Source organism: Prinia subflava, assembly GCF_021018805.1.
Source record: "Prinia subflava isolate CZ2003 ecotype Zambia chromosome W unlocalized genomic scaffold, Cam_Psub_1.2 scaffold_31_NEW, whole genome shotgun sequence".
In the NCBI taxonomy this organism is placed as follows: Eukaryota; Metazoa; Chordata; class Aves; order Passeriformes; family Cisticolidae; genus Prinia; species Prinia subflava.
In genome coordinates, this window is record NW_026960608.1 from 1997629 (window position 1) to 2069717 (window position 72089).

Sequence of the window (72089 nt, forward strand, 5' to 3'; positions counted from 1 at the left end):
CAAGATGCCTTTTTCTGTATCTCTTTCTTCAGGATTCTGTAAACTAACCAAATTATTAAAAATATAATCAGTAAAATTATCAGATTTTCAAGGATAGACTTTATCTATGAACTCACATTCTATCTTAATCTTTCAACGATTTTACCCAACCAGCTAGTAGCTAAATCCTTTTGTTCCTTTTGTGCCTCATGCTCTATTTGTTTTAACTGACTGATGTCATGTTCTACATCTGCAGTTACATTTGGGATGTGGATGCAGCAATGGTCGATTTGTCCCTTTAAATATCTACACACTCCGTGTTCTTTCAAAAGTAACATATCTAAAGCCAAACGATTTTGCAGGGTCATTTTGGTGGTGGCCTGTAATTGCACATTGAGTTCCCTAAATCCTTCTCGTGTGATTCTTGCTAATCTGTCTACTTGACCTGTGAGTCTATATAGCATTTCTCTATTTCGATAATTTGCAATGGGACTAAACAAGGATTTTAGGGCCCACCCAATCTTTACTCCACTAGAGGGTTCTTTCTAAGTGTCATCTGGGTTCTTGTCTTCTGAGACGTCTCGCTTTGCTTTTATTTGTAAGGTTTCACTGCTCTTGTTAAATGGGGATTTCTTCCAAATTGGACATAAAGTGGGAAGGCCCAGGGTGATTTCTCTTACCTCTCCGTCTATAGGCAAGTGTGTTGTCCATGTGCCATCACTCATTGCCCATACAAATGGTCCTGGACTTCGAATTGTACTCCTGCTACATCTTACTATAATCTTAGAATCTATTTTGCCTTGTTTGTGTTTAATTTTCCTGCAGGCACAACTAATTCGTAAGGCTATTGCCAATGGTGACCACTGTTTCATTTCTAGATTGTCAGAGGTGCAATCATAAATTTTCTTACATACCTACTAACTTACCTTATTTGCCTCTTTCTGACTGCTAGTATCAGTATTCGTCACTGTGGGATCTGTCTCATTTTCAGAGCCTTTCCATTTAATGCACCAGGGTGTGCTTTCTATATATTGGAATTTCTGGAGGATGCTCACAGACCATGCACTGTCCCAAGGTTCTAGTCTTTTCTAATCCTTCTCTTCACATTTCTACACCACAACACTTTCTGTAGCGTTGTCCCTGATCTTTTGATAGCGTAGAAACTAACATTGCTATTTTGCAAGGTCTTGGTCTTTAACTCACTACTCTATGATTTGTCCTAATTTGCCATTACTAAGAATGCACTCTGACTTTCTCATGGGTTGCATATAGGAATCCTCTGTTATCTTCTAGTATTCTCTGACCACCACCCTTGACTCTGGTACTTGTTTACAGTTAATTGTTTTGTTCCCTCCTATTTCAGGTAATTTTGATGTTATTATTCCCCAGCTTACTGGGTCCCCTGCTGCCTTTGGTATTGGCAGGCAGGCCGTTATTCTGCTGGTATTATGCATTTTGGCAAAGTCTCTGACCAATCCAATCATTACATTCTCAGCCCGAATTTCATTAGAAATTTCTATTACTTGTGTTTTTGCCTGTATCTCTCTCTTCATTCTAGAATGAAGAGTTGTTAGTTGACCCTTCTGTATCCCATATCCCAAAGTAACAGCAATCCCTACTGGTGACATTAGTATCCATGAAATTAATATTACCCACAGGAAGAGCATGAGCACAGTTACCAATACCATTTGAACAGTTACAGACGTTTCAGCCTCAGCTTTGTTGGTCCAAAAGTTTCTACAGCCCACGACTGGACTCCACGAGGGACCTTCTTCACACGCGTGTAGTGTATCCAGGGTTCCACTCCAGCCACTTTGACTGCTGTAAAGGTGGTTAGCAGTACCTGATGGGGACCAGTCCACTCCTCTTTTAGTGGTTCTTCGTTCCAGGTTTTGATGTATACCTCATCTCCTGGTTCGATATTGTGGACTGGATTCTCCAGGGCCAGTGGTCTGTTCCACACGAGAACACTTCGGAGCCGAGCTAGAGTTTTCCCGAGGGACAGAACATAATTATACACATCTTGTTTCCCTGTGACATGAACATTTGGATTGGGGTTAGGAGATTCATATGGTTTCCCATACAATATTTCATAAGGACTAACTGACATCTCACTCCTAGGCTTTATCCGAACCCTCAGCAATGCTATCGGCAAAGCCTGTGGCCACTGCAGTTTGGCTTCCTGGCATATTTTACTGATTTGCCTCTTCAGTGTCTGGTTCATTCTTTTTACTTGCCCACTTGACTGGGGTCTCCATGGTGTGTGGAGGTCCCAAGATAATCCCAATAACTTGCTTACCTCTTGTACCACCGTGGCTATGAAGTGTGGGCCTCTGATGATATCCCTAGGGGCACCCCAAACCTGGGAATGATCTCCTGTAATAACTACTTAACTGTTTCTTTTGCTTGGTTTGTGCGACAGGGAAGGGCTTCTGGCCATCCAGAAAACGTGTCAACCCCTACTAACAGGTATTTGTATCCCCGAGTTTTTGGCAGTTCTGCAAAATCTACTTGCCAATAGTCTCCTGGTTCTATTCTTATCCGAATTCTGCCTAACTGTGCCTGTCGTCTAGCTACGGGATTGTTTTTCAGACAGATTTCACATTTAGACATTACTGACTTGGCCATTGTTTGCATCCGTACTGAGATTAGGTATTGTCTTAACTACTTTACCAACGCCTCTGCACCCCAGTGACACTCATGTTTTACCTGTAAAATTTCTCTCATTACTAAAGGAGGTACTACTATTTGCCCTTGTGCGGTTACATACCACCCTTCTGCGTTCTTCTGTGCCTTCAGCAGTTGTGCTAGTCTGTCATCTTCGATTGTATAGTTTGGCTTCAGAGGCAAATTAAATTGAGAGATATTAAATCTTGATGGTATCAACGCCATTGTTTTCTGCACCTCTCGCGCTACCTGACGGGCTGCCTAATCTGCTTTTCGATTTCCTTCAAAAAATTTGGAGTTGCCTGATTGATGTGCCTTGCAGTGCATGATTGCTACTTGTTTAGGTTTTTGCACTGCATCTATCAATTGTAGGACTGCATCTTGATGTTTAATATTTGTCCCTTGGGAGGACAGCAGTCCTCTTTCTTTCTATAAAGCTCCGTGTACATGCACTACTCCAAAGGCATATTTGGAGTCAGTTCAAATATTTACTGTCTTCCCTTCACTCAGCTCGAGTGCTCTGGTTAATGCGATTAGTTCTGCCCTTTGTGCAGACGTGTTAGGTGGTAGTGATTTTGCCTCTATTACTACATCAATTGTAGTTACCGCATATCCCGCGTATCTGGCTCCGTTCTCCATGAAGCTGCTTCCATCCGTAAAGAGTTCCCACTCTGGTTGCTCTAGGGGGACATCCTTCAGATCTGTTCTTGCTGAATAAGTGTGCTCGATGACTTCTAGACAGTCATGCTCTAATGGACCTTCCTCAGCTGTGGCACTTAGAAATAGAGCTGGATTCAAGAGGTTAGTTGTTTTTAGTGCAACATCATCCTGCTCAGTCAGGGTTACTTGAAACTTCATCATCCGGCTTGGAGAGAGCCAATGGCCCCCCTTTTGTTCTAGGACTGTAGTTACCATGTGCGGCACATAGACATCTATGTGTCTTCCCATTGTGAGCTTCCTGGCTTCCTGTATCAGCAGCACGGTAGCTGCCACTGCCCGCAGACATGAAGGCCATCCGGCACTTACGTTGTCGAGTTGTTTGGAAAAGTAACCCACTGGCCTTTTCCAGCTTCCCAGTCGTTGGGTCAGGACTCCCAGTGCTAGTCGCTGCCTTTCATGCACGTACAGCTGAAAGTCTTTAGACAGATCAGGTAACCCCAAAGCGGGAGCAGTTGTCAGTGCTTCCTTTAATTTCTGGAAGGCCTCTTTCTGTGGTTTGCCCCAGGTGAATGGCTGCGTCTTCTGAGCCTCGTACAAGGGTTTTGCAATCAGTCCATAGTCCATGATCTACAGGCGACACCACCCTGTCATTCCGAGGAAGATCCGCAGCTCGTGTAGATTCTGGGGCTCTGGAATAGCACAGATAGCTTGAATACGATTAGTACCCATTTTTCTCTGCCCTTGTGAGATTTAACATCCCAGGTAAATCACAGTCTGTTGGGCAATTTGTGCTTTTTCTCTGGATACCTTATACCCTCCCATTCCTAGTGAATTTAAGATCTCAATGGTTACCTTTATGCAGGTCATTTCTTCCTCTGTTGCAATCAAAATGTCATCTACATACTGGAGTAATAAATATTGGTCTCTTGGTACTTGCCCTTCTCTGGTCCAGATTTCCAGTTCTTTTGCCAGTTGACTTCTAAAGAGAGTGGGGGACCCCTTGTACCCCATCGGTAATCGAGTCCAGGTGAGCTGAGTTTTTCTTCCACTTTCTGGATGTTCCCACTCACAGGCAAATAGTTTCCTAATTTCTTGGTCAAGGGGTATACAGAAGAAAGCATCTTTTAAGTCAATTACAGTAAACCATTTATATATCTCTTTTACGGATGCTAACAATGTATAGGGATTGGCAACCATTGGATGAATGTCTTTTGTTATTTCATTTATACTTCTTAAATCCTGTACAAGTCTATACTCACCATTGGGTTTCTTCACTGGGAAAATTGGGGTGTTGTATTCCGATTTACATTCCTCTAGAATTCGATATTTTAAAAATTTATCAATGGTCTTTGCTATTCCCTGTCGTGCTTCTGGTTTTATAGGGTATTGTTTGATTCGTACAGCCTTTGCTCCTTCTTTTAACTCTACATGTACCGGTTGTGCTAATTTAGATTTTCTAGGTACATCTGTTTCCCAGACAGAGGGAATTACTGCATCTTCTACTTCTTTAGGAATATTAGAAATTGGTTTTTCTTTTATCATCAAAATCTTTCCTGTCTTAGACTCCGGAATTTTCATTACGAGTTCACCATTCTCAAAAGTAATTACTGCCTCCAGTGCTGCCAGTAGATCGCGCCCTAAGAGCGGAGTTGGGCAGTCTGGCATGTATAAGAATTCATGGGTCAAGATCTTATCTTCAAAGCTCAATTCTAGGGGTTGCAAGAATGGCCGTACCTCCTCCTTCTCTGTGGCTCCAATGACTGCTGCTGACTTGTTCCCGATTTGCCTCTCAAGATAATTTAGTACAGAATGTGTGGTCCCCGTGTCAATGAGAAAATCTACGTCTTTTCCTTCTAAATGCAAAGTCACCATGGGCTCTCTTGATCCTGGCTCCCTCTCATGTAAAACCATGACCCTGGCTACACCATCCAGCTGATGCTCACTACTTTGATTAAACATACTGTCTAACTGAGGCTGACCATTCTGGCTAAACCGGTTTGGACACTCCCTTTTCCAGTGTCCCTCCATCTGACAATATGCACACTGATTCAGACCTAATCTACCATGACCAGAACCTCTGCCAAAGCCACCTCTATTAACGCCATGACTACCTCTACCACGTCTCCGCCCCTGTCTCTGTAAGACTGCCAAAAGGCTTTGCCCCTGTTTCTTGATAATTTCTCTGTCCCTGTTATTATAAACTTTCCAGGCAACTTCTAGGAGTTTATCCAAGTTTCTTAACTCTTCACTTTCCAGTTTCTGTAGCTTTTTCCTAATATCTTCCTGTGCCTGACCCAGAAAAATAAAGGCAAGCTGAGTCCTTCCTTGCTCACTGTCTACTTGAAGATCAGTATATCTTCTAGCTGCTTCCTTAAGTCTTTCTAGAAAGGCAGTGGGAGATTCTTTCTTTTCCTGTCGAATTTCATACAGCTTAGACCAGTTCATACTCTTAGGTATTGCCTGTTGAACACCAACTGAAATCTACTCCTGATATCTCTTTAGCCTTAACATATCTACTCTAGGGGGGTCATTAGCATCCCACTCTGGGTCTGCAGTGGGAAAATTATAATCCAGTGTCCCTGTCACTAAACCATTTCATATGTCTTCTCTAGCTCTTTCTCTTGCTGCTCGAAGAACCATATCTCTCTCTGTCTCATCCATCAGAGTGTCTAATATGACATGAATATCTTCCCAATCAGGGTTCTGAGTTTTCATTATCATCTTAACTACACGAGCTACCTTATCTGGGTTTTCTCTATACGTTCCGGCTGATTGTTTCCATATAACTAAATCAGCAGGTGAAAAGGGTACCTTTACAAAGACGGGTCCATTAGTTCTTACCCCTTGCCTTAGTGGTGCAATAATCGTTCTCTTTTGTTTGCCTGATTTTAATATACCCTTCCCTGTCTGAGGCCACTCCAGGGCCAGTTTTCCTCGTGTTCGGTGAGCTACTGGGGCGTCTAGTTCATTTGCTTCACTGTCACTACTTTCTATTCTATCTGTCTTCTTCACATTCTCCCTTTGCTTCCGCCTCACAATCACATCCTGGACAGGTGAATCGGGGAGGGGGGGATACAGGGGGGCAGACGGGACAGGAGCTGGTGAAGGAGGTGTAGGTGGGAGCGGAGGGTACCATTGAGCCGGTGTTGGAGGGGGGATAAATCTTTCAGCGGGTGTGGGCGGGGGAGCAGGATAGCTTTGAGCAGGTGTATGTGGAGAAGGGGGGGTTCTCTGAGCAGGCGGAGGAGGGACAGGCACCTGGGCAGGCGGAGGAGGGGCAAGCGGAGGAGCGGCTGGCACAGGCAGAGGAGGATAATTACCTTCAGCAGACAAAGGTGGGGGTGAAACATATTGTGCTGGCGTGAGCGGGGGGGGTGTAAGAGAATCAGGTGGGGTCAGGGTGAGCGGGGTAGAACTTGGTGTTTAGGGGGCCGTGGTGGTTCCGAGAGCCATGGGAGATACCAATAATTCCGATTCCAGTTCATCTCTTTTTTCCTCTAAAATTTCACTTAAAACTGCATGTTCCATACAATGCTTATTTTGGACGCAAGCCAGACACTTATTATTCTCAAGCTTCATTGCTTTAATTTTGTCAAGCCACAAAACCGGTTTCTCAAGCAAGCACAGAAATAAGTCAATATATGGTAATTGTTCTACCCTTCCATCTTGTGTACAAAGCGATCTAAGTTGCATAATAACCTTCACATCAAAAGACCCGTTTTTCGGCCACTTCTGATTTTCAGGCAAAGCGTATTTTGGCCAGTGAACATTACAATATTCAATCAACTTATCTTTTCGTAATTCCTGACCGAAGTTCCCCTCTTTCCAATGTGCCAACAAACAACTCAACGGAGAAGAACTTGGTATAGAGGCATTATTGCTGCCCAAAACCTCTTTTAACCCTTTTAGTTTCTCCATATTACAGATACATAAAAACCACAGATGCCGAACCTGCAACGCTTTCGCGATGTCTGACGGACGGCTGCCTAGGCAATACCACCAGGAATTCCTTTTGCCCAACCAAGCGTAGCTTTCGCTGCGTCTTAATGGCAGGCCCCCAGACCAGAGAATAAAGAACCTTACCTCTCACCAGGGGTCGTTGTGAGCGGAGAGGGTCGCGGCTCCGATGGGCTCCCCGAGAAATCACCCGGTGCCGGCTGGAGCGTGATCGGGTCGCGGGGTCCTGGCTGCACCCACAAGGTCCCATCTGGGTCGCCAAAAATGTTAGCGTAGGAAAACATATAACCACACAGAGGCGATCATATGCGGTTCTTTATTCCAGCGCGCGGGACACCGGGGTGATAATACACCCAAATCTGATGTCCAAAGGATACAGAGTCGATTCGTGATTTTTATAGTTTAAATTATACACATGTTAACTAACCCCTACCCCTAGATACTGATTATCCTATTCCTTAGTTACTATCTTAAATCATACCTACGCTTCTACCCTGATCCACACTTGATTTGGTTAAAACAATAGCATGGAGCTGTTTACAGAAGCTGACGCTTGTTCCCAGCTAGCTGCGTCAAGTTCCAGTTGTACGTTCTCTACTTTCCTCCCCCTACACATTACTCAATCCAGAAATTACATTTTTTAACCCTCCACCAACACTAGCAACAATATAATTAAAAATGCTACTTTTTGCGGAAAATCATCCGCGTGGGAGAGACTAACTGTGTCCCCCATTGCACAGGGACTTTCTTGACCTGAGTGTAATGGATCCATGAGTCGATTCCTTCGACCTTTACTGCCGTGTAAGTTGTCAGGATCACTTGATGTGGGCCGTCCCATGCTTCCTTCAAGGGGTGGGTGGACCAATTTTTCACGTACACTTGGTCTCCTGGTTGAATGTCATGCACCGGATTTTCCAGTGGCATGGGTCGGTTCCATTGCAAGGTTCCCCTTAGTTGGTATCAGGGCCATCTGAGTCCATACTTGTCTAGCTACATCTCGGGCTGTCCAGTCTGCCATCCGGTTCCCTTCGTAAATTTTTCCTTCTTCCTTCTGATGTCCTCTAACATGCATCACCGCCACCTTCACAGGTTGGTGGACCGCATCCAGTAGAGCAAGAATTTCGGTTTTATATTTGATAGTAACTCCCTGAGAGTTCAACAACCCTCGTTCTTTCCACAAAGCTCCGTGAAGGTGGACAACTCCGAAGGCATATTTGGAGTCAGTCCATATGTTCACTTTTCTCTCCTTGCTTAATTCTAAAGCTCTTGTTAATGCAATAATTTCTGCTCGTTGGGCTGAGGTTTCGGGAGTCAAGGCTTTTGCCTCTACCACGGTTTTTACTGTTGTTACAGCATACCCTGCATACCTGGTTCCGTTCTCCACAAAACTGGATCCATCAGTAAACAATTCCCAGTCCGGGTCCTCCATTGGGGTGTCCTTTAAATCGATTCTGCTAGCATGCACCTGTTCAATCACTTCCATGCAATCATGTGCCAGTTCTCCTTCTTCCTGCTCACTGCGGAGAAATTCTGCTGGGTTAACATGATTAGTCATTTTCAGCTCCACATCGTCCTGTTCTCTTAGGATGGCTTGGTATTGCAGCATCCTGCTGGACGAAAGCCAGTGACCCCCCTTTTGTTCCAAAACTGCCAGTACCATGTGAGGCACAAATACCTCTATTTTCCTCCCCAAAGTCAATTTTCTGGCCTCCTGGATGAGGATCACTGTGGCCGTAACTGCCCGCAAGCATGACGGCCATCCAGCACTAACTGGGTCCAGTTGCTTCGAGAAATACCCCACCGGGCGTTTCCAAGATCCGAGTCTCTGAGCCAGCACCCCAAGTGCTAGTTTTTGCCTTTCATTCACATATAACTGAAAATCTTTGTTCAGATCTGGGAGGCCTAACGCGGGGGCCTCCTTCAAGGCCTGTTTTAAGTCCTCGAAAGCCTTTTTCCTTTGTCGGTCCCAGTGTAGCTGCGGTTCTTTCAGGGCCTCATATAAGGGCTTAGCTAAGAGGCCAAAATTTAAAATCCACAGCCTGCACCATCCTACCATTCCTAAAAAGGATCTCAGTTCGTGGTGGTTCCTCGGCTGTGGTATAGCACAGATAGCTTCTACTCGATTGATTCCCAATTTTCTCTGACCCTGCGTAATTTCGCATCCCAGGTAAATAACACTTTGTTTCACCAACTGGGCCTTCTCCTTTGATACCCGGTAGCCAGCTTGGCCTAGCATGTTCAGCAGTGCAATTGTCAACTTGAGGCAAATTTCTTGTTCTTCTGTTGCTAGAAAGATATCATCTACATACTGCAATACCACATAAGAGAAAGGAGATTCTCTTACCTCCGTTGTCTTCCATACTTCCAATTCCTTTGCCAGCTGATTTCCAAATATCGTAGGACTGTTTTTGAAACCTTGAGGTAGCCGAGACCAGGTGAGTTGTCTCTTTCTTCCAGTGTCGGGACTCTCCCATTCAAATGCAAAATATTTTCTGCTTTCCAATGCCAGAGGGATGCAGAAGAATGCATCTTTGAGATCAATCACAGAAAACCATTTAAATCTTTCTGACACAGATGTTAACAATGTGTACGGGTTAGCCACCACTGGGTGAATGTCCTTTACTATTTCATTAATAGCTCTCAAATCTTGTACTAACCTGTACTTACCATTTGGTTTTTGTACGGGAAAAATTGGAGTGTTGTATTCTGACTCACTTTCTTGTAAAATTCCTTGGGCTAGGAACTGAGTGATCAAAGGTGCTACCCCTTTTCTTGCTTCCAATTTAATTGGATATTGTTTTACCCTGACTGGTTTTGCCCCTTCTTTCAGTTTTACCACCACCGGCTCCGCTGCTTTGGACCGTCCTGGATTTCCTGTTTCCCATACCCAGGGAACTACTGCATCTTCAATTTCTTTAGGTATTGGAGAGGGGTCTACTTCTCTAATCACAAAAAGCTTAGCAATCTCCTTTTCTGGGAACTCTAATTTCACCCTACCTTGTTCAAAAGATATTTTGACATTCAAGAACAACAGTAAATCTCTTCCGAAAAGATGTTTAGGGGAGTTGGGCATATATAAAAATTGGTGATCCCATTCTTTTCCTCCAAATCTTAAATGTGAAGGCTGCAAAAAGGGTCTTTCTTCTACTTGTCCTGTTGCCCCCACTACTTGTATGGTAGTGTCACTCAAAGGTCCTAACCATTTATTCAGAACAGAATGGGTAGCACCTGTATCTACTATAAATGCCTGCTTTTTCCCATCAACTTCCAGCACTACTGTCAGACCTTTCTCTAGTCAGCTTTGATTCTGATAGTTGCTCAACACCAATGCCTCGGCGACCCCTTCTGGATTCATCGGGTAACCCCCTGAATTACCAGATGCCCCTCCCAGCCCAGCTTTCACAGGGCACTCATTTTTCCAATGTCCTATTTGTCGGCAGAAAGCACATTGATTAGAGGCAAGCCCCCCTTGTTGGAGTCCTGGGGAAACCATCCCTCTTCCACTTGTTCCCATATTTTGAAATCCTGCCCTTCCTTGCCCTCGACCCCGTCCGAAATTACCTCTACCCCTCCCTCTACCAGCATTCGTTTGCTGCAGCACAGCTAACAGACTCGCTTGTTGCTTTTTGTTAGCTTCTTTTTCTCTGTTATTGTAAACCTTCCAGGCTATTTCCAGCATTTTATCCAAATCCCGAGTATCCTGTCCCTCTAATTTCTGCAGTTTCTTACGAATATCTTCCTGGGTCTGACCTAAAAAGATTAAGGCAAGCTGCAATTTTCCTGCTTCACTGTCAATTTCCAAATCTGTGAATCGCCTGGCTGTTTCTTTAAGTCGTTCTAAAAACGCCGAGGGTGATTCATTCTTATCTTGTCTCACTGAATACAATTTTGACCAGTTTAGTGTTTTGGGCATTCCAGTCCTAATTCCCTCTACTAACAACTCCTGATATTCTCTGATAGATTCCTTTCCCGCAGTCTCATTCGGATCCCACCCTGGATCATCACTGGGCACCAAGTCTCCCAAAGTCCTTCTGCCTGGATACAGCCTGATCATTTCCCGAGCACGTTCTTTCATTGCCCGCAGCACCATCTCCCTCTCGGTGGAGTCCATTAGGGTGTCTAACAAAACTTGCATATCGTTCCAATCTGGATTCTGTGTTTTAATAATCATTTTAACCACCCGTGCTACTCTCTCAGGATTCTCACGGTAACTCCCTGCTGACTGTTTCCAAATCACCAGATCTCCTGGGGAGAAAGGTACTTTCACAAGCACCTTCTCTCCTTGGGGTCCCATAGCTTCCCTTAAGGGAGCAATAAGCTGGGGTTCCCCATGATTCTTTCGTCCCTGCCTAGTTCGTGCTGCAAGCGGGGTGTTTCGCCGATTTTGGGGAGAAACAGGGGAAGGGGTTGGGGGGCGCACAACAACCCTCTTAGCATTCCCTGGCATTACTGTTATATTTGCCACCTCCTCCTCCTCCTCTTCCTCTTCTTCCTCATCTACACTGCTCTCCGGTAACGCTGGATACAGGGAGGAATAGGGTGAAACAGAAGGGAGAGGGGAGACAGCAGAAGGAGGTGAGACAGCAGAGGACGTTGAGGCAGCAGGGGATGCCGAGGCAGCAGGGGAGGGTGGGGCGGAAGGTGCTCCGGGTGACACCATTAAAGACAAATCCTCCTCTGGTCGAGAGGTTAAAGCTAAGCACTGGACACATTTAGGTTTCCCTTTACAGCCCCCACACCCAGATTCTTTCACCTCCAATACCATTATTCCACATTCAGTCTGCCACTCCTTCTTACTGCGCAGTAAGTAAAACAAGTCCAAATACTGTACTTCATCCCATTTTTCGTTTTCCTTTAAATACTGCATTAGTGAATTCAGGGTATCATAATCCACAGTACCATTCTCTGGCCATACCGGCCCCTCTCGCTCATATTCCGGCCACCAATGATTACAATATTCAATCATCTTGTCTTTATTCATCTCTTGGAAAAACCTTTCACTTTTCCACCTCTTCAATAAACATCCTAACGGAGTATTTTTGGGTATACCCTTAGAGAACTGAACCATAGACTTAAGAGCTCCGAATGGCATTTTGAACCGATTTCACCTACAGCCGTACAACAACTCAACAACAACTAGTGTGCAGCAGCGTACAAAACAATAATAACCCAAGTCAGTATTGACAATTCAACAAATCAATCACACCATATACTCACACTCACACAGCAAAATGAATACCAGACCAATACCAAACCAATACCAACTTGCCGCTTCTCGACGCCGCGAGGGGCAAGTGCCGGACCTGCGCAGCTTTCGCCGCGTCTGACAGCCGGCGCCTAGGCTTCCCAGACCAACCAGACGTCTTAGCCCAACCCTGCGAGGATTGCCACCTCGTCTTATGGGCAGGCACCCAAACCAGAAAAATAAAGCACCTTCGGGCTTACCTTTCGCAGTCGTCCGCCAGGCGCAGGGGTCGGGCACGAACCGATGACTCCCCGAGAATCACTCGGTGCCGGCGTGGAGTGGATCGAAACGCGAACCGCCCCTAGCCACCTCTGGAGTCCTGCCGCGGTCGCCAGAAAACTGTTGCCCGATCCGAAGAAAACACAAACAACCAAAGTCGTTTATGCGGTGCTTTATTGAGGGCCCTGGGAGCCGTGGACTAGCGTCCAAAATCAGAGCCCCCTCTTACAGAAATTTTACAGGTTTTTTATATGTTTCTTTACATGATTTCTTCATCGTTACAAAATCTTACTTAATTCTATCGCCTGGTACTATTATCTTCTTGACATTTAGGTTCCTGCCAAAAGGTACATTCCTTAGATAAGTGATTATTTCTTAGCTACACTGCTTACATTACAAATTTCACTATGATAGTTCATCTACAGGTTATATGCGGCCTACCAAGCCTTAGCATGACTACGACTAATGTTAACTATAAGGTTCTCTACTAGCTAAATACGGGTTATTTTAAATCAAATGGCAACACTGGCACAGAGAAGGTGTCCACGGAGGGAGGACAAAGGGAACTTCTAAGCCAACTTTGCAGCCTCACAGAGCCCCTCTCCAGAACAAACAGCAGGGGGATGGTGAAGGTGGACTTTTATTTCCACAGGAACTCTTAAATACAACTCCTGAACATTGGAACTCCCTGGCTGACACCACCAGCCCTTCAAAGCCACCTCATCCTTAAAAAAACGTGGTTTTAATCAGACTTAAAGGGTGATTCCCACATGATTTCCCCTCTTACTCCCTAATTTTTATTTCATTGGCTGAACCTGTTTGGGTTTGCACTCCAGCTCTCACAACAGCAGAGTTCTTTCTGCTAATAGAGGACCCTGCTCTTGGGAAAGAAATCAAAAATACTGCTAAAAACATCCTTTAGTTATTAGGAGCCAGCAGCTGAGGAGGGACAGTTATCTCTGGATTCCTGTTAGACGAAGCAGGGCAGATTGTGGGAATCAGTCACAAGGTAAAGAGGGGAAAAATAATCAGGATAACCCCTGTCCAGCAGTGAGAATAAGTGCCTGAATTCCTGATAAGTCCTTGACTTGACACAGCCTTCAGCCAGACTGGGACTGATGTTGCTATAAATGAGTAGCCAAATAAATTAATAAATAATTTTTATTAATTGAAAAGAACAGGGCATATGCCTTTATTAATATTCAGCTCTTTATTAAAGTGATCAGCTCATTATTAAAGTCATCAGCAGGATTGCAGAGTCCAATCGGAGTTTTCCACGCTGCTGCAGCCATCCGAAGGAGCAGGTGCTGTCCCAGTGGATACTGAGTCCTTGTTCCCATAGAAACAGCTGGCAGTTCTCTCTGGTCCGAATCAGAAGGCAGAGCAGTGGCATTCAGCTCTTTGCCCTCAGGGAAAAGTTTCAAGAGTTTCCCATTCTCTCCTAAGTCACTTCAGCTGGCTGGTTCCCATTCCATCTAAACTCCTCATAGGTCATGGTGAATCTTCAAACCAGGTCAGGGGGTGCATCCACTTCGTGCTCATCCAGGGCACTATCTAATTCTCCTCTGATGCCTCTAGCTTCTTGTTTTGGGGTCAGTTTCCCTAAAAAACCCTCCCAGGATCCACCGGGGTGGTTTTATTTGCATATACACATGCATATGCATTTGTCCTGGTCGTAGCTGAGGTTACTCCTGCTGAATGAGGTAGTTACAAAGGACAATAGGGCTATCTAGGCGTGGGCAGCTTCTTTACACATTTCAATTAGGTAGGGAAAAGTTGCCAGGCAACTTTTCTTCAGGGCAGCCCCTCCTTACTCAGACTGGCTGGGGTGTGGGGGGGTTAAACAGGAAAAACCCCCTAGAACAGGGACAGCCCAGCCTTTTTTTCTTTTTTCTTTTTTTTTTTTTTTTTACCGGGAAACTTGTTCATAACATTAATAATTTACAATATAGAATTTAGGAAAAGCCACAAGCAAAAATCAGTGTCGAGCCCAGGATTGGCACTGGGTGAACTTAGCTTTGGCCTCTATCACACCGGAGCTCCCCTCTTCACAAATTCAGTCTCTGCAGAGCCAGTTTATATACAGATTTCCAGCTGGACAGGGTATTGCCTCATACTTCTTTTGTCCCTCCAGTTTCTTTTTCATATTCATGTAGTCTTTTTCCTCTCAGCCGGTCAGTTGAATAGGTTTCCTTGATTCGATTTCTGGGAACTGTGTATTGGGATGCACACTTCGGATGATGGAGGCTAGATCCATATCGAGTGTTAATCGCTGGGTCGTTGTCAGATCCATCTCTAGAGAGGGCCCATCTCTTCTTGGAGCCACACATCTTTCTATTGCAAATTTTAGTCCTTGCCTGAGTTCCTGGCAAGGGCATTTACAATTCCTGGACACTTTTTTATTTCCAAGCCTGAGTGCCTTTTTACCGTATATTTTATAAAACGTAAATTGTTTTATACTACAGATTGCAAACACAAATTATTTCACATCATATATCACAGATGTTAAAACTGCAGAGCATTTTGGGTATTTAGGGATTTTAAATCACACATGCATTTTTCTGTTACCAAAACTTCACCAGAAATGCCGTATAGCTTTCCCATCCCTATGGATGATGGCCTGGAAGCACATGCTTGCTGTATCCCAGCCTGTCTCTGCACACAGTGCTGGAAGAGCCAAAAGGGCAGAAAGGGAATCAGGAAGGTGTCCAAGATAACTCCATGTGCATCTCCAGGACCTAATTCATGGAATTCTAGAAGGAATAGCTTGTCTTATAAAGGAGGGTGAGGATTTGGGGCCATGGTTTATAGTCGTTCTCTTGGCAATGCTGGGTTAATGGCTGGACTCGATCTCAGATGTCTTTTCCAACCTAGACATTTCCATGATTTGGAAGGAGGAAAGCTGAGGGAGAGAAGGGAGGCTGTGTGTCAGAATTAGATCATAAATTTCCCCAAATAACTCATGGACCTGAATCTTGCACAGGGGTCACCTCCCCTTGCCCAGCTGGCCAGGTGCCTGGCAGCTCACACCTGAACGTGATCCTGCCACAGCACAGCTCCAGGTTTAATAAATCCAGGAATTTCTGGCCAGGGAACAGGGCTGAGCTCACAGAGCTCTGTTGTTTCCCTTCGGGGCTTGGCTCACACCTGGCCAGCCTCAAGCATAGCATCCCCAGCATCTGCAGGAGCACCCAGCCCACAAACCTCAGGTGCTTTTCAAACACTGCAACAGGGTTTTGATTAAAACCAGGACTTTTTTAATCAGAAAAAGCTGTGAACTTGTTCTGCAAACAAGTTTTATTGTCTTAAATTGGAGGTTTTATCGTCAACATCTGAGACTGAAGGAGGAAAAAAAATCCCAGCCCGTTGTCAAAGCCATTTCCCCTCTCCTGTGAGTCACAGGTTTGACCCAGCCTGGTGGGACAGGAGCCATCTGACAACAATGGGAGTCTGGCACTTTGCATCCAAGAGTTCAACGAGCCCACGGGCCCTAAAAATAAACCCTGCTAAGCTGCTGAAGTTGTATTTTCCTACTGTTATAAATGCCAACACAATATTCCAAGTAAAATTATAATTTTGGTTTATTAACAAAAAGATTGAATTACAGAATTTCGGCAAAACCACCCACAGCGGAGATACTTGACTATTTTTACCCGGGAAAATGTCAAGGGTGAACCAGGACGCAGTACCTGGCCGACTGCCGTCCCCCCTAGGTTCACAAATTGGCCTTGTTCAGGGCTTAGTTTTTATACACTTTATTCCGCCCCTGGCAAAAATTTCCTCATAGTCTCTTTGTGTCCAAGCTAGTTATTCAAATTCATAGTTGTCGGCTTAGCTGAAAAGAGTTCCTGTCTCCTGTGAGGTGTCAATTTCTGGTTTCTTGTGAGTGTATTGACGGCCAGGTTGATGAATGGTAAAAGTTCATCTCCGGAGAGTGGGTGATGATGGTCCTCTAATGGTGGTGTTCCATGTTCGGATGAGGGTGTTGGCTGATGATGATGATCTGACGACTCTGCCATCCAGGGAGGAGAAGACTGATAGCTTATCTTAATGTGTCTTCTCCTGGTGCTGGGGAGACTGCCGGTTTTCCTGTAAGTCCTTTGTCTCCTTTCTGAATGTTAAATTCCAGGGTGGTGCCTGCTTTTTGTCTTAGCAAATTTTCAAGGCAGACTGAAACTTATATTCTCATAACATATATACAGTAATTTTCATAGTTTTAATATGTCATAACCCATAAGAACATTAATTAGTATCCCATATTTTTCACACTACCAAATTTCCTGCTGAGCCGATCCAACCATCATTTGACCACATGGACAGACCTCCTTGGTTATAGGCAGGGAGATTTAATTAGGAAGGAAGGAAGCAGGGAATTCGTGTTTGAGGTTTTTTTTGGAGGGGGAAGTAGGACGGAAAAACAAATGAGACATAAATAATTATAAGCAATGAACTTGTTTTCCTGGCAGTGGAGTTGCTGCAGAGTAAAGGATGCTGTGAAACATCTCCTTCCTCCTCAGGGGTCTCTCTCTCCTTCCTTCCCTTCATCCAGCATGGTTTAAATAAAGAAACATCTGCAGAAACTCTCTAACAGATGAGCCCTAATTGGGGAAAGATAAACATGAGTATCTGGGATGTGTATGGAGGTGTAGGATGCCAAGGGGCTTTGTGGGAATTGGGTGCCAACTCACTTGAGCTGTAGATAAGAATTGGCAGGGATTCCATGGAGCCTGGCCCCTGAAAAATGAGCTGTAGGAAAGATGGCTATGGGAATTCTCAAAGGAAAGGACACACTGAAATACCACAGCTCAAAAAGGACATCTTGGTACAAGGGGAATGCTACGAGTGGATCTAAATTGCAGAGATGGAAAAAATCCGCATTAGGCAGAGAAACCTGTGGTATGTGGAGTAGACTGATTTATTAAAATATGAATATCGATCTAATATCAATATTCAACTGTGACGGACAAAAGACCCTCTAACAGTTAAAGTTAGAAAGTGTATGTTTATTGCGATGCCGGGCAGTGCGTGGGATAGCTCCCTAATGCGCACTGAAAAGATCACAGGTAATTACAAAGCCTTTTATTTACAAAAATGTTGAATACACAAAATACAAATGCATATTCATACCCCTCTCACTTCCTCTTCTCCGCTTCGTATGCTAATTGACAAAAAAGGCTATTAAGCATGCGTAGTTTGTTCCCTGAAATGGGTCGGTGGTCCTTTTGTGAGGAGTGATCACCAAAAGGAGGAAGTAAAATGAGTCTTCCTCCTTCTAAACTTTCAACCTTTTCAATGCAGATGTGATTAATGGATCGTAGAACTCCCTGTTTCCTGTTTTCCAGGACTATTTCAGTGGGTTTCTGGAAACAGGAGGTCTGGTGTTGTATTGATTAGTTTCTCTGTTTGACAAGCAATGAGTTATTAAATCCGGGGTAGTTTATCTTAAATCCGGTTTCTTCTAACCATCCTCTAACTTTTAACTGATTTCAGCAAAGCTTATCTATTCATTTCAACTAAATCAGCAACATCTATTGTTAACTGTAACCTTAGCTTTTCTCAGCGCTTCAAAATAAGTGTCTCAGGACCAGAGCTGGAACTACCCTTGAGTTCAGGATCTCATCTCACATGTGGGAGCTCTCAGAAGCAGTTCTGTGCAATCTTTACACCTCTGTCTGTATTAGGAGAGAATCCAAGAGTTTCCACTCTGACAGGAGTTGTTTGGAAAATAAGAACTGTTAACACCCCAATCCCAGCCAAAGGTGCTCCCTGGATGCTTTACAGGAGTCAGGTTGAACAGGCCTTGGAGCAGCCTGGGCTGTGGAAGGTGTCCCTGCCCATGGAACGGGAGGGGCTTTAAGGCCCCCTTAATCCCCAGCCATCCTGGGATGTAACCGAATTTCTTAGAGATTGTGGGCATGATGTACTGTGGAATGAAATTTGAGCTGTCCCAAACTGGGCCTCAGATTTGGGCCTGCTAGGCCTCAGATTTTGGCCCGTGTAGAAGTACATACGTTTTGTGGCGCAGTTAGAAATTAGGTTAAGGTGTGTGCATAGACTGTATAGGACAATTAGAGTGAAGATACGGTAGCTGCCTTAAACTGAGATAGTTTACAAACTTGTTCACGCTGAATGCCAATAAGAATGCACCTGCAACTGTAAATTATTCTGCACTGTATAAAACCAGCCATTTCGGGAATAAAGGGGAGAACGTATGTTGTAACCATATTGGTCGTATCGTACGTTGCTCTGTTCCAGCTTCCATATAGGGACCCTGGCTTCATTCTGGCGCCTGGACCAGGGACCAATTTTCATTTATTTTTGCTTCAATGCAGGTTTCATTTGATTTTATTATACTTTAATGCGGATTTTATTTTTAATTTTTAATTTTTTGTTTAAATATGAATCTCGCTTGAATGCGGTGAAAGACTCTGCCGCTTGGGTTTGCTCAGTGTGCAAAATTCGGACCAAATATCCGAACCGACTACGAGCAGTGCTGAGCTCACAGAGCTGGGGCTGGAAGCGTTGCCCGTCTGCTTCACCTGGAGGGAAACAGCAGCACGCAGTGGAAGGAAGAGGTAAGCGGCTGTGCGTGAAAGAAAAGAATCAAAAGTACGTAATGGAGAAGGAACTTCATGCAGCTGTGCAGCTCCTCGCTATAATTGCCTCTAAAAGGTGTGAAAAAATAAAAGAAACTGATATAGAGCAATTAACCCTATGGACCCAGAAAAAAAGGAAAGCTAAACCAGCCATCGCTTCTTTTTAGGGAAGCAGAATGGAAGGAAATAGGTGAATTATTATGGGATTGTGCTATTTTGCAAGGAAAAGAAAGTAAGTTAGCTACAGAGTTAGGCGTGATTTGGAAAAAAGTGATAAATACCTCACAAATGTTCGCTGCTGAACGGCGAGCATCCCAAGACGCCATCCAGGCTCTGGAGGGGGCAGTTCCTCCTCCCTCCGAGCAGGGGGTGCCTCTTTCTGAGCCAAAAGAGTTGAAAAAACCATTTAGATTTGCGAGGTTTTTTGGTATTAATTCTTCACATCCTGTGAAAGGGAACGCAGCTCCGGTGTGCTCCTCTTTGCTCAAGGTAATGGATACAGCAACGAGCCATGTGAGCCGATCACCGGAAGTGCTCTCATCGGCTCCCGGAGAGAATGAAAGCAAACAGGAAACGCCCCAGTCGCCAAGCTCAGGGGGTGTGGTGAAAGAGGAGGAGGCAGGCAGGGCCGAAGGCGGAGCGGGGCGGGCACAAGTGATGCAGCAGAGAGGCAGAGTTCGGGGCGGTGCTGAGAGCAGGGCAGTGCCGATTCTCCCTTCACCGGAAGGGGAGCCGATGACGCAGGCACATGTGACCAAAGCAAACATGGCGGGCCCCATTGCTACTTCCAGAAACTCAGACCCGGTCTGATCCGACATTCCCACACCCCCGCAGCCAGCACCAGCCTAGCCCGCCATCCACCCACAGGCAACCCATTGCCCCCTGCCAGAATCTGACTCAGAAGGAGAGTTTTCTGAGCCCGACGTTCGTTGCATGCCCCAGCTGCCAGAAAATGTACGGCGTTTGGATGAATTACAACAAATAATAACTAAACTCGCCGAGCTTTCTAATCGCCAGAGCCAACTTGAGCAGCAAGCAATTGCAGCATCCAGAATTTCTCCACAAAAAATGCACAATTTACCAGCTTTCCCTTTTCTCCAATTCAAGCAGGCATTGCTGCCTGCTGCCCAGCAGATGGCACTGCCTGCCACCCAAACAGACCCAATTCAAAAACACTGGGCTGGTGTTTTAAAGGACGCTATTTTAGATGGTGATTTTAAAGCGGCGAATTCCATTGTCTGCTCAGTCATAATAGAGCAAAACAACGCTAAATGGAAACCACATGTGTGGAAAGTCTTACAATTGGCCAAACAAACTGCCGTAAATCATGGTATTAGGTCCAAGGCAGCCAAAAATACTATACAATATATTTTTATGGCTGATCTCCTTTGTCCGGCAGATTGTTCCAGCATCGCACCTCTGCTATTGACGCCTTCGCAATTTCTTATTTTTGAAAGGGAATGGAGACGCTTAGCCACCAAAGAGGCAAATAAGCACCAAACAGTAGGGGACCCATTTTATGGAATCCAGCCAGATATGTTAACAGGACAGGGTCCTTACGCAACAACTAATGGAGAACTGACATTTCCAATTGAAATCCATCAGCTGTCTCAGGCATTGGCCCACAAGGCTTTGCTACTAGTGCCAGATAAGAAAAAGCCTGCGTCATATGCAAATATTAAGCAAGGAGCCACTGAACCTTACGGCCAGTTTATTGATCGCTTATCTGCAGCCTTGAAAGATGCCCCACATTTACCCACAGATGTGCAAGAACATCTGTTTCGTTCTCTTGTTTTGAAAATGCTAATGCGCGCACCAGGACTGTGTTAGCTTCCCTTCCCCAAGGCTGTGGGGTTGATGAAATGTTAGTAAGAGCAACCAGAGCAGAACAGAACAACCAAACTGCAGCATTCACAGCAGCTATGCAAAATGCAATGCAACAACAGGGACATATTATCGCAGCTGCATTGACAGGAAAAAGCATCAGCCATTCCAGCAACAACAGAAGACCACCAGCTGGCATTATTTGCTTCCGCTGTGGTGATACAGGCCATTTCAAATGAGCCTGTCAAAAGACTGTGTGGTGTCACAAACGTAATGCAGACACCCATGCCACTCAAGCTTGTAGGAAGCAGGGAAACTTCAAAGCCAGCGCGCTAAGGCAGCGCACCAAGACACAAATCAATGCCTTGACCCACAAGACCCCAAAAACGGTTTCTTAGGTAAAAACAGGCCCGCAACATGGGGAAGTCTTGGTGTAGATATAACAACAGCAGAAGTGGTTACCTTACAAGACAAAGAAGTAACCCTGATTCCCACCAATGTATATGGACCAGTGTACAGCACAGTCTCTCTAGTTGGAGGTTTGTTGCTAGGAAGATCCTCCACAGGCAAACAAGGTATAATCATGATTCCAGGAGTCATCGATGCAGATTACACCAGACAAGTGAAAATAATGGCTTATGCTTTGCAACCACCTGCAACCATTCCAAAAGGGAGCAAAATTGCTCAAATCATCCCATTTCAAAATATTTTACCACATCGTCAGTGACCAAAAGAGCCAACTGAACAAGAAAGAGGAGATGGGAGCTTTGGATCAACCGACCACAATGTCTTTCTTACAGTAAGCCTGAAAGATCGCCCACGAATCACAGTGAAATTACACCATGGTGACCAAATCATCACCCGATCACCACTTCTCGACACAGGCACAGATGTTTCCATTATAAATCCAATGCACTGGCCATCTGATTGGCCTCTGCAATCTCCCTACACCCACGTTGTAGGGGTGGGCGACATGAGTATCCCCTCAATGAGTGCAGATCCTATCAGTATTATCTTTCAAGACAATCAGGTCATTGTAGCTCAACCCTATGTTATGCCTTTGCCCGACGAACTTCCAGGATTGCTAGGCAGAGATGTGCTTTCTCAACTGGGAATGGTTCTAACCACTGACCAGCCTTTTCCTTGATGGCCACTGCAGAGCAGCCACCCATTTTAAAAAACACCTGGTTGACTGAAACTCCTGTATGGGTCGAGCAGTGACCAATGACAGAAAAAAGGCTGCAAATTACTAAGCAATTGGTACAAGAGCAACTTGAAGCTGGTCACATTCGACCCTCAGTGAGTCCATGGAACACGCCAATTTTTGTTATCCCTAAAAAATCAGGAAAATGGAGATTATTACATGATCTCTGCAAAGTCAATGAGCAAATGCAGGCAATGGGTGCTTTACAGCCAGGCCTGCCAGCACTTACTATGATACCTCAAGGGTGGAACATCGTAATCATCAATTTAAAAGACTGCTTCTTCACCATCCCGCTTCATCCACAGGACACTCAACGCTTTGCCTTCACTGTGCCATCTATCAACAGGGCAGCCCCAGCACAGCGATATGAATGGACTGTATTACCCCAGGGGGGCCGGAACTCACCTACAATGTGTCAGTTATTCGTTAACTGGGCCTTGCAACCCTTTCGCCAACATTTTTCTAGTGCAATGATTTATCATTACGTTGATGACATTCTTATTGCCACCAAACAACCATTAGCAGAAACAGATTTAAACTGGTTGATTGCACAATTGAAACATCGTGGACTGACTGTAGCTCCAGAAAAAATACAGTGATCAGCTCCTTGGAGATAGTTAGGCTGGCTGATCACAAGTGCACAAATTCGCCCACAAAAGATCACTTTACACACTAGCATTTCCACCTTGCATGATGCCCAGAGACTTTTTGGAGACTTACAGTGGGTTTGTACCATTGTAGGAATCACCAATGATGATTTACAACCATTTTTATTGTGGTTTCATGGTAGTGATGCCAGCAGTCCCCGCAAGTGTATCCCCGAACAACAAAGAGCTTTAATTCAGGTATCAGAAAAGTTACAATGTGGTTGGAGTGCTCGCTGCATAGAGCATCTTCCACTATCACTTTTCCTTTCCAATGCTGATGCCTGTCCATTTGCCATTGTTTTTCAATGGCAAAAGAAAAAGGGGGAACGCCTGTCTAAGTTTAGGTCAACAGCAAGTGTGGTGGAATGGGTGTTTTTACCTGTGCAACCAGAGTCGTGTTATGACCAGAACAGATGCTCTTGCTGCATTGATAAAAAAGGGCAGAGACAGAATTGTAGAGATAGATGGAAAGGAACCAGCAGACATCAGTGTTCCTGTGAGAAGTGAAGATTTAGAGTGGAAGCTGAGACATTCTGTTGCAATGCAAGAAGCTTTGCTGGGTTTTACAGGTGTGGTTCACAACCAGCAGCCAAAAGGCCCGATGTGGACTCTAATCACGCGCTATCAGTGGCTAGAGAGACCTTTGTGCTCCTTGACATCAGTTAAAGGAAGAACAGTTTTTACTGATGCCGGTCAAAAAACAAGGGCTGTGTGTGTATGACAACAGCAAGGAGAATCGATGCAACATTTACTTAAGAGTGATGCAGGAGACAGTCTGCAAACCCTTGAAATGAGAGCAGTATACTGGGCTTTACAGACCTGGAACAAAGAACCACTCAGTGTTGTTTCGGACTCTTTATATGTGGCTGGAGTCGTGCAAAGAATTGAGGATGCACTCATCAGGACTACCCAAATTCAGCGCCTTGGAGAACTGTTTTTGCAATTAAGAAGTGTACTGAAACAGCGTCAGCATGCCTTTTGTGTCATGCACATTCGCAGCCATCAGTGCAACAGCGGTTTAGGAGAAGGCAATGCACGAGCAGACACTGCAGTCAGTTGCGTTGCCCATGTCCCTCCTGAAAACAAATTTGTGAGGGCTTGCGACAGCCATGAGAATTTTCATCAAAATGCTAGGGCCCTGCATCAACAATTCCACATTTCCCTGAATGATGCACAGGGGATTGTACGTGCCTGCCCTCAATGTAGTCATCATGGGCCTGGCCTTGGCCTGGGCACAAACCCAAGGGGGATGAAAGCTTTAGAATTGTGGCAGATGGATGTAACTCATGTTCCAGAATTTGGAAGATTGAAATATGTCCATGTCACTGTTGATACCTATTCTAAATTTATCTGGGCCACAGCACAGTCAGGCGAGAGAGCTTTGCATGTTGAAAGACACCTGACCGTTTGTTTTGCAGTAATGGGAGTGCCTGTAGAAATTAAGACCGACAATGGTCCAGCCTATGTCGGTCAGTGAGTTGCTAGATTTATGCAAAAGTGGGGAGTCAAGCATACCCCCAGAATTCCTCACTCCCCCACTGGTCAAGCCATCATAGAAAGGGCTAATCGGACACTGAAAGAATATCTAGCAAAGCAAAAACAGAGTGATGAAACTGACGTAACTAGTCATTTATCCAAGGTACTGTTCACTTTAAACTATTTGTGCTTAGCAGAAGGAAGAGAAGAGCCTGCAGTTGTCATCCATCACCATGCAGTGAAAGAAGGAAGACCACAAGCAATTCCAGGGCTTTATGTGTATCACAAAAACATGCGAACGGGCGAATGGCAGGGACCGAGTCCTGTGTTATTTAATGGTCGTGGTTATATGTGTGTTTCCACAGGAGAAGCAGGACCTGTTTGGGTGCCGAGCCGATTTATCTGTGCATGTCCGCAGTCAGAGATACCAGCTAACAGTGATAACCACAGCGACAGCAGTGATTTACCTGAAGCACCTCGTGAAGACCCTGAGACTGCTGAAAATTAATTGTTAAACTAGAAAAAATAGTCATACAGTTATAAGATTAGGTTGAGCGATAAGTCATTGTTAAGATTTAAGATTAGGTAATAAGCAGGTGTTGTTTGTTTTGCTTTTCTAAGAGAGACAACCAAAATGATGAATAGAATGTTAGGTGTTGGAATGTTTTTTTAGTTACTGTTTTAATAGAAAGAGGATCAGGAATGCTTGAAGTTGACCCAAGACAAAATATGTGGGTCACTTGGGCCGATCGGAGTAAACAAGATTCATTTTGCTTGTCTTTAGCCACACCATCAAATCCTTTTCGGACTTGCTTGATTGGAGTCCCAGTGGACTCCATGACAGAGTTCATAACCTGGTCTCAAATCAAAATTAATCCAAAGAGTGCTTTAGGAACACAAGCTGTTGCCATTGCACAAAATCTTAAGGTTGCTAGTACTGAGCCCCAAGAACTTGATCTTTTGGGTTCTGTGCCGGGGAATTACTGTTTGATCTTTGGACATTTTATCATAAATTCAAGCTTGCTAATTGTAGACAAACGGCAACTGAAAAATGGCAACACTTGGTTATCTCCCCAGTCCCCACTGTATTATAACTATACTGAATATTGCAACAATTGGACTGAGTCTGTAATGGCATTAACAGGTGTTGCAAGAAAATTACTGCCAGGGATCTTTGTCATTTGTGGAGATAGAGGCTGGTCTGCAGTGCCTCAAGAAGCTATAGGAGGTCCATGTTATTTTGGTAAATTAACATTTTTTGCTCCTAGCATTCATCAAGTTTTAGGGTTGTCTCAAAAGACCCGATGAGTCAAAGGCAGTATGTCTCAACTAGGCCCCAACTGTAAAGATCGAGTTATGGCAACCTGCAGCTGTAATCTCAGCATCATTTTTTGCTCCAGGAGTCGCTTCAGCGCAAGCCCTCATGCAATTAAAAAATTTAGCCTGCTGGACTGGAAAACAAATTAATATAACATCCAATCTACTAAGTGAGCTTGCCAAGGATGTTAATGATATTTGTCATGCTGTTCTTCAAAACAGAGCTGCTGTGGACTTCCTCCTTTTAGCACAAGGGCATGGATGTGAAGAATTTGAGGGCATGTGCTGCATGAATTCATCAGACTATTCGCAATCAATTTACAAGCAGCTGTCACAGTTAAAAGATAACATGAAAAAACTCATAGTTGTAGACACTCCATTTGACAAATGGCTTGGATCATGGGGTTTTACTGGGTGGATCAAGGACTTCATTCGTTTTAGTATAGTGATACTCATTGTTATTATAGTTATCTTAATTATCGTGCCTTGCTTGATACGATGTATGCAAAAATTAGCCAACCGTGCCTTAGAATCAGTTTGGGTAGCTCAAAAAGAAAAAGAGGGAACTGTAACCGAATTTCTTAGAGATCATGGGCACAATGTGCTGTGGAATGAGATTTGAGCTATCCCAAACTGGGCCTCAGATTTGGGCCTGCTAGGCCTCAGATTTTGGCCCGTGTAGAAGTAGATAAGTTTTGTGGCGCAGTTAGAAATTAGGTTAAGGTGTGTGCATAGACTGTATAGGACAATTAGAGTGAAGATATAGTAGCTGCCTTAAACTGAGATAGTTTACATACTTGTTCACACTGAATACCAATAGAAATGCACCTGCAACTGTAAATTATTCTGCACTGTATAAAACCAGCCATTTCGGGAATAAAGGGGAGAACGTATGTTGTAACCATATTGGTCGTATCGTACATTGCTCTGTTCCAGCTTCCATATAGGGACCCTGGCTTCACTGGGATCCTATAGAGGGAACACATCCTCTTCTCCATATGGATGTGCCTAATGCTTCTTACCATGGAAGCAGCAGCCTGTGCACTGTCCCTGATTTCTGCAGAGCTCCTTGAGTGCTGTCTCATCCTTACAGATGACCTTTAGCTGGTAACAGAGATCACCCCCAGAGCTCTCTCCCTGCTCCAAACAGGAAATCCCAGTCAGCATCATGCGGGCTTGGAACAAACAGGGACTTTTCCAGCAGCAGGATTTTCACATTTCTCCTGGGCTGCTCTTTCCCTTTGCTATTCTGCTCAGTATTTTAGGGGGAAAATGGATAACATTGAAGATTTTAAGCACTTCCCCATAAAATCAGCTCAGTTTCACAGCTCCAGCAGGAAAATCTCTGCTGAGGCTGAACAGGTACTTGCAGCTGGAACAGGGGGAGACCCATGGCTTCAACAGGATCTATTTTTCCTGGCTTTGTCTCACTTGACTGCTCCAGAAAGCAACCTAAGGGCTCTAGGCAAGGAGCAGAGATCAGATTTACTTCCTTTCCTTGCAGGGTTTGAAGTAAAAGATCCTATTCCACAGAGCTCTCTTAGGAAAACATATCAAGCATATTTTTACTCATCTTTTTTCCTCCCCTCTCTTTTTTCCTTTTTGCAATAAGCTCTGGATAAAGCCTAGAGCCAGAGCCTGGTGTCTGTCTGGATCAGTGACACACTGGATGAGCTGAGCCTGTCCCAGTTTGAAGATGCATTCCCAGGAAGAATTCGGCTCATTTTTGGGCTCTGGGAAAAGCTTGCAGGTACCTCCTGGAGCTGGTGAAAACTGGCTCAGCTTTGTAACACCCTCTAAGCCAGACCTAAGGGGGGTTTATCACATCCAGGAAGATTGGGGAGCTCAAGGTCACATCTTGGTCTGCACGGAACAGCAGAGCCCAACTGCAGTCTCATACCAGGGAAAAAAATCCTCCAACCTCAGTTATTTCACAATTTTTCATTATTTTGTTCTTCTCAAACCTCCACCTGGCCCAGGTATTTTTGCAACACTGGAGCTCAGCATCCCAACATTGTACATTGGCTAAAAACAGGTGGGCTCAGAGGCTGCCACTTAATTCTTCAGAAAAAGAAAGCTGTTGGCAAGTGCAGATTTCTGATCCTGAAAAAGGAAGTAAGCTCCAACCTCACATGGAAATCAACATTTTAACTAAGGAAACCCAGGATAAATTGAAACACAAAGGGATGCAAATATTTTGGGGGTTGAACTGTGTGTTAGCCAGCAAGGCCCAGTGGTGTTTTGGAGACTATCCTAAGAAAAAGTCTCTTTATTCCCAACTCCATAGTGACCAAAAATCACTTATGTGAGCTCTGCTTGTCCTGCAGCCAGCCTGGTGTCTCCAGAAGGAAATCGGGAGGAATTTTGATTACAAGTGATCACTGCTGAAGATGTGTATTCAGATACAAAAGACTTTTCATCCAGTTCCCTTTGTTTATTGATTCATAGTCAAACTCTAATCCTATGGCAAGTTGGAATTCCCACAGCAACTCTTTTTAGGCAGGAAAAACTGGCAAAGGGGAAAGGGCATTATTTTATTTAAATACCTGATTACTGACTTCTGCAGCAAAGCTGCTGCCAAACACCCAAGAACTTCTTTTTAAGCTTGGGCTAAAAGTAAAAACCCTTCTAAGGTGAAAATCCAATATGAAAATCCTTCCTTTTAGGAGCTGCAAATTCTTGGTCTGCTCCCACTGCCTGTATATCCACACATCACTTAACACTTGTGCTTCCTAATGCAAGAGGAGAAATGGAAATGGAAATCTTTCTGGTGAAGATGCAGGGCAAGAGAGCAAATGAGGATTTATTTTCAAGGGAATCTTGCAGAAATACTTTTAATTAATCTTTGCTCCTGTAGTCCCTGATCTTAAAGCAGTTGTTTTTTGTTGTCACACTGATGGACAGAGGAAAGGCCAGGGCAGATTGCTGACAAAAACCTGATTTCCCTTTAAATAATCTAGATTTTCTCTGTTAATTGGAGGACTGGAATTTGTACTGATTGTTTAGAAATACACAGAAAAGAAGAAAGCAAACCCACACTGCTGCCCAAATTCATTTGGTTTCGAACACAGCCCAGCAGTTGCCTCAGCTCAGAGCTGTGCCACAGGACAGATGTGACCCCAGGACAGCCTTCAGAGGCTGTGCAGATCTTCCTGTAGCCATCCCCAAATCCAGAGGGGTGGAACAGCCTTGAGGAGCTCTGCTGAGTGGCCCTGAGCTGTCAAGGGCTTGGGGGAAGCCCTGGCTCAGGGCTCACCCCCAGCCCTTCCCCACATTCCAGGTTTCTCCCAAACCATGGAAATGACACAGACAATTTTTCCTTAAAACAACAATAACCCTCCCGACATGGAGCTGTACAACCAAACCAGAAATCCAGAGTCTGCAGATTCCTGCATTTTGGACATCTGGAGCACCAAACCACCCCTGTACCTGCACAGGGGTTTTAATGGACACAGTGGTGACAATGTTGTTCTTCCCTTCCAAAAAAAATCTCAAGTCAAATCCAGCAGTGGGAAAGAGGCTGTGAACATCCAGCTGTGCCCTGGGTCTCTTTGGGTGGCCACTGATCCAACCACAATCTTCAGCCTGTCTGGCCTCAAGATGTCAAGCCAGGGCTGCCATGTTGGATTTGGTGTTGGAGCTCAAGAGAAAAGCTCTGAAATTATTTCAAAATAGCAAAAATTTGATTTCTAGGCACTCTCAATGTTTCTCTTTGGGCTTTGATGCTCTAGAACACATTTCAAGTGAGAACTGAGGTTAAAATACCCAGTACAGGGCTCAGGGATAACTCAACCCACTTCTGTGTCCTTCCACCAGTACTTTGATGTCTCTGGGATGGCTCAGGAGATACCAAAACAAACAGAAATGCAAATTATCTCATCTCAGATAAGACTCTGGAACAGGAACCATCTTTTCTTCCAGCTTCCATGAACAACTCAAACATGGTGCACCCAAAAGGGGGCTTTGCATGCTCAGCAAGGGGCTCTGGCTCCTTACCTGTGATCCAAGGGCACGAGGCTCACAGGGAGTGGGATGTGATCAGGGATCCTTGGGCAGATGATGTTCCTTGGACACTGCAGGGCTGTTCAGCCAGGATCAGGCTGGAGGGTCATTCCAACACTTCCTGGGACCCTGGGAAGGAACATGTTCATCAGGAACCTGTTTTTGTGCCCTGAGGGCACAGGGATGTCACCCACTCCAGGCAGGTCCTGCTCAGGGAGCGTTGGGGCACTTTTAAAGGTATGAGCAGCCATGGTTCTGCCTTTACAGCATCCACCTGCCCCTGGCAATCCACCTGGATATTGCCTGGCACCTGCTGCTCCCCAAACATCTCAACCTACTCTGAGCATGGTTTTACCAGTTAAATGTGATAACCTGTGGGAAAATCTGAGGGTGGGATCAGCTAAGATGGGCTGAAGACTTTACCAAATTAAAAAATAGAGGAGACAGTTCAAAGTCCTTCTGGAATCCCAAGAGAATGGAGGATGCAAGGAATAATGGATAGAGATGAAAAGAGGATGTGCAGACAACTGGGGGAGAGACATGAAGGGGTAAAAATAAAGAGCTAAAACAAAGGGAAGCCTCTAAGAACTAGAGGGAAGGACAGAGCTGGCTAGAGAGCAAATATAACAGGGCAGAAGAGGAAGGTGATGTAGGACATAGGGAAGAAAAACTCTAAACAAAGCATAAAATGCAAAATAAGTTAAACCAGCATGAGTCACTTTGCCATAGTCAGACCATCTATCACATGCTGAAACTGCTTCTCCCAGGCACCAAGCAAAGGGCAGAGGCTCCGAGGTCCAGAATCACTGATGATATCACCTACACAGACTTTTCTCAGCCCAAAAAGCACCCACACCCCACCAGCCCATCCTGTTCCCTGCTGCAGAAATGACTGTGCTGGGGTAACGAGGTAGGAATCAAAAACACAGCAGTGCCTGTGCCAAAAACTCAACAAAGTACTGCTGCTTTTGAGGGGATATTGGGCTAAAGGGGCAGGCAAAAACCTCCCACCACTGCTTGTCACAGACACAATTCCTAAATAATTGCCAGGCACAAGGCAGTGAGAACCTGGCACAACTCTGCTGAGCAGAACACTGCTGAGCTGCTGCTACTACAAGTTTACAACATCCCTCCTCATTAAATTGACTGAGACTGATTGACTTCACAGAGCTGGGGAAGGCAACTGCTGGTTTACTCTGAGTTGCTCTGAAATCACTCAAGGCCCAGGCAGCTCCTTTGCTCAGCAGCATCCCCAGATCCCATTTTCAGCATAATCCTTTTCCTGGAGACTTTCTGGGCCTGGTTGCTGTGCAGCCCCACAGCCCCTGTCCCAGCTCCAAATTCCTCAGGATCCATCAGCATCCAGATTGCCTGGATCCAGCAGGAGAGCTCTGCCAATCAAGGATGGGTGAGTGACTGACACCCCACTCCCACCCAAACCTCATCTCCCTGCAGCTGAGACTCAGCAGCATGAAAGGAGGTGTTTCCAGGGAGAAGGGGCTGCTCCCTAACTCCAGCTCCTGCCAGTTCCCCTCTCCAGGGATTTTCTCCTACTTTCTGCTCAGCAAAGCTTCAGGAGGTAACAAATCATAATTCCACTACTTAGAGATTTTGATTTTCCCCCCCTTCCTCCTGTGTGTGCTGCAGTCTGCAGGTGAGGGGTACACCAGTCCTAGACTTGGAAAAGTAGGGATTTTTCAGGGATATGTTCTGTGCTTTGCTGCAAATCAAACTCCTATTCTCTAAAGTGCAGCATATTTAATTCACAGATTATAGACTGAAACAAGAAATTAACATTAAACCTTAGAAACCAGGGCTGTTTGAGATCCCTTTTAGCAATGCCAGAAAGGAGGTTTTGGCGAGTTTGAATTGATATTTTTTCCTACCCAGGGCCTGGAAGGTGGCCAGGGCTCTATGGGAGCACTAGGGCTTTGTTTGCCTCAATTCCCAGCAGGCACAAGTGCCTTGTCCCCTGTCCTGCTCCTCTTGCTGCAGGAATTCTGTGTCAATAAACTCCACAGGCTGGGAGAGACTGGTAGCTCTGCCCTCACTGTCATTGGACTTGGGCCTCATTAATTAATCTTTTCAGGGTGGAAAGTGCTGTGCTGAGACCTGGATTCCAACATCCTGGGGTTTTCAGGACTCTCCCCAAGGCAGGCGCAAATCTCTGCTCCCTTTCCCAAAGGACAGCACTCAAAACTCCGCTGACCTTTTGTTTTTTAAGGCATTTTTTGTAAAAGTCTGACCCCTGAAGGTGCCAAAGGATGCTCCTCAATTTTACCCATGTCATGATTTGGGTTCTGAGCACAAGGAGAGCTTTCTCCAGTGATAAATAATTCCATCCACACCATCAGTTCTTTGGGGCTTAGAAAAGTAGGAATATGCTCCTTACAGAGTTTCTTTTCCCACTCTTCTCCTGGAAAAAGTTATTTATTCACAGTTAGGTAAATATGTGAACTCAGGGACAAAAAAAATCTCACTTTTAAGCCTTGAATTTCACAGGCTTTTTGCCTCTCATTTCAGTCACCTTTAAAGGGCAAATCCAAGGTGCTCTCAAATTCCTTAATTTGATTGCTTGGCTCTCTGGACCAAAAGCATCATCCCACTCAAGGGAACATAGTTTTAATTGCTGCATAATTAAAGAAAAGGGCCACTTCTTGTGTTTTTTTTCCCTGGGTGAAGTTCAGTGCACCACAAAAGTGTTATATATATATATATAAAGATAACGAGAAATGTTAAATCAAAAGGAAAGAGGTGCAGAAACTGTGAAGCATTTAGTGAAGAACTGTCTTGGGTTATATAACCAAAAAAAGTGTATTCTATTTCATCTGTTTAAACCAGTTGGGGAGATTTTTTTTCCCCTTTATCTCTTGTAACTCCAGGAGGAAGGGGGGTAGATGCCTTCTGTTAATGGGCCAGCTGTTAAAACCAGGGGAGCAATGTTCCTTATCTTCCTAATCTCTTCCAAGACCCATCCTCCCTCCAGGGAGACATCTGCTGTTAATGATCCATTAAGGCTCACTACATGACTGATAAAATTAAGTCATTCCATTGTGAGATGCTCCACCCAGTGGGAGGAGCCAAACATTCCTACCTGGATAAAACCTGAGGTTCAGAACAGCAGAGCATCCTCTTTTCCACTGGATTCTCAGAGGAAGACTGGACTCATCTCACTGCCACTACAGGATCATCTCTACTCCAACAGAACCACATCTGTCACTCCAGGAGGACTTATTTGGACTGCTTCCAACACCCTGGCCGACAGGGTGTCAGGTCGTACTCCTGACTCCGTCAGGGTTTTCTAGGACTTTTGATTTGTTTGCTTGTTTTTTTGTATTACTGCATTTGTATTTTTAATATTCCTAGTAAAGAACTGTTACTCCTATTCCCATATTTTTGCCTGAAAGCTCCTGATTTCAAAATTGTAATAATTTGGAGGGAGGGGGTTTTACATTCTCCATTCCAAGGGAAACTCCAGTTTTCCCTGACAGATACCTGTCTTTCCAAACCAAGACAAGAACACAAATGTAGTTGTCAGAAACCACATTTAGGGAAAAAAAAATCTGTTATAACAAAATGGTGTCTTTATCAGGGGTTGTTCATTAAAATCTGTCCTGGGTGACAGGACATTTTTCATGCTTTGTATCCCAAATAGTTTTTTTTTTTTTTTTCCCTGTTCCCATGTTCCCAGTTTGTTTTGTCTATAGCTGAGCCCCTCCCCCGGCTGCTTGCTTCTGGCTTGCTGCTAGCTTTAGGCTGCTTTTGCTGGCTTTGCTCTCTTGCTTTCTGCTTTTTGCTTGCTTTTTTGCCATTTTTCTGCTTTTGTGTTTCCCCTTCTTTCCTTCCTCCCTTCCCTGAAGACATCGGACCTGCTTCGGGCCCTGATTCGGGAACATCAAGGGAAAACCCCCCGGAGTCTGCACCTGAAAGAAGCTTTGGCACCCTCCCCAGCAGAGACTGCTCACCCTCTCTTGGACTGGTGAAAACATTTGTTGTCATCTCAGACTGTTTTCCTTGTGTTGGGGAGTGTTTCTTCGTTGTTTCTCAATAAACAAGTTTTTTCCACTTTTTCCTCTGAGGAAATTCCTCCCGAACCCGGTGGTGGGGGAGGGAGTTGTGGGGATTTTCCCCTAAATTTGTCCTAAACTAGGACAAATCTTAAATTATACTTTCAAATTCAGTAATGGCACAAGAGAAGCAACATGAAACAAACCCTTGGTAGCTGAAGGCTATGCAATCCCTATGAAAATTTGCTGAGTGACACCCAGGGACCTGCTCGGTGTTTAGAGAGCACCAGAGGGCAGCATGGAACACAAAAAACCTCCTTGGAGCTCACAGGAACCAGGAAAACACAACAGAAAGAACTGTCTTCCGTAAATTCATCCCCTGACAGAAAAAAAACTGAGGGTATTTTGCAGGAAGAGCATCTACATGAGCCCTGTAAGTAGAGGGAAGATAAGGAAAAAACATTCCTGAGGGCTCTTCAAAACCAGCTCATCCAAAAGCTGCTTATCCAAGGCAGCCTGAGACACTGCAAATCCTCTGCCATTTATTCACATTTCTCCCCATCCAGCTGCTTTGAGGGTCCTGTTCCCCTGGGACATCTTTATTCCAGCACTGACAGATTCCTTTGATGAAAGGTTTGTTATTCCCGTGTCAGGAATGGCTTTGGCCACTGCAGTGCCCTGAGCAGCAGCCTGAGTGTCAGACAGAGCCCAGATCTGTGTTATCTGCTCAGGGGAAGCCCCATCCTGCACAAATCCCACTGGGATTCAAACAGGTGCAGCCCCAGGAGGAAATTCAGCAATGTCGGGGATAAGAGCAGAAATTAATTGAAGGGGGAAAATAAGGGATGGATTGCATTTTTCTAAGGGAAAGGGAGAGATTTATGCACAGGGGAATAAATATTTCCTTTATCTCCCAAGCTACTGCAAAGGAAAGGATTAGACTTAGAGAATCCTGGAATGGTTTGGGTTGAAGGGACCTCAAAGCTCGTCCAATGCCACCCCTGCCATGGGCAGGGACACCTTTCACTATCCCAGGTTGCTCCAATCCCCATCCAACCTGGTCTCAGACACTTCCAGGGATCCAGGGGCAGCCACATCTGCCCTGGGCAACCTGTGCCAGGGCCTTGTTCCCCTCACAGGCAGGAATTCCTTCCCAATATCTCGTCTAAGCCTTCCCCTTTTCAGCTTAGAGCCATTCGCCTTTGTCCTGTTCCTCCATCCTTTGTCCTAAGTCCCTCTCCAGCTCTCTTGGAGCTCTTTTAGGCACTGGAAGGGGCTCTAAGATCTCCCTGGAGCTTCTCTCCTTCAGGCTGGACACACCCAATGCTTTCAGCCTGCCAAAGTTTGTTTTCAGGAGTTTGTTTTCCATTCTTCCCACAATTACCTGGTGCAAGCAGTGTTAAGGCACCTGCTGCCATCCCACATCCAGAAGAAAACACTCCAGGCAAGAAAAGGAACTTTTAAGCAGCTCAAAGTGGGGGTGAGAACAGCTCTGCTGTGCAACCCCTTCAGCTCATCCTGTAACATCAGCTACTCCCTGGCACCAGTGTTTGGTGTGGATTTATTGCTCCAAGCAGCTCAAACTGTTTGTCCAAATAAGCTCTAAAATATCCCTACAGAAAGAAAATTTCCCTGTGTAATAAATATGGTATATTAATTCATGTTTTGGTGTATGTAAACTGTAAATATGTTCTGTAAAGTAAAAATGCAAGCAGGCCAGGCACGAAACCAGCTAATCTCAAGTTACTACTATTCAAAGAACAGTGCCTTGCCAGGAATCGGGACTCCGCTATTGACATCAGAATGAAAGGCAAATCAGGATCGAAATCAGTCTTCCAGGGGCAGCAGAACTGCAAACTGCTCAGCTATCACCAGAGATACTATCAGGGGGACGCCTCTCCATTTAGAAATATGTCTCCCATTCATACAATGGAGGGAAGAAATTAACACCCATCCTTTCACGGGGAAGCCCCATTCAGCCAGCAGGACAGAGGAGATGAATTTGAAAAACCACCTCGAACACAAAGAATGGGGAAATCCTCTGCCATGGGCCAAATAAACTGCATAAAATCAGGACCCCGAAACAGGCCAATTCGTGAACAAGGGGGTTACAGCGCACTAGGGGCTGTAACTGGTTCACCCAGCGATGATCCCGGGTATCAGCGCTGTACTTCCGATTGTTGGTTTTGCCTAAATTTCTGCCTTGTAATTCTTTAATTAATAAAATTATATTTTATTAATTGGAATAAAATTGGCATTTATAACACCCTGCAACAACACTGCTGAACTTCCTCAGGGTGTGGAGCAAACCCTCTCCTCAAATGGCACCAAGAGAATGCACAGGAAGATGGTCAGAGTACAAAAAGCCACCCAGAGCTACCCTAAATCAAATTATTAGACTACTCATCGCACAAACTCTTCTCCTGATGTCCCCATCCTGGTTCTGACCTGAGGCTCAGGTGTTGAACAAACCCCAGCTGGGCCCATTTTCCATCTTACCTCCCACCACTTTCTCTCCTTGCCATGAGAAATTGCTCACAGATATCAAATTGCTTCAAAACTGCAATTCAGTCACCCCTTGGCACTGAGACAGCAGAGTCACAATCCCAGAGGCAGAAATTCTGGGAATTAGTGAGACCTTAAAAATACAGGTGCAGTTTTTAGTGATTCTCCTCATTAATCCGTTTATCCACTGTCCTTGCCCTCAAAGGGAACCCAAGTTCCCTTGGTCGTTATAACAGATTTTTCAAACAATTATAAATAGTTTATGGACATGAAAAGGCTGAACTTTTTCTATCTTCATAATTCCACAGTAAATCATGAACATCTCTGGCAGACACAGCCTGAAAATCATCCCGTTTCCCACAGAAACTCTGACCTTCAAAGCAGACACAGCTGAAGTGGTTAAAAGTACAAAAAAACCAAACAAACAACAAACCCCAAACCAACCCACCAAAAACACCTGTTAAAGTATTAGCCCAAGCAAAGTTATTTCTCCCTTGAGGTTTACAGAACAAAACTCTGTCTCCTCACCACTTGCACACCATTTGGAAAGTTATTTAATTCTAAATTGAAAGCATTGATAATGACATTGGATGTTCCAGATAAACTCTGGGAAATGAACTGTGTCATGGACTCTCCTGGATTGGAAAGGATCCCACTATCAGCACCCCAATAAATCTATTTTTAATTAAAGATAAACCAGAAGCTGCAGAGAAGGAGAAAGGGAAAAAATTAAGCACTTGAGGAAAATCTTTCCTTAAACCCCCCAAGTTTGTATTTACTGCTAAAATAATTTCAGGTTGGATGGAAAAGTGTCAGACCAAAAGTGGTGAAAGTGCTTTGTATCAAAATTTCATCAGGTTCTTTGTTTCAATAAAACATCTTTTCCTCCTCTCAAATCTTCTCAATAACAACTTCTCTTTCCCTACACCTTTTCATCTTGTTTACATTTCAGCTAGAAAACATTAAAAGTTCATTTAAAACTACTTCAAGTAGGGGTGGGTGTTTTTTTGTGATTATTTTGTTGGGTTTGGTATTTTTAACAATTAACATTTTCTTCTATTTCTTCTCCACATCCATTTTATTCCCAACTCCACATCCTTAGACTCCTGCATTAAAAACTCAAGACAGGATCCAGCTTTTAACAGCACATTTGCAATGTTTTATGTGGATAAATTCCTTCATTTCATTGCTTTTCAGTAGCTGATACCTTCCTGCCTGGGGCAAATATGGGCTTACAGAAATTTTACTATCTCAAGGGGAACTGAAGCTGATTGTTACAAATAGTCCCATAATGAGGTCCATAAATCTTCACAAAGTCAAGTTCCTTCATGCTCTGAAGGCACATTTTCAGCAAGGGAATGTCTATTTAGGCAGAGCTTGGAGCTGAAAAATAAACTTAAAACAGCAAGTCAACCCAAGAAGCTAAAAAAACCATTGTCAAAGAAATTATTTACCCTGGAAATACAATTGTCTGGATTTGGGATGAACTCCGGGGAAGCAAGAAATGAGTGGCAGGGAAGAAAGGAAAGCCACATCACTCCATTACTGGGGGAGGGGGGGGTGTTCATGCTTGAAAGAAAAAAACCCAAAAAACACCAGGATAGGCCCTGGACTGAAGGAGAAAAGGCCTCGCTTTGACTTTCATACCAAATGTGCCAGGTCAGAGAGAGCCCAAAAGGATTTTGGCAGCTCATGGAAAGGGAAACTGAAATCTTAAGATATTTTCCTTTTCCCTGGGAATATGTGGGAAGCACCAACACCTTGTCAAGCCCTGCATCTACTCCAAATCCAAAAATTTCCCTCTCTAACACTGGCCTTGGAACCTACAGATCCATTATTTGCTCCAACTACTTACTTTGGGAGGAAGTAGCTCTCCAGGCACCCTCAGGAATTTGGGTACAGCCTTGGGCTGAGCAAGAGGCTGCCAGGGAGCACGAGGGTGGCTGATCCCTAAAGACCAGGAACCTGGGATCCAAGGATAACCCCAGCACCAGAAATGCCCTTACCCCTCCCTGAAACCCTCCTGGAGGGGCACCTCATCCCCTCAACAATCCCAGCCAGGACAAGCACAGTCCAGAAACACCAGAATAAAAGGAAACAGAGCCAGGATTGGAGACAAGGCTACAACAAGACCCCAAAACTTTCCCAAGAGCTAGAGTCAAAACCCAGCCTGGAAACAAATTCAAATGTGTATCCAAGGGCTCATCTCAGACATAAATTACCTGCATGGGGAAAGTCCATGCTGGAGGTAGGGTCAGAGCTGAGCATGCCCAAGGCAAGGAAAGGGATGAGTGCTCCAGGCTGAGCTAAATGGAACTGTGAGCAGGTGTGAGGAGCCCCAGGTGAGGCTGCTCAGAACCATTAAGGTGTATTGAGATGGCAAATATTTAGGTGGAAGAGCAGCTGAACAGCCCTGCTGGGAGATTGGGGTCTGGGGAGCTCTGCAGCTTCCAGACTTTTCCATAAGAAGACAGAGTCACTCCCACACAAACTTCCTTCCAGCAGCCCCCTAAAAATCCTCTTTCCTTTCCTAGCAAACCAGTGTCCTGTCTGTACAGTCGAGGCCTCTTTCCTGTCCTTGCCACCACTCTGACTGCTGATTCCAGGCTTGGAATTTGCTCCTGTGGATCCAGAACTGGTGTTTTCTCTCCAGCAGATCCCAGCTGGGTTCCTCCAAGCCCAGGGCAGGATGTGCCAGGAGATGGGGCCGGGCACTGAACTTTGGGGTTGGAAGCACAGAAATAGGGAGAACTCTCAGAATCCATCCCTGCTCCCCTCTCTAGATGGAACAGAGAACATGTTGAGAACCTGCTGCTGTTACAGAGGGAGGGATTTGGGACTGCTGTGGTCGTTAAGAAGGTTAAAAGACCCTAAAAGCGTGAGGATGTTCTGGGAGTTGAAGTCTGGTACATCCACTCCTGGGATGCAGGGATGGGACTGAGCCTGTGCTCAGGGAGGGCTCTCATCAGGACAGGCAGCTCCAAAGCAGAGCCAAACCAAGTGACAGGAAGTGTCACAGTGGACACGGAAAGAACCACATGAGGACACGCTGGTGAGCGAAGCAGGAAAAAGGGGCGAGTTTATTTACAAAACTCAGTTTTATACATTTCCTATGGGGCCCGTGGATTGGAGGATGGAGTTCCACCTCTCAATCCACATTGGTCAAGCTAACTGTCAATCACCTTTCTCCTCCCACCTAGAAATATGTAAACAATGAGAGAGTTAGCAAAACATGGCCAGTGTTTATAGTAGAAAGTGTGATAAGGTGAAATTTCTGACTCCAATATGAAGAACATTACAGAAGGCTTAGAAAAGCCTTCAAAACCAGGGTGACATCTCACCCTTTTTATCTTTAAAAAAAGAAAAAAGAGAAAAAGAAAAATGAACAATTTTTACAATGGAAAAAAACTGTACAGAGTTCAGTGATTATCCATGGAGGAATCATCAGAGCGATCACTCGCGTCATCTGCATCCGAGTCATCGCCCAAGGATTCATCCATTTGATGACCTTCAGTCTGGTCACGGCCTCCATCTCGCCTATCGGCCAGATTCTGCCTCTGCTGTCGCAGGTCAGGACGGACACACTTCGAAGGTACCCAGCATGCCCCAGTATCTGTGGACACGCACGCATACCCACGCCCCATAACGATCAGGTCATAGGGTCCTTCCCATTGTTTGGTAACTAAATTCCGGACCCGAACATTCGCTCGAGGCTGATGCGTGTCATCTGAAGCCTGCAATGAGAGGAGGTGGTTTACAATCACAGGGTTACTTGAGTTCTGCGGAACTGTAAGGTAATTGATGATGTACAATGCTTTGGCCAAGCGACTGTGTGGTGTTTCACCCTGCATTCCCCGTTTTTGCTTCTGGAGAACATGCTTGAGAGTACCATGAGCACGCTCTACAATTGCTTGTCCTGCTGGAGAATGAGGGATGCCAAAGTTGAGTCACACCCCATGACTGTAGGAAATGCTGTACCTGTTGAGAGGCATAAGCAGGACCATTGTCAGTTTTCACAACAGAAGGTATGCCTAGTATAGCAACAGCCTGCCTCCAGTGGGCAATGGCATCGCGGGCCTTTTCCCCAGTGTGAGCCGAAGCCCACATTGCAGAGGAGAACGTGTCCACCGTGACATGCACATACTTGAGCCGGCCAAACTCGGTGACCTGGGTGACATCGGTCTGCCGATGCTCCAAGGGTTTAAGGCCCCTGCGGTTAACCCCTGCCGGCAATGGTGCACCAAGGGCATGACAGTTGTCACAAGAGTCGACAATGTCACGAGCCTCAGTGGCCGTCAGGTGAAACTGCTTCTGCAGCATATGCGCATTTTGGTGGAAGAACCCATGCGATGCCTTGGCCTGCGCGAGTGTGTCAGGCTGAGGAGTCATCCATGCTGGGTTAGCTAACTTGTCAGCCCTTTCATTACCTTCCGCTACAAAGCCTGGCAAATTTGTGTGACTTCGAACGTGCAGAACGTAATAGGGATGAACCCTGGACTGAATTGCACATCACAAGGTCTTCAGCAGATGAAACAAGGCAGGGTTACTGACTTCCTTCAAAACTAAATACCCTAATAGCTGTGCAATGTCGGCAACATAAGCTGAGTCCGTGACCAGATTGAAGGGTGTCTGAGAAAATTTTTCGAATGCCATGACGGCAGCCCTTAGTTCAACCAGTTGGGCTGACCCGTCCTCATGGCCTTCCAAAATCTGCCATTCGGATCCATCCTTCCAGGTAACAATGGCTTTTCCTGTTTTGCCGGAACCGTCAGTGAAGGCGGTGGGTCCTTGCACTGGCTCTTGGCTGGTTTTGGGTCGTAATGAAAATCGAGTATTTTTTGCCACTTGCAATAGCTTGTGGCTGGGCAGATGATAAGTGATCTGCCCTGAAAAACCCTCTAGAGCACTTTGTAGCGAAACGTTGTTCGCATAGCTCCAATCAAATTCCTCCCTCTGAACCGGGAGTATGATTTTTGAGGGATCTGCACCTATCAGTTGTAAGCAGCGTTGACGGCACTTGATTATCAAGTGCACAATCAATTCAAACAACGCAGTTGCCGTCTTATGCGGCTGATGAGGCAAGAAGACCCATTCCAAGACATGCAGAGGATCAGTCCAATCATCATTCCATTGGCCAATGATACCCGTAGGATGTAAATCAGGAGTGGTGATGAACACAGTGACATCAATGGAAGGTTCTATGCGGTATACATGGCGAGCCAAAACAGCTTGCTGTACCTCCTCCAGCACTTTTTGTGCCTCAGGGGTCAATTGACGAGGTGACTTTAAATCAGTGTCCCCTTTCAATAATTCAAACAAGGGAGACAGTTGTGTGGTGGTTAGTCCTAGGTAAGGACGTAACCAAGTGATGACACCTACCAGCTTCTGAGCATCATTCAGTGTCTTCACAGGTTGCACAAATTGCACCTCCTGGTGACGGATTGTCCGTTCCAGAATTTTGACACCTAAATATTTCCAGGGAGGTTGCTGTTGTACCTTTTCTGGAGCCACCTGCAGTCCATGTGAATGCAGAGCATTCAACAACTGAGGCTGTATCCTCAGCAGCTCATCCTTGGTGGGCACAGCCACCAAAATGTCATCCATATAATGATAGACGTGAGCGTCAGGAAACTGCTTGCGGACTCCAGATAAGGCACGGGCCACATACCATTGGCATAATACCGGGGAATTTCGCATGCCTTGAGGCAAAATTTCCATTGATATCTCTGTGCTGGTTCGGCATTGTTTATTGTTGGTACCGTGAAGGCAAATTTTGGTCTGTCATCGGGATGCAGAGGGATCGTAAAAAAACAATCCTTCAGATCCACGATGAGGACCGGCCAGTCCACGGGAAGCATGGTAGGCGATGGCATGCCCGCCTGTAATGTCCCCATGCCTTCCATCACAGCATTGATTTTTCTGAGGTCTTGTAGCAATCTCCATTTCCCAGACTTCTTTTTGATACAAAAGACAGGAGTGTTCCAGGAACTGGTAGATGGTTCCAGATGCCCCTGGTCCAACTGCTCCTGTACAAGTTTGCGAAGGGCGACTAGCTTGTCATGAGAGAGGGGCCACTGATTCTCCCAGATGGGTTTGTCCACCAGCCACCGTAAAGGAGGCGTGGGACACTCTGCGCCCTTCGTCACAGTGGCCCCCATTAAAAATCCGTGGTGATTCGCACCCCCCAAGCGGCCAAAACATCCCTCCCCCAGAGGTTCTTAGCAGTCTCCATAACATAAGGCCAAATCATGGCTGTCTGTCCCTCCAGGTTGGTGATGATCACAGGATTCTGGCTCACATAGCACTGCTTCGTTCCTCCTAAGCCCACGATAGGTGTCTGTACCAGGCTCAAAGGCCACTGCGGGGGACAAGCCGCCAGGGAGAGAATGGTAACATGAGCCCCAGTATCTGGGAGGCCGTGAAGTTGAATCTCCGATGGCGTTGCATCAGCCATGGACACAGTACACACAATCTAAGGACGGTCTTTGGTCAGGAGAACAGTCCAGTGGACTTGAGGCGACCCGGTAGAGTCAAAGCCGCCGTCACCTCGTGACCGGTCCTCCATCCTGGAAACAGAAGACTTAAAAGGAACAAGTTGAGCAATACGGGTGCCTTTTGGAATAGTCAAAGGGGCGGTGAGTGTGGAGACCATCGCATGAATCTGCCCTGAAAAATCAGCATCGATGAGTCCCGTGTGCACAATGATACCCTGAATGATAGCACTAGACCTCCCCATGAGGAAAGCACTCATGCCATCACCCAAAAGACCAAAGGCATCCAAGGGGACCCTGTGTATCTTGTCCAAATTTATGAGGACAGATTCTGCTGTGCAGATGTCAACACCTGCTGAGCCACGGGTGCTGGCTGCAAGCCTGATAAGCAGACCTCCATCGGTTCGGGCGGGGGCAGAGACACTTGTGTCTGAGCGCCTCTGCTTCGCGCTGTGTTTCGTGTTTCCCGACGCCAGAAGGGGATGCCCATTGGCATGCACCGTAGCCTTGCAATTATTTGCATAGTGATTTGGTTTTCCGCATCGAGCGCACAGAAACAAGGGGGCCATGGTTTTCTGCACTTTCTTCCCGTTTTTTCCTGGTTTTGGGACTGCCCTGATGTTGCAGCCTGACCTGAGAGACTATCCAAGCAGGCTGCATCACAGTGGCTACGGCTGGTTGTACAGCCGTAGCCACAGGCGACTGCACAGCATCAGCCAAGGCAATCAACTTGCGGCTACGTGTGTTTATCTTTGCACAGGCTTCTGCCATCTGAGCGATGGACGGATCACCAGGAAGTGCGTCGATGATCCTCCTGCAATCAGTATTGCAGTCGCCTCGGGCCAGGTGCCTAAGTAATACCTTCCTAGCCTCGGGATCACCGACCTGCTTTTCCACTGCAGCAGTCAGCCTTCCTGCAAAATGCAGGAATGGCTCATCAGCTCCTTGAACAATTGTGGCAAACGATTCCTCTGGAGCAGCCATTGCTATGGTCTGAACCAGAGCTGCCATGCCTATCTGCTGGCACTGCTCAAGCACCAAGGGCGCAAACCCAACTTGTCCATTGGCATCGGCATAATTTCCAGTGCCCAGCAGCTTATCGGTATCAACCGTGCGCCTGACATCATTGGGCCTAATGTGGCATTTTGCTGCACTGTTCTGATTGCTAGCTGACTCCATTTTGATTCGAAAATTTCATATTCAACAGGTGGAAACAGAGCCAGAGCTAGACTCTGGATGTCATAAGGCGTTAAAAGATGACCGTTGAAAAACCTGAGCATCTGCATTACTTCACTAGACCCCAGGCCATATTTCCCCACCTTATCATGAAGCTCCATCAAGGCTTTCCAATGCAAAGGCTGGTGGGTGTTATGGGTAACACCTGTTATGACAGGGAAAGCCTGGAGACCTCCTGGTAGGGTGGCAGGACCTGCCACATCCCGTCCCGTGGGCTCCACAGGGACAGAGGCAGACACTTGGCTGGGGGCCAGCTGAATGTCAGACACCGGAGGTCCAGCAGCGTCAGAAACAACATCAGTAGAGCTAAAGAGCCTCTTTTCAGACTCCGGAGGACGATGTGTATACATGCATTCCTCCACTTCCTCCATCTTGACTTTAACCTCCTCCCAAAATCGCTCGTGGTCCTTCGGCCGCACTGTGACATTACAAGGAGGGAGTGTCCAGGTGGAGGATCCCAGAGCGCGGGGTCTCTTGGCCCTGGGAAGGGCCGGCCGGACCCCAGCTGCGTCCCCACCCGCGCTGAAATTAAAAACTGTAGCGCCCGCTCCCATCGCAGGCGCAGCGCCGGTGGGAGGCTGCGGGGGTGGGCCCGCTGGCTCTGCCGCAGCCCCGGCGGTGCCTGCGCCCGCCGCAGCACGGGTATAGGGCTCTTCAGTAGGCGTAGGTTCCAATAGAATCCCCGAGCCCCGTGCAGGCAGATTACAATGTGCTGGGACGGGTGCGGCTGGCCGAGCTATCGCTCCACTGTGCGCCGTGGTCAAGGGCGCCTGCGCACGCAGCGCAGGGGGGGGGGGGGGGGGGGGACGGGGGGGGACGGGGGGGCGGGCACCGGCGCTGCCCGCGGGGCTGCGTCCCTGTCTCGAGCCGCTATAAACAGCGCAGGCGCAGTTCGCGGGACTGCACCCTCGCCGCGCGCCGTGGTCAGCACCTCAGGCGCGGCCGGTGCAGTGGGAGGGGAACCCAGGAAGGGAGTGGGGATCGGCGCCGCTCCGCCCTTGCCCGAGCCAGCCGCCGCTCGGTCCGGGATCCCGCCGAGTAAGGTTTCACCGAGGCTCCGCCGGCCAATGGCAAGCGGCAGCCCCCCCGAAAGGGAATGCACGGACTGCCCACCCAACAGGACAGGGGCCGGCGAAAAGCCGATACAGGCCCCGCCTCCAGCTGCGCCCGCCCCCTGCACGCTCTGCAGAGGCGGCGCAGGCGCAGAGGCGCCCAAGGAGCCACCCTCGGCGCCCAAGTGGGGCGGCGCGGGGGGCGGCTCCACCCTTGACGTATCCAGAGGATAAGTCGTGGAAGTTCCGCAGTTCGGGCAGAGCATGGTAATAGAATCATGCTCTACAAGGGGCGGGGCCCGCGCCGCGGGTTCCTCCCCGCCCGTCAATGCTGGGAAGGCTTGAATGGAAGGCTCTCCCACTCCCGCTCTCCGGCACCGTGGCGCAGGAGTGGGCGGGGCCGGCCGTGACGACTGCGGGGCCCCGCCCTCTCGCTGTTCGAGCGGCCAGGGCGGGCTCAGGCTTTCCTTGTTCCCCAAAAATTCGAAATCCGAATCGGAGAGGGACAAATCTTCCAGCACAGCAGCCGGAGTGGGAGGAAAAGAATCCTCCGACCTCGGAGACAGGGGATCGAGCTCGGACGGAAATCCCACGTCCGACACCGCGGCCGCGTTCCTTTGCGGCCCCCCACCTACCACCGGAGAGGGAGGGTCGCTCAGAGAATCTGCCGAGATCTCCGAGCTAGCGGGATCCATTTCCCTGAGACACTAATTTTGAAACTTTGAGAAAAGCTAAGGTTACAGTTAACAATAGATGTTGCTGATTTAGTTGAAATGAATAGATAAGCTTTGCTGAAATCAGTTAAAAGTTAGAGGATGGTTCAAAGAAACCGGATTTAAGATAAGCTACTCCGGATTTAATAACTCATTGCTTGTCAAACAGAGAAACTAATCAATACAACACCAGACCTGTTTCCAGAAACCCACTGAAATAGTCCTGGAAAACAGGAAACAGGGAGTTCTACCATCCATTAATCACATCTGCATTGAAAAGGTTGAAAGTTTAGAACGAGGAAGACTCGTTTTACTTCCTCCTTTTGGTGACCACTCCTCACAAAAGAACCACCGACCCATTTCAGGGAACAAACTACGCATGCTTAATAGCCTTTTTTGTCAATTAGCATACGAAGCGGAGAAGAGGAAGTGAGAGGGGTATGAATATGCATTTGTATTTTGTGTATTCAATATTTTTGTAAATAAAAGGCTTTGTAATTACCTGTGATCTTTTCAGTGCGCATTAGGGAGCTATCCCACGCGCTGCCCGGCGTCGCAATAAACATACACTTTCTAACTTTAACTGTTAGAGGGTCTTTTGTCCGTCACAGTTGGATATTGATATTAGATCGATATTCATATTTTAATAAATCATCCCGGAAAAAGAGATCAATCTTTGGCCACTCAACTAACAACCTGGCTGCCTCCAGCATGAGGGGACCGGAGAGAGAGTCCATGAGGCACTCCCCCAAACTGCCCCACACCTCCCCAGAAAATGCATCCGCTGGATCGCTAAAGAAGCCACGCCCCCGGGCCCATTCAAACAAAACCTTAAGTTCTGCCCAGGAAACAGGAACGTGCTTTCGTTCCATAATAGATTTCCAGACATCCAAAGCTATGGAGTCCTCTTTCAAGACCGTACCGAAAGGCATTTTGCAGCAGAAAAAAGGGGGTAAACCCGCCAAACTACAGAGCCACAGAGCCTAGGGAAGGAGTGAAAGGCACTACAGAGCCACAGAGCCTAGGCAAAGAGTGAAAGGCCCGACAGAGCTCACCCAGACAGTCCTACCACACACACCAAGGTCACCAGATGTCACAGTGGACACGGAAAGAACCACACGAGGACACGCTGGTGAGCGAAGCAGGAAAAAGGGACGAGTTTATTTACAAAACTCAGTTTTATACATTTCCTATGGTGCCCGTGGATTGGAGGATGGAGTTCCACCTCTCAATCCACATTGGTCAAGCCAACTGTCAATCACCTTTCTCCTCCCACCTAGAAATATGTAAACAATGAAAGAGTTAGCAAAACATGGCCAGTGTTTATAGTAGTAAGTGTGATAAGGTGAAATTTCTGACTCCAATATGAAGAATATTACAGAAGGCTTAGAAAAGTCTTCAAAACCAGGGTGACAGTATTCCTGCCTTGCCCCCAGAGACCAAACCACAGGAGACCTTGAGGAGATGGCCAAAGGATGGGCAGCTTCTCCTGCTGCCCCATGATCAGTGTGGCACAGCTTCATTTGTGCTCCTGGGACTGACACACCAGGAATGGTCTCCCATGCCTGTGGGAACAGTGGGATCTCTGACAGGGCAGCTCTGAACACAATTCCAGGATGTTTCATGCAGACAACACGCCCAAACCTCTGCTTTGTGCTGAACAGCCAAATGGGAAATGCAGATGTGAGCATTGAAAACTCTTGCAGTGCCTTTGCCTTCACATCCTGTTTTTCTCTCCACAGGAATGACCCACCCACCCTACACCACCACAGCCTGTTCCAGCAACCCAATCATGACCCAGAGCAACCGGAGCTGCTCCTGTCAGGACACCACCTTCAAGAGCAGCCTCTGAGCCAACACCTACACCCTCATCTTCATCCCGGGGCTCCTGGCCAACAGCACTGTCCTGTGCGTCCTGTGCTGGTTCCTCAGCAGGAAGAGCAAAGCCGTCATCTTCATGATCAACCTGGCCATGGCCGACCTGGCCCACGTCCTCTCACTGCCCCTGCGGACCTACTTCTACAGCAACCACACCTGGCCCTTCGGGGATGTCCTGTGCTTGCTGTGCTTCTACCTGAAGTACCTCAACATGTACACTGGCATCTGCTTCTTCACCTGCATCAGCATCCAGCGGTACCTGTTCCTGCTGCACCCCTTCTGAGCCAAGGGCTGGAAGCGCTGCTAAGACATGACCATCAGTGCTCTGGTATGGCTCGTTGTGGGGCCCGCCTGTGTGCCCTTCCCCATCATGAGGAGCCACAGGCTGGGCGCTGACACCACCAGCTGCTTTGCTGACCTGCAGGTGAAGCCAATTGACAGCAAGGTGGGCATGGTGCTGATGACTGGCACTGCCGAGCTCCTGGGCTTTGTGGGCCTGCTTGTCATCATCCTCTTCTGCATGTGGAAAACAAGAGAGTCCATCCAGGGCTTCCATGTCCCTCAAGAAAACAGTGGGGAGAGGAGGAAAGCCCTCAGGATTGTTTCCATGTATGCCATTGTGTTCTATGTGTGTTTTGCTCCCTACCACATCAACTTCTTCTACATGTTGGTGAAGGAGAATGTCATCACTGACTGCTTCTTGAGCACCATCACACTCTACACCCAGCCCTTCTGCCTGAGCCTTGCGAGCTTTGACTACTGCTTGGATCCCATCATCTATTTCTTCATGACTTCTGAGTTCCAGGAACAGATTTCCATGCACAGCAGCATGGTCATCTGGAGCTGGCTCATGAACAAAGAGAGTGCCTTGTCGATGAAGGAATGACAAGAAAGCCACTTGGAAAAAACGAAGGTATTTCATATGAAATCTGAGACGGGTCTGGGATACTCCATTACCAACTCAGTTGTGGAAGATCCTGCAGGTTTATCCAAGGGAGTTTTGTGGCAGTGGAATGTTTTCAGTATATAGAAGATAAAACCCTGTCTAAGACTGGTATGTTGGAATCTGGTGAGTGACCCAATTAGTGTGACTCACCCTGCCCTGTACAACCCCCACCTGATCTCAATGAACTAGAAAATACACAGGAGGGAGTGAAAAAACTTTTCCTGGGAAATGGTGGAAAAGTCCCAGACTTTTCTTCTACTTTCCCAGTTGCAGATTCTATGATCAAGCCAGAGACAATCCCACATTCATACACTGACATCTGCTGAAGGATCTTCTCTGGGAAAACCACACAAGAACCTAAAACTGGCCAGTAGCAACCAAAGGACATTGTGGTTTGTGCAATGGGGGCTGTGGACATGTGAAGGTGGTTTCCATGTGCTTCTGGGTTTGGTGCATCCCACTGGTCACCAGTGACCTCTGCTCCCCCTTTCCACACTCTCCTTCCTGCTCTGCTCCTCTTTTTCCTCCTCACCCAGCTCTGTTTGCTCCCTAATTGCTGACATGTCCCAGAACTTGCACCTGCAGCTGGTGTGAGACCCTCTGCAAGACAAATTCTCCTCAAACATCCCGAGTGGCGCCTTCCCTTCCTCCAGGTGACTTTCTTCCCCTCCAAACAGGCAAGGGGGACATGGGCTGGTGGCTTTTGCCTTTGGACACCTTGGGGCAGGACCGTGGTGGTCCTGGAGTCAGTGCAGGTGGGTTAGATGGTGCTGGTGATACCACTCAGGTTCTCACTCCCTTCTGTATGTGGTCCAGAGGTACCTGAGATGAATCTGCCCCAAAAAAGCTCAGCTCAGCCTATTCAGTTGATGCATCTTTTAAAAAAGAGAGGAGTCCTTGTCAAGGTGATTTCACTGATAGACCAGAAATTAAGTTCATAAATTATTGTGATTTTTTTCCACCAGCTCCCGTCATCAGCCTAATGTTTACATTTTGGGTAGCTATGCAAAGCAGTGAGAAGTAAGGATTAACTTGCCCCTTACTTTTAATTAGTTACAGCTCTTCAGTCAAGTCCACCCACTCTGTGACTTCAAGGGTATCTCATGATACCTGGGGATGGATTTGGCTGAACAGTCACCAATTTATTGCCTTTGGAAATCAGTGTATTTTCAAAAGAATGTGAACAATTTGTACAGTCCTGCAACAGTTGCTACAAAACCAGAAGAAATACCAGAAACGCTTGCTATGTGTATTTTAACTCCAACCACTCAGTTCCACTGAGTTAAAATGTGACTCAGCCAAATATTTCCTGTATATTGTGTTCTCCCACTTCTCTGTTTACAAAAAAAAAAAAAAAAAAAAAAAAGGGAAACGCCAAGAATTAGGGTTTAAACAACCATTTCCCTCTAAAAGGCAATGACACTGATTAAATACAATAAGCTCTTATGGTTCTTCTCCCAGGTGTGAGATGATGATTTTGGGCTGAGTAGGATACACTGGAGTCAATAGAAATGTTCTCTCTGATAAATGTTTACACACTGCAAGGAGTCCCTTCCAAAGGGGTGGATGCTCATGGGTAGAGTTGACCTCACACAATTGTTCATCAGTCTCTCATAAGCTACACTCTATATAAAGTTATCAGGAAAGAAGAATTAAGTTTCAGTGCTTGTTTTGAGGATTTTTACAGACCTTGCTCAGCCTCCATGTGACTGGGAGCTGTTTCCTGTCCCTTCACTTTCACACCATTCTCCCTTGATCAGGTGAAGACAAGTGCAGTGGTTTGTGTCTTTTCTGCTGTGAGATAGGTTTAGGAGAAAAGCAAAGCAGGCTCAAACTTGAAGGGTATAAAGATAGGTTTATTAACACACACTAAAAGAAGAGAATGAGAATCAAAATGAAACTTTCAAAAAAAACCACTGCTCCTCCCCACAAACTGTTCACTTTCCCACTAACAACATAAAGAGACAAAACCTGTGATTTTCAGTCAATTTCACCATTTAAAAATAATCTTTCATCAGTTCATAGGGAGAGGAGTCTTTCTCAGAACTCGCATGGAAACATCCCCACAAGAAAACAGTCCTCTGGTGGCTCCCATGTCACAAATCTGCAGCCGCCCGCAAAAAAATTCTGCAAACTGTGCATTCCCCTCCCATTTAGCAACTTTCCCATTAGCTGCAGAGATGGGCCATATCAGTTTAGCTAGGGTACTATTTAAGGATACCTCTTCTAGCGTAAAACAAAGGTTCTCTTCCTCTATCTCCAAAATCCCATAAGAATGGCTGGATAAAATGTATCTGTCCTGGTTTAGGGCAAATTTGGGAGGAAACCTCCAAATGGGCTCCCTCTGGAAAAGCAAACTCTAATGGCCCCTCTCCCCAACTGGTCTGGGAAAAAAAATCTCCTTAGAGAAAAGTGGAAAAAACTATTTATTTAACAAAAAAAGTGCCCACAAACATAAAAAATGAACAATATCACAAAACAAAACCTCTTGCCACTCTGAAGAGACATGGCAAAGTTGAGAAAAGTCCTTGCCGTGGGTGTAGCTCAGCTCGCACAGTCTCTTATCAGTCCCAGTCCTTCTGGCGCTGGAAAATGCCATCCTGGGCCCCGGTGGGCCACAGGTGTGAGCTCCCGGTGCTCTTCTGGGTTTTCAGTCCAGAGCAGGTTCGAACAGTTCCAAGAAAAAGGAAAGGAAAAAAAAAAACTGTCCAGGGAACTTCTCTGCCTCAGCTAGCTAAAAACTAACTTAAAGCAAAGGAGATCTCTGTCCTGCTGTCTGTCTGTGCTGCAGACAACACAGTCCAGGAGCATAATGAGGAGGAGTGAGTGCAGTTTCTGCAAACAAACTGCTTGCTTCTTCCCCCCTTCGCTCTCAGATCCAGTCTTAAAGGTACAGAACATAATATCCAACATAAACCGAACAGACGACTGGGGATACAAGCAGCATAAAGTCACCGCAGGACACTTACGGGAACTCTGTAGCTCATTCTGTGGGTTTTACTTCCCAAGAACTGATGCTCACAAAGGAAATAGAGGCTGTTTTGCGAACTTCAGGTGAGTTTTGTAGTTATCACTGGTACCTGGAAAACTGCGTGGGATCAACTCCTCCTGGGATCAGGATTCAAGCAAAGGAGCGCAACTTTTATTATTCTTAAACAGATTTGTTGCTTGTTTTCACTCTGAATAGTGGTTATTTATTTAATTTCTGAATCTACCACACTTCTATTAGATTGAGAAGTATTTTGAGGATGATCTTCCACAGGAAGGTGTCCTAGGTAGTGGAAGATGGACAAGGCATGGGAATACCTGCTCCAGCTGCTGAGTGTCCAGGAATGACAGTGGCTCTCCTGCCCATAACCTTAGCATGGATTTGGTGTCTCCATCAGGGATAACATTCTCCATCTCCATGATGGCATCCCCAAGCACCTCAGGTCCCCACATATTCCTGCCGCACTCACCCTCTGAACTCCCTTAGGTTGCCCCCAATGCTCCTTTTCCATACTGCAGCCCCAGCCTGTGAGGAAAGGTCACACACTCAACACTTTCAATCCTGTGGTGTGCAGGGGATCAGATAACTGTCTGAAAGTCTCTTCTGGTGTGGGGGAAAGTGTCCTGGCTTTGGTTGGGATAGAGCTAAACCCCTTCTGTGGGGTTCAGCTGCCAGATAGGGCTAAATTACCAGGGAAAGTCAGTCAGGATGGGCCAGCCTAGAGAGCAACAGCTCAGAGCAGAGAGAGATGAGGGAAAACTTGCAGTTTTATGAAAGTCCAAGACAATCCATTTGGCCTCCACAAACCCATGCGTGAAATTAATTCACACCTTCCAAAACCTCCGTGTGCATCTCAAGAGAAGAAAACAGGCATTCCAGTGAGGAGGAGAGTATTCCAGCTGCTTTCCCAGCTGGCTGGTGGTGGATCTGACCCAGGACTTGGGCTGCAGGGGCTGCTTTGCCTCACAGAGTCAGAGGCACAACAAGCCTGGCTGAGGCTTGTTATAAATACATATATTTGCTTTTTGCAAATATTAAAATAGATACTATATGTATAATATTAAAGTAACTTTGCTATAAAGATATAATTTTTATTTCTGCTATTAACGAAACTTAGACATAGTAGTAAAATAGCTAATATAGTTATGCTTTTAATGGAACTGTCTGCTTGGTTGGGATAACATCCAATGAACATATGACAAAGACCCCTGCTACTGATATGCCAACTATCAGCACCTGCCGTCTGAAGAAAGTACAGACCAAAACCCAAGCTGGAGGTGATAATAAAAATGGACTAAAACCACAGCCAAGAAATGCACATGCTCTAAAAAGGTGGACCTGAGGAGGAGTCATGCTAAACAGTTCTTGGAACATGTAAATTAGTTTGGGGGAAAGTTTGACTATGCATAATTGTTTATGAATATGCATTAGGCTGATCCAATAGAAAAGGTATATAAAGGGTGTCTCTGAAATAGCAGGTGTGCTCTTGGCTGAATGCCAAGCACCTGGCCGTTAAAAACTTTGCTTTGTTGTCTTTGTCTCCTATTGTCCTTTATTAAACTTTTAATTTTACCAGGAGAGTGGACCTCATTTTTTGCAGGTTCCTGTAATTCACCACATTTCCTGTGGCCAAAAAACATGTTGTGGTGGGTTGGGCACCCACTAGAATAATTTACCCTCTCCCTGCTGTGAGATAGGACCAGGAGAAGAGCAAAGCAGGCCCAAACTTTAAAGGGTATTAAGAAAGCTCTATCAACAAAACCACAAGAGGGAAAAAAATAATAAGAATCAGAATGAAACCTTCTCCCCCTTCCCCAATCCTCTTTTCTTTCTCACTGACAACATGCAGAGACAAATCCTAGAACCCAGGTCAGTCTATCACCTCCAAAATAGTCCCCCCATCAGCTCTCCTAGGGAGAGGAGTCCCTTCTACCATGCCATGGAGACTTCTTACAAGAAAAACAGTTCTCTCGTGGCTTTAATGTCACAGCAAACTAGCTGCCCGGGAAAGGAAAATCTGTTCACAGTGTGAAAAGTCCCTCCTATGCTTTGCAGCTTTCTCAAAGCTGCTCTCATGGGCCAAGTTAACTTATTGGGGTGCTATGTTAAGGATGAGCCATTTTAGCATAAAAAACAAAAGTTCTTTTCATCCATCTCTAGGAACAGAGGTCCTGCCCTGTCGCTGTTTGCCATGCTCAGATGACCACACGGAGACTTGGAACTTGTGAGACAGAGAGAGTAGGGCAGAGAAAAATCCCGCCCTTTGTTTATTACATCCTATTATATACGTTCAGAAAGGTGACCATGGATTGGAGGGTGGTATTCCCACCCCCATCCACAATTGGCCAAAAGGACTGTCAGACAACCTCTCTTCTCTTGGAGAAGAATGCGAAAACAATGGCAATATTTACATAACACAATCTCCTGTTTACATGAAAGAGAGTGAGAAAGTGAGAACTACTTTAATATGAACGCTCAGAAAACTAGGAAATCTCATGGTGACACTCCCCCTTCATTCCCAGGGCAAGGTTTCTCCTTTCTCTCATCTCCCTCTTTTCTATTCAAGCTTCTCATTGAATCACAGCTACTTTAACATTTGCTCACTGTGGATGCTAACATCTTGGTCAAAGAAAAATATTTAGGCATCAGGCAACAGCAGAACCTGTGGGAAAGCAAGTCAGATAGACTTTTGCAGGCAGTGCTCTGGAGGAAGACATTCCAGACAATTGCTAATCTTGCAGCTGCTGTTTTTGCAACTTGTTTACTTGCAAAGATGTTCATGAAAAAGTGTTGGTCTGAATGACCAATCATGTCCAATTATACTGGAACAGTGTATAAAAAGGATGTGCCTTTTAATAAACATTGCTATATGCCCTCCAAGAAGATTGGAGCATATCATTATTTCAGCCATCCCAAATATAATAACAATAGCTCACTGCAACACTGGTGCCTCTGCTCATGACTGTAGGAAGAACGCTACATCCCTCCAGTGCATTACATGAATTTACAGGGAAAAAAACCCGAAGTCTGATATATCCAAAATATATCTTCAACATAGCTTTGTAAAAGAATTTCAGCTCAAGAACAAGGCATCTTCTCAATTCCCTCCCATCTAGAACCTGATTCCCTCTCTACTGACCTCAGTGTCCCATGCCATTCTCCCCACATGTCCTCCCCCCTTCCCCCTTCTGATTCGGAAGAGAACTGGTGTACGCAAGTCTATCTGTTCTCTAACTTTATCAGTTAAAACAGTCTTTATAGAGTTCTGCAACACTGAAAGGTCAATCTCATCCAGGCTCTGCAACAGAGAGATCGCTCACTGTGTCTCTCACTGCTGGTCACATGGTCTCTGCTGACACTGTACCAGCTGTGCCGGCTGCTGGCTTTACTCAGTGCCTGCCTTCATGCGGAGTACCGAAAACAAGAAAAGCTGCTGCTTCTGTTTTTGTCCTTCTGTCCGCCGCATAGCTGTCTAAAAATGGCTAAGCAAACAAAGTCCATTGCGAGTCATGCTGTTATGAACAAGCTTCCCGGATGGGAGGGGCTGGGCTGCTGTCCTGGCCCCGTGGAGGACAGTCGCCCAGTCCCCCCGGGGAAAGCGCAGAGCACGCATTGGCATGTTAAAAGAGCTCTGGGAGTGCAGCCCCCCTCCTCCCAATTTGTGCTTTCACCCAGCCTTTTGGAGGAATGGGGGTTTTTCCTGGTTGTAACCCCCACACCCTAGCAAGTTTGAAGACAGAGGGAAGCTGCCCCAAAGGGAAAGGCAGCATTCTTCTACCTCATTAAAATGTGAAAAGGAGCGGCTCTGGCCTTGGTGGCCCAGCCATTGTTTGCTGTAACTACCTCTTTCAGCCGGGATACCTCTGCTTTGACCATGACCAATGCATATGCATTTTTATATGCAAATAAAACTGCCCCTGTGAATCCTGGGAGAGGTTTTTTTTGGAGAAACTGCACCCCAAGACAAGAAACTAGATGTGTCAGAGGAGAATTAGATAGTGCCCTAGCCGAGCAAGAAGTAGATGCACCCCCTGGCCTAGTTTGAAGATTCACCATAACCTATGAGGAGCTTAGATATAATGGGAACTGGCTAGCTGAATTGACTTAGTCAGAGAATGGAAAACTCTCGAAGCTTTTCCCTGAGGGCAAAGAGCTGACTGCCACTGCTCTGCCATTTGATGGTTGACCAGAGAGAACTCCCAGCTGTTTCTATGGGAACAAAGACTCAGCATCCACTGGGACAGCACCTGCTCCTTCGGATGGCTGCAGCAGTGTGGAAAACTCTGATCGGACTGCAATCCTGCTGATGACTTTAATAATGAGCTGAACACTAACAAAGAGCTGAATATTAATAAAGGCATATGCCTTGTCTTTTTCAATGCCGAGGCAGTTGTGATTGCACAGTCCTGGCCACATGGCTGCTCCCAGTCTGGGATGGTGGCGGCCACTCCCAGCGCCAGCTGCTCCTCTTGGCGCTGGTCCTGGCTGCATGATTGCTCTTAGCACTGGTAAATCCCTCCGGCCAGCATGGACCAGCGGGCTCTGCCAGGAAGGGGCCAGCACCGCAGCAGAGCCCAGTGCAGCCTGGCTCAGGCCCAGCCGCGGGGGCTGCACGGGCCCGGCCCGGGCTGACCTGTTTGAAGGCCAGAAGCTAAGAGAGTTTTTCCCGGGGTTTGTTTGATTTCAAATGTGTGTTCGCAGAGGCATATTCAGCTCTTTAATTGGTTTAACAGGTTGTCAGTATTCAAACTAGCCACTGATTGGTTTTTTCAGGCATGGAGGAAGCTGTTATCAGCTTCTTCTCTGCTTACTAAATGTCAATCAATGCAAAAACAGCACACGTTTATTATTTTGACAAGAGGACATATAATTTCATTATGTTGCTCCTGGATTATCTCTTGTGCTGGTCCTGCTGCTCAGATTCATGAGTACAAAAAGACTTTTCCTCCTTGTGCAGACAAAAAAGCTGTTTTAACAGACATTCCACAGAAAGGTAGAATTGAACCAAATCATAAGGTTTGGTACAACTCCACAGGGGTGTGAAAGTCGGATCTGAAGGGCTCCTGGGGTTGGAGCATCTCACCCTGAAGGTGTTGGTGGAGGGTTAAAAAATATAATTTCTAAATTGAGCAATGTGTAGAGGGAGGAAAGTAGAGAACGTACAACTGGAACTTGACGCAGCTAGCTGGGAACAAGCGTCAGCTTCGGTAAACAGCTCCATGCTATTGTTTTAACCAAATCAAGTGTGGATCAGGGTAGAAGCGTAGGTATGATTTAAGATAGTAACTAAGGAATAGGATAATCAGTATCTAGGGGTGGGGGTTAGTTAACATGTGTATAATTTAAACTATAAAAATCACGAATCGACTCTGTATGCTTTGGACATCAGATTTGGGTGTATTATCACCCCTGTGTCCCGCGCGCTTGAATAAAGAACCGCATATGATCGCCTTCGTGTGGTTATATGTTTTCCTACGCTAACATTTTTGGCGACCCAGGACGGGACCTTGTGGGCGCAGCCAGGACCCCGCGACCCGATCACGCTCCAGCCGGCACCGGGTGATTTCTCGGGGAGCCCATCGGCGCCGCGACCCTCGCCGCTCACAACGACCCCTGGTGAGAGGTAAGGTTCTTTATTCTCTGGTCTGGGGGCCTGCCATTAAGACGCAGCGAAAGCTACGCTTGGTTGGGCAAAAGGAATTCCTGGTGGTATTGCCTAGGCAGCCGTCCGTCAGACATCGCGAAAGCGTTGCAAGTTCGGCATCTGTGGTTTTTATGTATCTGTAATATGGAGAAACTAAAAGGGTTAAAAGAGGTTTTGGGCAGCAATAATGCCTCTATACCAAGTTGATTGAATATTGTAATGTTCACTGGCCAAAATACGCTTTGCCTGAAAATCAGAGGTGGCCGAAAAATGGGTCTTTTGATGTAAAGGTTATTATGCAACTTAGATTGCTTTGTACACAAGATAGAAAGGTAGAACAATTACCATATATTGACTTATTTCTGTGCTTGCTTGAGAAACCAGTTTTGTGGCTTGACAAAATGAAAGCAATGAAGCTTGAGAATAATAAGTGTCTGGCTTGCGTCCAAAATAAGCATTGTACGGAACATGCAGTTTTAAGTGAAATTTTAGGGGGAAAAAGAGACGAACTGGAATCGGAATTATTAGTATCTCCCATGGCTCCCGGAACCACCACGGCCCCCTCAACACCAAGTTCTACCCCGCTCACCCTGACCCCACCTGATTCTCTTACACCCCCCTCGCTCGCGCCAGCACAATATGTTTCACCCCCACCTTTGTCTGCTGAAGGTGATTATCCTCCTCTGCCTGTGCCAGCCGCTCCTCCGCTTGCCCCTCCTCTGGCTGCTCAGAGAACCCCCCCTTCTCCACATACACCTGCTCAAAGCTATCCTGCTCCCCCGCCCACACCCGCTGAAAGAAAATATACTGATCTTCAAGTAGACAGTGAGCAAGGAAGAACTCAGCTTGCCTTTATTTTTCTGGGTCAGGCACAGGAAGATATTAGGAAAAAGCTACAGAAACTGGAAGGTGAAGAGTTAAGAAACTTGGATAAACTCCTAGAGGTTGCCTGGAAAGTTTATAATAACAGGGACAGAGAAATTGTCAAGAAACAGGGGCAAAGCCTTTTGGCAGTTTTACAGAGACAGGGGCGGGGACGTGGTAGAGGTGGTCGTGGCGTTAATAGAGGTGGCTTTGGCAGAAGTTCTAGTCATGGTAGATTAGGTCTGAATCAGTGTGCATATTGTCGGGTGGAGGGACACTGAAAAAGGGAGTGTCCAAACCGGTTTAGCCAGAATGGTCAGCCTCAGTAAGACAGTATGTTTAATCAAAGTCGTGAGCATCAGCTAGATGGTGTAGCCAGGGTCATGGTTTTACATGAGAGGGAGCCAGGATCAAGAGAGCCCATAGTGACTTTGCATTTAGAAGGAAAAGACGTAGATTTTCTCATTGACACGGGGGCCACACATTCTGTACTAAATTATCTTGAGGGGCAAATCGGGAACAAGTCAGCAGCAGTCATTGGAGCCACAGGGAAGGAAGAGGTACGGCCATTCTTGCAACCCCTAGAATTGAGCTTTGAAGATAAGATCTTGACCCATGAATTCTTATACATGCCAGACTGCCCAACTCCGCTCTTAGGGCGCGATCTACTGGCAGCACTGGAGGCAGTAATTACTTTTGAGAATGGTGAACTCGTAATGAAAATTCCGGAGTCTAAGACAGGAAAGATTTTGATGATAAAAGAAAAACCAATTTCTAATATTCCTAAAGAAGTAGAAGATGCAGTAATTCCCTCTGTCTGAGAAACAGATGTACCTGGAAAATCTAAATTGGCACAACCGGTACATGTAGAGTTAAAAGAAGGAACAAAGGCTGTACGAATCAAACAATACCCTATAAAACCAGAAGCACGACAGGGAATAGCAAAGACCATTGATAAATTTTTAAAATATCGAATTCTAGAGGAATGTAAATCGGAATACAACACCCCAATTTTCCCAGTGAAGAAACCCAATGGTGAGTATAGACTTGTACAGGATTTAAGAGGTATAAATGAAATAACAAAAGACATTCATCCAGTGGTTGCCAATCCCTATACATTGTTAGCATCCGTAAAAGAGATATATAAATAGTTTACTGTAATTGACTTAAAAGATGCTTTCTTCTGTATACCCCTTGACCAAGAAAGTAGGAAACTATTTGCCTTTGAGTGGGAACATCCAGAAAGTGGAAGAAAAACTCAGCTCACCTGGAGTCGATTACCGATGGGGTACAAGGGGTCGCCCACTCTCTTTAGAAGTCAACTGGCAAAAGAACTGGAAATCTGGACCAGAGAAGGGCAAGTACCAAGAGACCAATATTTATTACTCCAGTATGTAGATGACATTTTGATTACAACAGAGGAAGAAATGACCTGCATAAAGGTAACCATTGAGATCTTAAATTCATTAGGAATGGGAGGGTATAAGGTATCCAGAGAAAAAGCACAAATTGCCCAACAGACTGTGATTTACCTGGGATGTGAAATCTCACAAGGGCAGAGAAAACTGGGTGCTAATCGTATTCAAGCTATCTGTGCTATTCCAGAGCCCCAGAATCTACACGAGCTGCGGATCTTCCTCGGAATGACAGGGTAGTGTCGCCTGTGGATCATGGACTATGGACTGATTGCAAAACCCTTGTACGAGGCTCAGAAGACGCAGCCGTTCACCTGGGGCAAACCACAGAAAGAGGCCTTCCAGAAGTTAAAGGAAGCACTGACAACTGCTCCTGCTTTGGGATTACCTGATCTGTCTAAAGACTTTCAGCTGTACGTGCATGAAAGGCAGCGACTAGCACTGGGAGTCCTGACCCAACGACTGGGAAACTGGAAAAGGCCGGTGGGTTACTTTTCCAAACAACTCGACAACGTAAGTGCCGGATGGCCTTCATGTCTGCGGGCAGTGGCAGCTACCGTGCTGCTGATACAGGAAGCCAGGAAGCTCACAATGGGAAGACACATAGATGTCTATGTGCCACACATAGTAACTACAGTCCTAGAACAAAAAGAGGGCCATTGGCTCTCTCCAAGCCGGATGATGAAGTTTCAAGTAACCCTGACTAAGCAAGATGATGTTGCACTAAAAACAACTAACCTCTTGAATCCAGCTCTATTTCTAGGTGCCACAGCTGAAGAAAGTCCATTAGAGCATGACTGTCTAGAAGTCATCGAGCACACATATTCAGCAAGGACAGATCTGAAGGATGTCCCCCTGGAGCAACCAGAGTGAGAACTCTTTACAGATGGAAGCAGCTTCATGGAGAACAGAGCCAGATACGCAGATATGCGGTAACTACAACTGATGTAGTAATAGAGGCAAAATCACTACCACCTAACACGTCTGCACAAAGGGCAGAACTAATCGCATTAACCAGAGCACTCGAGCTGAGTGAAGGGAAGACAGTAAATATTTGGACTGACTCCAAATATGCCTTCAGAGTAGTGCATGTACACAGAGCTTTATGGAAAGAAAGAGGACTGCTGTCCTCCCAAGGGACGAATATTAAACATCAAGATGCAGTCCTACAATTGATAGATGCAGTACAAAAACCTGAACAAGTAGCAATCATGCACTGCAAGGCACATCAATCAGGCAACTCCAAAATTTGTGAAGAAAATCAAAAAGCAGATTGGGCAGCCCGTCAGGTAGCACGAGAGGTGCAGAAAACAATGGCATTGATACCATCAAGACTTAATATCTCTCAATTTAATTTGCCTACGAAGCCAAACTATACAATCGAAGATGACAGACTAGCACAACTGCTGAAGGCACAGAAGAACGCAGAAAGGTGGTATGTAACCGCACAAGGGCAAATAGTAGTACCTCCTTTGGTAATGAGAGAAATTTTACAGGTAAAACATAATGAGTGTCACTAGGGTGCAGAGGCGTTAGTAAAGTGGCTAAGACAATACCTAATCTCAGTACAGATGCAAACAATGGCCAAGTCAGTAATGTCTAAATGTGAAATCTGTCTGAAAAACAATCCCGTAGCTAGACGACAAGCACAGTTAGGCAGAATTCAGATAGGAATAGAACCAGGAGACTATTAGCAAGTAGATTTTGCAGAACTGCCAAAAACTCGGGGATACAAATACCTGTTAGTAAGAGTTGACACGTTTTCTAGATGGCCAGAAGCCCTTCCCTGTCGCACAAACCAAGCAAAGGAAACAGTTAAGTAGTTATTACACGAGATCATTCCCAGGTTTAGAGTGCCCCTAGAGATATCATCAGACAGAGGCCCACACTTCATAGCCACGGTGGTACAAGAGGTAAGCAAGTTATTGGGAATATCTTGGGACCTCCACACACCATGGAGACCCCAGTCAAGTAAGCAAGTAGAAAAAATGAACCAGACACTGAAGAGGCAGATCAGTAAAATATGCCAGGAAGCCAAACTGCAGTGGCCACAGGCTTTGCCGATCGCATTGCTGAGAGTTCAGATAAAGCCTAAGAGTGAGATGTCAGTTAGTCCTTATGAAATATTTTATGGGAAACCATATGAATCTCCTAACCCCAATCCAAATGTTCATGTCACAGGGAAACAAGATGTGTATAATTATGTTCTGTCCCTCGGAAAACTCTAGCTCAGCTTCGAAGTGTTCTCGTGTAGAACAGACCACTGGCCCTGGAGAATCCAGTCCACAATATCGAACCAGGAGATGAAGTATACATCAAAACCTAGAACGAAAAACCACTAAAAGAGAAGTGGACTGGTCCCCATCAGGTACTGCTAACCACCTTTACAGCAGTCAAAGTGGCTAGAGTAGAACCCTAGATACACTACACGCGTGTGAAGAAGGTCCCTCGTAGAGTCCAGTCGTGGGCTGTAGAAACTTTTAGACCAACAAAGCTGAAGCTGAAACTTCTGTAACTGTTCAAATGGTATTAGTAACTGTGCTCATGCTCTTCCTGTGGGTAATGTTAATTTCATAGATACTAATGTCACCTGTAGAGATTGCTGTTACTTTAGGATATGAGATACAGAAGGGTCAACTAACAACTCTTCATTCTAGAATGAAGAGAGAGATACAGGCAAAAACACAAGTAATAGAAATTTCTAATGAAATTCGGGCTGAGAATGTAATGATTAGATTAGTCAGAGACTTTGCCAAAATGCATAATACCAGCAGAATAACGGCCTGTCTGCCAATACCAAAGGCAGCAGGAGACCCAGTAAGCTGGGGAATAATGTCAAAATTACCTGAAATAGGAGAGAACAAAACAATTAACTGTAAACAAGTACCAGAGTCAAGGGTGGTGGTCAGAGAATACTAGAAAATAACAGAAGATTCTTATATGCAACCCATGAGAAAGTCAGAGTGCATTCTTAGTAATAGCAAATTGAGACAAATCATAGAGTAGTGGGTTAAAGACCAAGACCTTGCAAAATAGCAATGTTGGTTTCTACGCTGTCAAAAGATCAAGGACAACGCTACAGAAAGTGTTGTGGTGTAGAAATGTGAAGAGAAAGATTAGAAAAGACTAGAACCTTAAGACAGTGCATAGTCTGTGAGCATCCTCCAGAAATTCCAATATATAGAAAGCACACCCTGGTGCATTAAATGGAAAGGCTCTGAAAATGAGACAGATCCCACAGTGACGAATACTGATACTAGTAGTCAGAAAGAGGCAAATAAAGTAAGTTAGTGAGTATGTAAGAAAATTTATGATTGCACCTCTGATAATCTAGAAATGAAACAGTGGTCACCATTGGCAATAGCCTTACGAATTAGTTGTGCCTGCAAGAAAATTAAACACAAACAAGGCAAAATAGATTCTAAGATTATAGTAAGATGTAGCAAGAGTACAATTCGAAGTCCAGGACCATTTGTATGAGCAATGAGTGATAGCACATAGACAACACACTTGCCTATAGACGGGAAAGTAAGAGAAATCACCCTGGGCCTTCCCACTTTATGTCCAATTTGGAAGAAATCCCCATTTAACAGGAGCAGTGAAGCCTTGCAAATAAAAGCAAAGCGAGACGTCTCAGAAGACAAGAACCCAGATGACACTTAGAAGGAACCCTCTAGTAGAGTAAAGATTGGGTAGGCCCTAGAATCCTTGTTTGGTCCCATTACAAATTATCGAAATAGAAAAATGCTATATAGACTCACAGGTCAAGTAGACAGATTAGCAAGAATCACACGAGAGAGATTTAAAGAACTCAATGTGCAATTACAAGCCACCACCAAAATGACCCTGCAAAATCGTTTAGCTTTAAATATGTTACTTTTGAAAGAACACAGAGTGTGTAGATATTTAAAGAGACAAATCAACCATTGCTGCATCCACATCCCAAATGTAACTGCAGATGTAGAACATGACATCAGTCAGTTAAAACAAATAGAGCATGAGGCACAAAAGGAACAAAAGGATTTAGCTACTAGCTAGTTAGGTAAAATCTTTGAAAGATTAAGATAGAATGTGAGTGCATAGATAAAGTCTATCCTTGAAAATCTGATAATTTTACTGATTATATTTTTAGTGATTTGGTCAGTTTACAGAATCCTGAAGAGAGAGATACAGAAAAAAGCATCTTAGAACAAAACCATAATGAAGGCATTAGCACAGAACCCAGCACCTTCAATCCGCAACAACATCCCGGACAAAGCCTATGACAACAGAAGATTTAAAGATGAACATCCAGTATGAACTCTGAAGCCTAATAGACTGTATTAAGTGAAAGCATTTACACTTAGTATATTAGAGTGAAAATACTTTCAAAGGGAGGAATGTTGGTGGAGGGTTAAAAAATATAATTTCTAAATTGAGCAATGTGTAGAGGGAGGAAAGTAGAGAACGTACAACTGGAACTTGACGCAGCTAGCTGGGAACAAGCGTCAGCTTCGGTAAACAGCTCCATGCTATTGTTTTAACCAAATCAAGTGTGGATCAGGGTAGAAGCGTAGGTATGATTTAAGATAGTAACTAAGGAATAGGATAATCAGTATCTAGGGGTGGGGGTTAGTTAACATGTGTATAATTTAAACTATAAAAATCACGAATCGACTCTGTATGCTTTAGACATCAGATTTGGGTGTATTATCACCCCTGTGTCCCGCACGCTTGAATAAAGAACCGCATATGATCGCCTCTGTGTGGTTATATGTTTTCCTACGCTAACAAAGGGAACTGTTCAGGATGGAGATGTGGTGAGGTCTCCAAGCCACTTGCACTGGCACAGTGCGCATCTTCAAGGCACAGCCCTGGGCAAACACATTTCTTTTCCTCTAGAACATGAGCCATTCAGCTTTTAGCAAAAGCAAATGTGTTTCTCTGCAGTGCTACCCCATCCTAACCAGGAGCAGATGTCTGGTACCTCCTCTCCTGCTTGAAAGGGCCCTCCTGTGCATAAGAACAAACATATTTGGAAAAAACTCCTGTGGTATTTAAAGCCTTTCTGCAGCTTCAGGTTCTGAGTTGCAGAATCTTGCAGAACCTCTTGCTTCCCTTGAATGAAATTACTAGCTCTGTGCCCAGAGAAAAAACAAAATATGCTTGAAATGCAGGATAACAACTCCACAGTTCAAAAACATGAAACCACTTTGTTGCACTTAAAAGATTTTGGGGGTGACTGGCGCATTTTAACCAAAAATGCTGGGTTTGTGGATTAGACAAAGGCTTAGCCCAAAAAGTAAGGGAGGCACTGACAATTATTTGCTGTAAAATAAATCAGAACTTCCCAAAATGCTGTCCCTGCAGAGAGCTCTGTGTGACAGCAAGAGGGACAATGAGCTGGGGGATTATCCAGCCCCACTCAGCTCCCTGCACAAGGGTGAAGCTGCTTTGTGTGAACAAACCTCCTCCTACCCCTGCTTTTCATACATCCTTCAGATGCATCCTGTCAGATAGTCTCTATGCTGAGCACTTGAGAGACGCTGATCATCTGCATTTGGCCCCCTGCCCACAGGATACCAGGCTGCAGAAGAGACCTTTATCTGGAGGCCTTAAAATCTCACAGTTATTTAAAAAGTTATTTTAAAAGTTCCTTTGTGTCTTCTGCCTTTGAAAGCAGAATGTTGCCAAGTGTGAAAGGCATGTTAGCATTAGGGATGAGCCACAGAAACAGAAATGCTAAACAAAAACATGCTCAAGTTGAAAGAAGAATGGAGAGGTTGATCCATGTGTGTTGAAGGATGAGGCCTGAGGTTTGTCAATCCCTCAGTTTTTCATGGCCAAGAATGTTGTGATTTTCTGCAAAAGTTCTCCAAAAAGCCAAGGAGCAGAGGAAGGGCTCAGCTTGGTTACAAAGCCCTGACTTGAGTCTGACATCCACTGATCTCTCCTTCCCCAGCAGCAGAGCTGGAAACAAACACCTAAAAATAGAGCTCAGGGATGGCTGGATACGCTGCTGCAGACACAGAAATAGGATGTTCCAGGCAGGATATCCTGATAAAACTGCCACTTCACTTTGGGATTAACCTCACTCTCAGATTTCATGATTTCTTGGCACAAGGAGACCTGGTAGCTGAGTGGGTGGCAGAGCTCTGGTGCACTCCTGATCCCAGCCCCAGAACTGGTAACTAAAGTTTATAAGATCTTCCTCCTTTCATTTCCCTTCCACAGTTCTGTTCCCATCAATTTTGTGAGGTCACAGAACCATTTACAAAAAAAAGGGTAAGAATATTTCTATTTTTACGTTACCTCCAGGAAGGGAAAGTTGCCAACAACCAAATTATCTGTAGAAGCCCTGGGCCATGAGCTGTGACCCTGGATATCAGGTAAAATTGCTCAGCTGGAAAAGAGGCAGCTCAGAAGTCACACCATGAAGTTACACTGTAGTCGTGCATTTCTGTACCCGAGCAGGTGTTTCCATATAAGGAAGTGAAGCTAGAATTTTCTATAGCCTGCTCGCTGTAATTGGCTTGGTCCCAGCACAGACACAGTGATAGGACTTTAGAAGTGCACCTCAAAGTCTAGTGTCCATCTCATTGGGCCAAGAGCCAAAAAAGCCCACCTAGACCATCGAGTACTAAAGGGCCTGCATAAGGGTACACGAGGCTTTTTGGGAGTGCCTTAGCCTGTGTAGCTGTGCTTGGTACACTGTGCTCGGCTTATCTCTTTTCATTTTGTAACGTTTATTATTTTTCCTGTTATTAAAACTTTATTTTACAAAGCATATCCTGGGAAGCCGTCTCGCTATTTTATTAAGCCATTACTCCGCTGGCTGGACCCTCGGAGTTATTGGGAGAAATCTCGATAAATGGCGCCTTCGAACACGGACCCTACATTAGGGTAACTGAATCGAAGTTTGCTGACAGAGAGCCCTCACGTTCAGCTAGGCCATTTTGCTCTTGGTTTCGTTTTTTTAAAAGCGAGCTCGTGGTGGTTTTTTTGGTCGTGAAAATAAAACCACATTTTTGGGTCAAAAAGGCTGAGAGGGAGCCTTTTGACTGAACCCCTATACCGGTGAGAGGGGGTCTTTGCCGGACACCGATTCTGGTACAAGGTGGATTACTCTTTAGAAGAGAGAAGCTGCAGTCTAGCAGAGCTGGAGAACAGCTAATCACCGAGTGACCTGAGAGAGTCGGAGACAACCAAGAGCTGCCGGGAGATCACAAGAGCCATTCTGGTGAGTGACAATGGGGACCCGGCAATCCGTAGAACAGCGAGACACCTTTTGTTATTTTAATTATAAACTGACTATTCAAGACTATAAGTTTGAGAGGAAAGAACTTAAAAAACTTGTGAAATGGGTCTATAAGAAGTATCCGGACACTATACAGCTGAAACAGTAACAGTGGAATTTTGGGACAAAATAGGATTGAAGTTGTATAATTCAAAGAAAAAATCTGTGTTAAAATTAAGACCCATCTTTAAAACTGTGTTAGACTTTGTAACAGAAGAAGGCGAAAGGCTCAGCAGTGAAAAAACACTTGAAACTGCAGAAAGAGAAACCTTGGGAAAAGCCTCTAAAAGCAACCATAAAAAAGGAGCCCAGAAAGTAAAATGCAAAAAGGCTCCTGCTCACCTTAGACATGAAGATAAAAATCCAAGTTCTGATGCCCCAAGTCCCAGAAAAAACCGGTTTGATTTACTCCCGAGGAGAAGGCACGGGGCGGCTCAAAGCCCTCCCCCGAGCCGTCCTCAGACCCCCGGAGTGGGACCTGTGCCAGCCGTGGCCAAGCAGGCAAGGGTTCCATTCCAACCGCCCTCCCCACCCCCTCAGTCACCCAGTACGAGATTCGGGCGATCCCGGTCCGTTAATTTTGAGCGCGCGAGTTTTGAACAAAGCCCTGAAAGCGCGGGCTCACAGAACAATGAAAAACGTGGAATTCTCCCCATCTCTGAGGCAGAAACTGTAGCTCCACGTGGGCGGGCTCAGTACAGCCCGACCCTGCGGCACGCCCCATCTGATGTGTCGCTCAGCTCCTCCCATTCCAGCACGGGAGGCTCCCCCTCCATGGGCAGTCCCAAGCCTCGGGCACCGCCCTGGGTTGCCACCCACAGCCTGGACAGACACGCCCTGGCTGTGAGGAGCGTGGGAACCGGATGTGACATCCCGGAACTTGCCCTCCCCAAGATGGCGGCGCCCATGCCGGAGAAATGTAAACAAACTCCGATGAAAAATCAGAAGGTTTCCCACACGTCCTGCAGTTTCTCTGATGATTCAGAGGATTCATCAGCCAGCATAGATCCCTGGCACAACATAAGGAAAGAAACCAGCACCCCAGAGCCAGCCCGGCTCTGGCGACAGGAGACCAAAACAAAACAAAAACAAGGACAGAGCAAGACTGAAGCAGTGAAAGTTTATCATCGTCTAAAACCCTCCAAGAAAACAGAACAGAAACAGCTAACAGTTCAATTCCAGCAGCCAAGATACAAAGTAGACTTCGTCCAAAAGAAGACTGTCATGAAAACCACCACAAGAATCCACCAAAGCAGCAGGCTCAAAATACCTTAAAACCCTGACCTATTCTTTTATTTTGCAGTTTTAACAAGAAACCCAGAACTTTGTAAGTTAATTTTTTCATTAAGATCTGAAAAAGACTACCAAGTAATTCCAATACAAAAAGTTTTTCTTTTCTGTTTTGTCAATTAAGCAAGAAGATTGTAATAACTTGCCCAAAAAATTTATATTCCAAACTAATTATAAAAGCGAATTCCTAAATAATTTTTCCTTTACAGGAAAAGATTCTGCAAAAATATTTTGCTTGCTCATATCTTTAATTGAAATAGTTAATTCAAAATTCAAAAGTTTTTAAAAATAGCCCGTATAAATATTACAAAAAAAAATTATTAAATTCATCTCTATAATTAAATTGAAAACCTTTCAAAATTCATACTCCTCTAAAAACAATTCGTTTTATAAATAAGTCAAGAAAATCTAAAATCTCATAACCATGTAGTAGAATCCTAACACCAAAAAATAAAAATCAGATTTTAAGAAAGTCTAAAAACTATATCTCAAAACCAAAAAAGAACAACTGTCTACATGTTTTTCAAAGTTCATATTTTATGTTTACAAATTTTTATGTTGCAAGTTTGGTAGAGGGAACAGAGACCTCTCAAGAAAAAGTTCTAATCAATTGTAAAATTCACATTAAAATACTAATCTTTTTCCTTTTTTCTCAACAGCAACTGTATTGTGTCACATGTTAAAGCAAACACTAAACTCCTAAGTTTTATAGCAAATAGCAAGGTAACAGCAAACTTTTAACCATACATCAAAATACATCAGCTCTTGTAAAAAGTGTCGCATATATCTCAAAGTCAAATTAAGACAATTGTGCAACCATGCCCAAACTACCAAACACTAACTACACCATCAATAGCAGCAAAAGTTAACCCTCAAAATTAAAAACAAGTATCATGCAATATCAACCATTTAAACAATTCAAACAAATTCACTTGTCTAACCACACACTTTTTAAAGTATGTTCTACCTCAACACATAAAGGAGAAAAAGACCAAAAAAGACAATTAAAACATCTCTTGTAAACATTTCTCATTCCTAAATGTACAGTTCTTAAAATTACAGAAGTTTTTCAACATATCAAATCTACCACATATTATAACTAATTCATTCAAAAGCCAATCTATTGTTAAAAAGCACACAAATAGCTAAAAATGCTCTTTAAAAGATAAAAATGGGAAAAGGTGTAGTGCTTTCTATTATAGAAAGGTTGAACAAAGTTATATATATGTTTTTTAATCTCTCATATTCATAAAAATTCTGAAAACAAGACAAATTTTAGAGCCTGTCCTTTATGGCAGGGAGAGAGGTTTTGTTTGTCTCCACAGGTACACTCTAAGAAAGTTCCTGCAAAAGAAGTTGAGTCACAACTACAAAAGAAGGAAGGAGAGCAGAACACACCTCAAGAAGAGCATGCAAAAGGACCCAGAGTGACCACAGACTGTGTCTTCAAAAAGACTTCTGCATTTTAACACAGCCCAGCACTATAGACACTGAAATACGTTTGAAGCAGAGACTTAAGTTTTATAAAAGTTGCACTGTTAAAATTTTTGAAGTTATTATTGTCATGTCAAAATTGTTCGTTGTTGTATGTTAAAAGTTATTGTCAAATCTTTATGCAAAAGAAAAAGAAAATATAGTTCACTTGAAAAAATCTCCCCAAACAAAAAGTAAAATAAGATTCATATGTAATTTGAGACTAAATATTAAATTTAAAAGATTGGCTAATAAAAAGAAAGTACCAAATTTAAAATTTTGTAATCCATAAAACTACAGCTTAACTATAAACCAACTTGTTAAATAACAATAAGTTATTGACACAACCACAATTATGAACAAAAGTGAGAATTTTTTCAAAGTAACTATTTCTCTTTTTTTTTCTTTTTTTTAATATGATTTTACAGGGTGAGATGTAGTCGTGCATTTCTGTACCCGAGCAGGTGTTTCCATATAAGGAAGTGAAGCTAGAATTTTCTATAGCCTGCTCGCTGTAATTGGCTTGGTCCCAACACAGACACAGTGATAGGACTTTAGAAGTGCACCTCAAAGTCTAGTGTCCATCTCATTGGGCCAAGAGCCAAAAAAGCCCACCTAGACCATCGAGTACTAAAGGGCCTGCATAAGGGTACACGAGGCTTTTTGGGAGTGCCTTAGCCTGTGTAGCTGTGCTTGGTACACTGTGCTCGGCTTATCTCTTTTCATTTTGTAACGTTTATTATTTTTCCTGTTATTAAAACTTTATTTTACAAAGCATATCCTGGGAAGCCGTCTCGCTATTTTATTAAGCCATTACTCCGCTGGCTGGACCCTCGGAGTTATCGGGAGAAACCCCGATATTACACCACTTCTTCAGCCATGCAGAAAGAAGGTCATGCTCAGCAGGCAGAAAAATAGCTTAAAACTCTCTATATGTGCATATATATAAGAAGGGAATTAAAGGAATTAAAGGAATTAAAGAAGAAGATTGGGAACGATGCATGTTATGGATTTTTAAAACAACAGTATTTTGGGAAAATCTCCACCTTAAACCATCACATTATTTCAGGAATAAAGTCCAAACCCTCCAGCTTTAGCCTGCAGCCTTGATAATCTGAGGCTAACCAAGCTTCCAAGAAAATGAGGGAAAATTACTCCCTTCCAGTAACTTACACTGGCAGAGTGCTCAGTTTTCCTTCAGCAAGCGCTTATTGGGAGGTTGCTTCTGTATTTTACAGCTCTTCCCAGGCAAAGTGACTGTGGAGAGGAGCAGGAGCAGCTGGAGGGAAGGGCACCATGCCCTCCCACAGCCCCTGTGCCCAGACAGGACAGAAATCTGTAGTCTCCATCTCAGGGCACTGGCACCAAAAGACGTCATTGCCTTCCCAGTGGCTTTGATGTCATTAACTGCACACATTCAGTGTGGAGAAGAGAAACAAAATACAGGATTTTCTGTTCTGCAGACACCGGATGGGGCTGCAGATGCTGGCAAGATTCCAGCACTCTGAAAACATGTGGAAGTTAAACGAGGAGGCGCTGGGATTGCTGAGAAAATCAGCAAGAAATAAAATCAGGACGCTGGCTGCTCCTGCTTCCTAGCACAGCTATGACCCCCCTGGAGCATGGGAAGCACAGGAAGGTGAGTGGCATTTCTGCTCTTTTCTTCAGGAGACTGAAACTGGTGCAGTTTTAGCAACTTTATCACTTCTTTGTAGTTCTTCAAGAGATGGTATCAGGCAGGAGCTGGTGCAACATCCTCAGCCACTTCTGCTGTGCCCACAAATTTCTCTCTGAGGGTGGGTGAGGAGAGTCAGTGCCTGGGGCAGGGTGTGGTGTAGGGCTGTTTTAGCCAACAACCCTCAATTTTGTCCTTACTGACAGAGGCTGCCGTAACTGACCAGCTCTATTTACGCATTTCCTATTAGTGCCTAGATTAAACAAACAAAATTGTTGCTTACAACTTCAGTGCCAGAAAACTTCACTACTTAAACCAAGACCTCATTTCAAGCCATAAGTAGATTTACTATGTTTTTTAAAATTATTTTCCCAAGCCTGCTTTTCCCTCCAGCATCCCAGCACTGAAGGGAGGCAGCTCTTCCCCCATGCCCCAGCTTGGAGGGCTCTCCCCAGCCATGCCTAGAGTTTAGCTTTAGCCTGAGTTGTCCAAGCAGCCCATGGAAAAGATGAGGGCGAGTTTGCCAATGGATCGGGAGCAGTAAATGCAGGAACAGCCCGGTGGTGTGAGGCTGGGTGGGGCACAGGCTGATTCACAGGAGCTGGGCGGTTTTCAGCACTGACAGCCATATTCGCCTCCAGGAACACTCCAAAAATCAACCCCGGGTGCCCTAAGAGCTGCTTTGGCTTCCTAATTATTGCAGAGTTATTTGATGTTTAATGAATGGCAGGGCTGCATCCACATTCACGCTCTGACTCCTCAGGCACTGATATTTGGCTCCCTTCTGGAATTTCAGCTGATTAAAACTCAGCTTTGCAAAAAAAAAACACTCCCTGCTCCTG

The 72089-nt window shown here is 45.3% G+C and overlaps 1 protein-coding gene and 2 pseudogenes across 1 annotated transcript; 2 read left to right on the forward strand and 1 right to left on the reverse strand.

Annotated features, from left to right (window-relative positions):
• Nucleotides 1–3018: 3018 nt before the first annotated feature.
• On the reverse strand, nucleotides 3019–4035 carry LOC134564978 (uncharacterized). Its single transcript, XM_063424324.1, has one exon. It carries the CDS (start codon nucleotides 3928–3930, stop codon nucleotides 3127–3129), a length of 804 nt encoding a protein of 267 aa, XP_063280394.1. The 5' UTR covers nucleotides 3931–4035; the 3' UTR covers nucleotides 3019–3126.
• Nucleotides 4036–47541: 43506 nt separating this feature from the next.
• On the forward strand, nucleotides 47542–52813 carry LOC134565003 (putative P2Y purinoceptor 10; annotated as a pseudogene).
• Nucleotides 52814–70983: 18170 nt separating this feature from the next.
• Nucleotides 70984–72089, forward strand: part of LOC134564994 (putative P2Y purinoceptor 10) — an 8281-nt pseudogene continuing 7175 nt past the window's right edge.

Bases quoted from the DNA above. Each gene is read 5' to 3' on its own strand.
- LOC134564978 (XM_063424324.1), bottom strand. From the start codon at position 3,930: ATGGACTATGGACTGATTGCAAAACCCTTGTACGAGGCTCAGAAGACG.